Source organism: Muntiacus reevesi, chromosome 1, assembly GCF_963930625.1.
Source record: "Muntiacus reevesi chromosome 1, mMunRee1.1, whole genome shotgun sequence".
Lineage (NCBI taxonomy): Eukaryota > Metazoa > Chordata > Mammalia > Artiodactyla > Cervidae > Muntiacus > Muntiacus reevesi.
The window spans coordinates 194,647,428-194,706,324 of record NC_089249.1 but is presented as its reverse complement, the minus strand read 5'-3'; the positions used below and the strand labels follow the sequence as shown (position 1 = coordinate 194,706,324).

Sequence of the window (58,897 nt, the reverse complement as noted above, 5' to 3'; positions counted from 1 at the left end):
AGAAAAGAAAAATTAAGAGCCCTAAGAAAGGGGTTGAGTGAGGCGTGGCTGACACCAGCAGGGTGTGGGGGTGGGGTTCTGTCACAAACAGAGGGTTCAGGACTCTGTCCCTCAACATTGTTGGAGTAATGTAATTCTTTTCTGCTGTGTATATGGAAGAGGGGAGAAATGAAATTCCATCAGAGCTTGAGACAAATAACATCATCATGTGAAACACAATCATAACAACAACAGCAACAACAATAATAACACCCAGTGATGAACTCCCACTCTGCTAGACATCAACTATGGGTTTTATATCTAACTGTATTAATAAGGGATCTTGCTTTTTCAAGTGGTCAAAAACCCAATTCAAACAGGCATGGGCAAAGAAATGGAAATGAACGCCCCTGTAATTGAAAAGTTCCATGGGGCCAGCTTCAGGCACTGTTGGATTCAGGGACTCAAAAGATGTCACCAGGACTTTGTAACAGAGTCGCTTGCCCTGATCTGCTCTGAGAATGAGACTGCCCATTGACTCCCTAAATCCAATCATCTCCTCCTATGGTTACAGAAACACTGATTTTTCAACTGGCTACCCAGGGTCAAGACTGCATTTCCAGTCTCCCTTGCAGTGAAATGAGGTCATATGACTAAGTCTCAGCCAGTGAGCTGTAAAGAGGAAAGGATGTGGGTACATTCCAGGCTCTGCCCTTAAAGAGAAGGGGTGTGTCCTCTCCTGCCTTTTTTTGCCTTGGGTTGATTGGAATGAAGATATGGAGTGAATCAGCTTGGACTGGGTGGTTCACACCATCTGAACAACTGATCTGCAAACTGGAAGAATCATGGCCCTCTGAGACCAGGGAGCAAACATACTGTGGTGCTGCTACTTGAACTGTTACAGAAGAAAATAAATATCTATCTCAGGACTTCCTTGGTGGTCCAGCAGCTAAGACTTTGAGCTCCCAATGCTGGGGGCCTGGGTTCCATACCTGGTCAGGGAACTAGATCCCACGTGCTGAACACCACAACTAAAGATCCCGTGAGCTGTGATTAAGACCTAGCACAGCCAAATAAAAACGTATTCTTCTTAAATGCCCAGCTTATTTAAGCCATCAGTATTATTTGGGTCTCTGTTACAGTAGCCAAAAAAGAAAAAATTTACAAAATGAATATTGCCCCACTGCAAGGCAGGATCACCCTCATAGGGCAATGCCAGTCTTACATCCCACCAGTTCCACCTGCCATGCAAGGAGAATCCCTGGGACTTCCCTGGCAGTCCATTGGTTAAGAATCCCCCTTGCAATGCAGGGGACACGGGTTTGATCTCTGGTGAGGGAACTAAGATTCCCTGTGTCTCAGAGCAACTAAGCCTGAATGCCACAACTAGAGAATCTGTGTACTCACAGATCCCACATGCTGTGACTAAGACCTGATGCAGCCAAATTAATTCATTTAAAAAAGCAGTTGGATGTAAGTAACAGTATTCTTCTTAAATTGTTACTGTTGTTGTTCAGTCACTAAGTCATGTCAGACTGTTTGCAAACCCCATGGACTGCAGCACAATCTTCCCTGTCCTTAAATTGGCTTAAGCAAATAACTGCTATCCTTATTGAGTGTTTACTGTGTGCCAGGCACGTTCTCATAACTTTATGTAATCTATTTGTAATCCTCACATAAGCTTTATGAGGGGGCATTATTATCATGCTCATTTTATACATGGAAAACTGAGACTAGAGAGGGTTAAGTAACTTATCTAAGGGTGCAGGGCAAGTGACACATGGAATGCATCAGAACATACGCTCTCACCCAGGGAGCGAGCTTGCCTCTCAAAAGAAGTTTACAGTTTCTGCCTCTCTCTCTCTCTCTCTCTCTCTCATTCTCTCTCTCTCTCTCACACACACACACACACACACACACACACACTCAATCCAAATGCCAATTTCCTGGGGAAGAGATTCTCATTGACTTCTGTTTTTTTTTGCTTTGGTTCCACGGCAAGGCATGTGGGATTTTAGTTCCCCTCAGTTCAGTTCAATTCAGTTCAGTTCAGTTCAGTCGTTCAGTCGTGTCTGACTGTTTGCGACTCCATGAATCGCAGCACGCCAGGCCTCCCTGTCCATCACCAACTCCCGGAGTTCACTCAAACTACTAGACACCAAATCCACGCCCCCTGCAGAAGCACTGAGTCCTAACCACTGGACAGCAAGGGAATCTCGCCACTTCTGTTTTTAAAAGTGCAGGAGGTTAAAAAAAAAAAGGGGGGGGGTGCAGGAGTACTCAGGAATAGCTCTCTCCAGTGGCTAACTCAAGGTCAGCTGTCTCCCTACACCTCTCAGCTTGGTTTTTCACTCATTTTTTACTCCACAAATATTTCCTGACCTTCTACTGTATGCCAGGCTCAGTTGTGGGTGTTGGGGATATAGAAATGAACAAAACAGACTAATGAAGACGGTGAATTAAGAACAAAACATCAAATACATATTACATATTTAATACAAAAAGTACAGGGAATGCAAAATGCTGCTGCTGCTACTACTACCAAGCCATTTAAGGACTGACGTGGGCAGGGTGGGGGTGGGGGGGTCGGTGAGAGGGTTGCTATTTTAAACAGGGAGATCCAGGAGGACTTCACTGAGGAAATAACATTTAGTCAGAGTCCTGAGTAGAGTGAAAGTGAGCCGCATGTACATTTAGAGGAAGAACCTTGCAAGTGGGCGGAACAGACAGCGCAGAAGCCCACCTTAGCTTCACCATCAGCCAATTTTTTTCCTCCTAATGACAAAGATGTCTCTGACTACTCTATCTGCCTACCACGCCTTCCAATAGAAAGCGGCCCCTCCTTTCCTAGCTACTCCAGGAAAAGTCCCAGAATGGAAGCTCACTGGATCCCCTTGGGTCACATGCCACCCCTGTACCAATTACCGTGCTCCAGGGAATGGAGCTCTCTGATTGGCTAATCTGGGGCTGGCTGACGCAATAAGGTAGGTATCCCCCTGCTTCCCCAGGCGTGTATCTCTTTGGGTGGGAGGGTGTTTACCCCAGTTGAAGCTCAGCCCAAGAGAACAGCTTTTATGATTTGTTCTATACTTTCCAGATTATTGAAAGAACTGTACGTTCCTTGTAAAATAAAATCCCAAGAGTATACAAATGTAAGCAGAAAAGAAAATGCCCCAAAATCACAAATAAAATCTCGCATTCCAGAATATATGTAATTTTTACAAATGCAGGCTCTTTCGTACTTACTATCTGGCAGTACTTCCCAACATTGTGCAAACATTCAACGGCTACTATTTTGCTTATTATATTCCTACCCAGACTAGGAAGAGATGTTGATTAGTACGATAATATCGGTAGTTGTAGTTTACATTTTTTGAATGCTTGCTATGTGCCAAGTCGGATTTTATAGATTAAAAGGCTGAAGCTCAAATAAGGTAAGTAACCCGTCCAGGGTCGCACGACAAGAAGGTGTGTCTGAGGCAGAAAACAGAGCAGTTCCCTCCACCCGCAAGGGGGTGCGGAGCCCAGGGCCCCTGTTCTCTGTAGCCAGGCCCCACAGGGCGGCTGCCTCCCTCTTATCTCAGCTCGGGCTGCCTGCTGGTCCCGCCCCCTCGGGGGAGCTGCCACTTGGAGGCGCCAGGCCGGGAAGGCCTGGTCAGCTGTGTCCGGCGGAGGCAGCTGCTGACCCAGCTGTGGCGTGTGCCAGGGGCGGAAGAAGTGGGGAGGCAGGAGCCCTGGGCCCCCGGCGGCAGGGGCTACATTATGTATCATCTCCCGGCACCCCTCCGGCCTGGAATTGGCTTCCTCTGCCTCTTGCTCGCTGGGGCAGCCTGGGCTCCCCCACCCAATCCACCGGACCCCAAGTTTGAAAACAAAGGTAAGGGTGGAGTTGGATGTGGACCCCAGCACTGGATCTTGGAGGGCAATATTAGGGCCCGAACTTTCTGCCCGGATCCTTGGGACCACCCAGGTTTTCATTCTGAGTCTGTGACTTGGGGCCCAAGATGGTGTCTGAACCCCTAGATTGGGATCTCATATGGCATGCTGGGGTCTATATCCCCAGACTGGATTCTGGGGGAGAAGCTAGAAGGGGGCGTTAAGAGTCCTGCTTTATCTCTTCAACGAACTTGGGATGTGCTAAACGCTAAATGGGGCAGGGGTGGTGCTGTCGTCCTGTATTCTAGAGTCCCTGAGCTAAGGGGATCTAGCCGACCCTCCAGGCGGGGAGGGAGGGTAAAACCCGAGTCAGAGGGGCCGAGTCGCAGGCGACTGTAAACACGGTTGGCATGCGGGCGCCAGATCCCTGGGTCCGCGGGGTTGAGGGAGGGGAACGGGGGGCACGGTTGGCGCTATCGGGCCGCCGGGAGCCTGTCGGGGCTGATAGGGGACCCCGCCTCCTGCACACACACTCACCCGCACGCAAGTCCCTAGGCTGGGGCGGGGCCGGCAGCGGGAGGAGGAGGCCTTGAATGCTGCGCTCAGCAAAGCTGGTCGCGGGTGGGCGGCGTGTGTGTTGGAGGGAGACAATAAGACACGCAACCTACGCTTGGAAGTTTGGGGGGCACTACTTCGGCGGACCCCTCGAAGGGCCCCGCTGGAAGAACGGGGGCGGGGCTTTTTTTCTTATCGGTCCGCACAGGCGGCAGGAGGGAGGGAGGGATGCTGTGGTTCGAGAAAGGGGCTCGGGTCCCTTGACCCCCTCCCCTGACCCCCATCTTCAGCGGCCCTGCTGACAGCCCGCGAGCCTAATGAGTTTCTGTGCTTCACCGAGCGCTTGGAGGACTTGGTGTGTTTCTGGGAGGAAGCGGCTAGCGCCGGGGTCGGCCCGGACAACTACAGCTTCTCTTACCAGCTCGAGTGAGTCGAACGAGGAGGGGTCAGGTGGAGCGCCCCACAGGTGGAGGGGGCGGGCGGGCCGGGCAGACCTCTCAGGAGCTCGCACCTTGGGATGTTTCCTGGTGCCAGGGACCGGATGGCATCTCTGCTGGTGGGCACTAGTGGGAAACCCACGGGGTCAGGGCTGACATGCACCCTAGTGGTCGGGGCTGGAACACTCCCGTGACCACTGCTGGAGGGCAATCGCAAACTTCAGGGCAGGAACAATACCGCTTCAAAGCAGGACTTAAGGCGTCACGTACGTCGGGGCTGGGACGACCCCTGGTGGTGGTGTCCAGAAACGCGCCCTCGGTCCCCGCGAAACCTCCAAACTTGATCCCCCTACCCTCGCTGGTTCCTGGTTGAACAGGGGTGAGCCGTGGAAGCCATGCCGCCTGCATCAGGCGCCCACCGCCCGCGGCTTGGTGCGTTTCTGGTGCTCGCTGCCTACAGCCGACACGTCGAGCTTCGTGCCCCTAGAGCTGCACGTCACTGCGGCCTCCTCGGGCGCTTCACGCTACCGCCGTACCATTCACATCAACGAAGTGGGTAAGTGCGCTGGGAACCGGGGATTGGTCGGGAGGGAGTCCCAGTTACCGCCCACCTAAGCAAACCCCTCTCTGCAGTGCTCCTAGACCCTCCCGCCAGGCTTGTGGCTCGGCGAGCCGACGAGGGCGGCCACGTGGTACTGCGCTGGCTCCCGCCGCCTGGGGCACCCATGGCGAGCCTTATCCGCTATGAGGTGAACATCTCGGCAGAGAACGCCGCAGGGGGCGCACAGAGGGTGAGGCCCGCCCCTATGACCTAGCCCCAAAAGGCTCCAGAGTCGACAGGCCCTCTAAGTCTCACCCAGACTGTCACTAGGGCCCCGTCCCCTTGGCCTCGTCCCTTCCACTCCCAGCCCAAGACATCTCTAGGTCCCCTGACTTGTCCCCTTTCCCAGTGGTCCCCTTTTCCCAGCCCACCTGGACTCAACCTTTCTTAACCCTTGCCTGGAACCCTAGACCGCTCCTGTGCCCGCCCTGTCTGTTTGCAGGTCAAGCTGTTAAACAGCTGGAGTTCGCCCGTTTCTACCCAGGGCTCCATCCTGATTGGCCCCAAGCCTTCCTAGGCCCCGCCTCCTACTTTCATTGCCCGCCTCCCCATTCTTGGTTTCCGTTCTTCCTTTTTCTGATTGCCTGGCTCCCTCAGAGTCCACCCCCATATGCCCTCCTTTGCCCACCCCGGCCCTACTGGCCACACCCCTCACCCGGGCCCCGCCCACAGGTGGAGATCCTCGACGGCCGCACGGAGTGCTTGCTGAGCAACCTGCGGGGCGGAACGCGCTACACCTTCACGGTACGCGCGCGTATGGCCGAGCCCAGCTTCGGTGGCTTCTGGAGCGCCTGGTCCGAGCCTGCGTCACTGCTGACGGCTAGTGGTGAGGCCCAGGCAAGGGAGGTAGGAGGGGCTGGGCGGAGCATGGGGGCCAAGCTCACCGCTCTGACTTCTCCCCTCCTCCCCCAGACTTGGACCCCCTCATCCTGACTCTTTCCCTCGTCCTCGTGCTCATTCTACTGCTGCTGGCCGTACTAGCCCTGCTCTCCCACCGCCGGTGAGCGCCCCACTCGGCATCTGGCTCAGACTCCCTTCCACTAACTTTCCCCTTTCCCTGTGAAAACCTAGGCTCAGAGACGGGCAGGCACTTGCCCAGGGTTACACAATGAAGAGTCCATGGCAGGGTCGGGATGCAAGCCAAGTCACACCCAGACTCTTACTTAAAATTCTCTGCTCTTGGGCATACTTTTTGGGTTTTCCTCCTACCTCAGTGGCTGCTCCTTCTTGGATTCTCTTGTGAATGTGCGTGCGTACTATCCTAAGTCATTTCAGTCGTGTCCGACTCTTTGCGACTCCATGGACTGTAGCCCGCCAGGCTCCTCTGTCCCTGGGATTCTCCATGCAAGAATACTGGAGTGGGTGGCCATACCCTCCTCCTGGATCTTTCCGATTGAGGGATGCAACCTGCGTCTAACTGCATCTCCTGCCTTTTAGGCAGATTCTTTACCACTGAGCCACCGGGGAAGCCCTTCTTTGTGAATACTTTTTTCCCAGTTTCATCAACTTCTGTAAAGCCAACCAAATGGGCTGCATGCAACGATTTAGCCCCAGTCAAGCTCCTTAGATGTTTTATGACATGACCAGCCATCCTGAGTTTTTGTAATTTAGTTTTTGTAGCCCAAGTACATACTATGTGTTTTCACACCCCCAAGCCTTGGGACACACTGTCCCTTCTGCCTGGAATGTCCTTGCCATGCCTGCCAAGCAATCTCCTAGTTCTTTCAAAGCCTTGTTTATTTACTTGATTGGGAAATACTGAGTGCCAGCTATGTGCTAGGCACTGGAAAGCAAGCACAGAACAAACCAGATGTGTCTCTACTCTTGCGGATCTCATAGCTGAGTCACACAACACATAAGGGAGCCAACAGTTATTATAAATTGTGATGAGAGATAGCAGAAATATCGGGCTTCCCAGGTGGCACTAGTGGTAAGGAACTCCCCTGCCAGTGCAGGAGACGTAAGAGTCTCAGGTTCGATCCCTGGGTTGGGGAGATCCCCTGGAAGAGTGCATGGCAATCCACTCCAGTATTCTTGCCTGGAGAATCCCATGGCCAGAGGAGCCTGGTGGGTTACAGTCCATAAGGTCACAAAGAGTCAGACATGACTGAAACGACTTAGCATGCATGCACATGGAGACATGACAGAAGATAGGTGAGAGGAGGTGACATCAGAGCAGAAACCTGAATCCTGGGAAGGAGGCAGTCACATGAAAAGAAGGGAGAGAAAAACAGCAAGTGCAAAGGTCCTGAGATGGGAATGAGCTTGGAACGTTGAAGCAGCTGCAAGAAAAGCTGTATGCCTAGAGCAGAGTGTGTAAGAGGGGGGTGGGGAGATGAGGGAGGTAACAGGATTAGATCATGCAGGGTCTTCTGTAGGGAGGAGTTTGGACTTTATCCTGAATGCACTGGAGAACCATGGGAAAGAGTGAGGAGGAAAGTAGCATAATGGACCTTCAGACAAGCCTGGGTGGGTTTTAGAGGGACCATAAGGCAGTGTATATTGAACTCCTATGTATCCTTCAAAACCCTGTTCCCATTGTCCTTCTGTAGGGCCTTGCAGATGCTTTGGCAGAACCCCTGTTCCTCAGTCCCATGCACTCCTCTGCCTTCAACATGATCACAAGGGACTAGGAGTATCTTTGCCCCATGGATGGTGCTGAGGGGGTGTTGGTGAATGTTCAGTGACACAGGCCCAGGGATCTGTTTGTTTTGGTTTCACCAGGACTCTGAAGCAGAAGATCTGGCCTGGCATCCCAAGCCCTGAGAGCGAGTTTGAAGGCCTCTTCACCACCCACAAGGGTAACTTCCAGGTAGGCGGCCTGGTTGTTCCTTCCAGGCCTGGGGCTTCCCTGCTCCTGTGGCCGAACTCCAAGTCTCTGAGCAAGCTGGTGCTGTTTCCCCAGCTGTGGCTGTACCAGACTGACGGCTGTCTGTGGTGGAGCCCCAGCACCCCCTTCCCAGAGGACCCACCTGCCCCCCTGGAAGTCCTCTCTGAATGCTGCTGGGGGGTGACGCAGGCAGTGGAACCAGGGGCAGATGACGGGGGGCCCCTCCTGGAGCCAGTGGGCAGTGAGCATGCCCGAGACAGCTACCTGGTGCTGGACAAGTGGCTGCTGCCCCGGAGTCAGCCAAGTGAGGACCTCTTGCAGCCTGGCGGCAGTTTGGACACAGTGACCATAGATGAAGCTTCAGAAGCGTCCTCCTGCACATCCGCTTTGGCCCTGAAGCCTGGGCCGGAGGGGGCCTCTGCTGCCAGCTTTGAGTACACCATTCTTGACCCCAGCTCCCAGCTCTTGCGCCCAAGGGCACTGCCCCCTGAGCTGCTCCCCACCCCACCCCACCTAAAGTACCTATACCTCGTGGTGTCCGACTCTGGCATCTCAACTGACTACAGCTCAGGGGGTTCCCAGGAAGCCCAGGGGGGTTCATCCAATGGCCCCTACTCCAACCCTTATGAGAACAGCCTCATCCCAGCCCCCAAGCCTTCACCCCCGAGCTACGTGGCCTGCTCCTAGGACTCCAGCCCTCAGAGGCACAGGGACCCAGAATGACCCCACTGCTACTCCAGGCCCAAGGTTTATCCGGCAGGGTCAGTGAGGCCTGCTGACCTTGGCTTTCTGCTCAATTCATCCTGCTCAGAAAGTCACAGCCTTGCAGTATTTTTAAATGTACAGTTTTTTGTGTGTAGATAGATAAATATATATATATATATACTTTATATATAAATATATACAAGTTTCCTGTCGTGACTTCTATAAATACCTGTAAGCCCCATCTTTTCCCTGGGCCCAGGCCATAGGAGAAGCAGCAAAAAGTCTGTGGAGTTCAGTCTAAAATTCTGACCTGGCAATCTGAATAATAATAACAGAGTGAATCGGTCAGTATAAGTTATGCCAGCTGCCCTAACAACAACCCATTCCCTTCTCTAGGGGGTCTTCTCGACCGAGGGATTGAACCCGGGCCTCCTGCATTGCAGGCAGATTCTTTACCAGCTGAGTCACCAGGGAAGCACTTTCTCTCATACAATTCAAATAGATGGTTAGCTTATCCCTGGGATGAGTCACAAACCCAGGCTGTAGCTTAACCATCTCCTAGGGGTACTCTGGGGTCTTCAGAAGGACATCCTGCCAGCCAACAAGAGAGAGACAGCAGAAGATTTTGTGGGCCACTTTAGGGATGTGACCTGGAGGTGGGCGCCACCTCTTCTTTACAAATTCTACTAGCCAGAAATGGTCATGTGACCCCAGTAAGACCCGTGGACAGCTGGGAAAGGTAGTTCAGCTGTGCACCCAGGAGAGAAGAGCTGTTTAATGAGCAGCTAGCTAGTCTCTGCCACTAAGAATAATACTAACATTAATTCCTAAGGCTTTATTCTGAATCTGGTTCTAAGAAAGCACTCTGATTACACCAAAGGTCAATCAAGTGGCTCAATGGAAGTTTTGGCTTAACTGATTTTTAAAAGTTTGACATAACCTAGGAAAGCATACCTTCTATTCCAGCAATTCCACTTTTAGATATGTACCCTAAAAACCCTCACACACATGGACCAGGATATGTGTACGAGTGTTAATAGTAGTAAATAAGTCAATCTGATCATACCTAATTTAGGGTATAGTCATTCATTGAATTACAAGCAGTATGGAAAAAGGAATGAATGAAAATGTGGCCAAATCTTAGTACCAGTGTTGAGAGGGAGAAGGAAGTTTCAGATTACATTTATCATGAAATTCTTCTTTATAAAATTCAAAACAGAAAAACAATATGTTGGCGGGGCACAATATGTACAGGATAATGGTATGTTTACGAGAGAAAAAGCACTTTACAATCTTAAGGTCTTTGAATTTGCTGTCTTGGGTAAACTCCCGCAGCTGGTGATGGACAAGGAGGCCTGGTGTGCTGCAGTTCATGGGGTCGCAAAGAGTCGGACACGACTGAGCGACTGAACTGAACTGAACTGAACTGAGGTAGATGTTCCAGACAGGGAAACAGGCATAGAGAAGTTGTCAAAGCTCACGGTTGGCCTCCAGACCTTGAACCTTTGTGCGAGCTGGTGTCACCTGCCTGGGTGGGCCATGGGGTGATTGTCATCTCTCCATCTGGTTGAAAAGTCACCCCCCATTCTTCCCTGGGGCCCAGCCCACCTGGCTCCAGGGAGGCTCGGAGGCAGCACTGTCCTGGGCCTGATGCATCCGGCTGCAGCCAGCACTGGGCAGGGAAATACCTCTGAAGGAGTGCCAGCTGAAGAGCGTTTCCACTGTCTCCTCCTTCCTCCTGGGTCTGGAGGGCCACAATGAGCCCACAGCCCCGGCCAGGCCCAGCCCGGTGGCTGAAGTGGACAGCTGTGTCCAGAAGCAGGGCAGCCAGGTAAGCGGCTTCCTGGGACCCAGGGTCTTCTACTAGGTACTCCTCCAGGCCATCAAGCAGCAAGAGTGAGGGGGCTGGTCCACGGGCCTCGTGGGCAGAGCACAGAAGCCGGAGGAGCTCACGGGTTGAGGGTGGGTACTGGAAGCGGATCTTCTAGAAAGAGAAAAAGGAAAGGGCCAGATTCAGCACAGGAAGTCGGGCTTACAGTTAGAGCAGTCCTGCTTCCTTGCATACTCCCGCCGACGAGTCTCTCACCCACTAGACCTCTGGTTCCAGCGTGAAGCAGCTCAGAGGGATCGAATATTCTTCCGTTCACCAACCCCTCACCCTCCTTTTTTTCTTATCCTGCACTCGTCACTGCCCGGTATTATTAAGGACAAGGTATGCCTTTCTGCCAAATCTTTAGGGCAATCTTTCCACGGAAAACCTGCCCGTAGCGTCCAACTCCACCACGGACTAATGTTTAGCTCCGCCCTTGACTCCACCCCTTGGGACGCAAATTTGTGGATCCCGCTCCCTCACTGAATGGTTTCTCATTCAATCTTAACAAGACTTCGTACAGTCCCATCCCCAACTCGTCCATATTCCTTCCCACAGTGTCGCTTCGTCTCCGCCATTGGTCTGTCTCCGCCTGTCACTCAATGCCCCATTCGCCCCGCTACGGGCTGGTCCACCTCTGGTCCCACCCCTCCCTACTTGTAATCGCAGTGGTTCCAGCGCCGGTCCAGTCCTGCGGGGCAGGCTTTGAAGGGGCCTCCGGGTCAGGAAGAGGACCGGGCCTCGGCCTTCCCCTGCCGCCTCCAGGGCCGCCGCGAATAGCAGCGCTGTCTTTCCAGAGCCTGGACCGCCGAGCAGCAGCAAAGGCGGTTCGGCCTCAGCTGTGTTCTTTCCGGGGCCCGCCGCGCTGCCCAAGTTTAGCACTCGCCTCAGCGTCTCCGCCATTTGCCGCGTACTTCTGCTCAATCGGCGGCCGGTGCCTGCCCTTAATCCCGCCCAGGGCGGGCTCTCATTGGTTACAGTGCACTTAGCTTCTCCATTAGTCCAAAAATCTGTTCCTCAAAGTTAGATCGACGTTTCGTAGCTCCTCCCCTGGTGAAGGGGCAAATAACCTAGTTTGAGCAACAAATGGAGGCGTTTCAGGGCAATAAGGCCCTCTTGTAAGTGAGTCCGCTGGCGGAAGCACCACGAATACTATTATTGTGAACTAAGCAGCTAATCAGACAATATAAGGGTTGAGAGTTGGAGGGAACAGGCCCTAATCATGGACACATTACTTAAAGTCTCTGAGGCTCAGCTTTGCCCACCTGTAAAGTGGAGCACATGGTATCTTAGGAATATTGTGATGAATTTGTGTGTACGCGCGCGCGTGTTTCTGCTGATGTTTCCTAATGACAATGAAGGGGAGAGGTGGATAAGCTATGTGCTTGTCTCTCTCTGCGCTTGAATGCTTACACAAATGTGTGTGTTTGGGGTTGCAAGCTTGAGGATATTTATGTGCAAAATATCCATCAGACAGCAAAGGAGTGTCTTTGAGGGTCTGTGAGAAGAGTCTCTGCTGGCTTCCTCATTGGCCTGGGGGCTTCTTGAGTCCTGCTTAGGGTACAGTGAGAGGCAGGACCATAGAACAAAAAAAAGAGAGAGAGAGAGAGAGAGGAGGCAAAGATGCAGACTCTGGGAGACTGAGGGAAAGCCACAGCAGGACCTTCTTTGTCATATTCACTTCAGTATCTCCAGCGCCCAGACAGTGCTTAGGGCATTGCAGAGTCTCAAAATGCTTGTTAAAGGAATGAATAAAGAAAGGTAGGATAGATTGGAAACTAGGAGAGAAGGAAGAACAAGGTGAATGACCAAGTGAGCACTGGTTGGATATCTTCACACAGACTTCTCCCCAGAGCTGCCACTCACAGCCCTGTTGCCCTGGCAACTCTGTCTCCTGGTAACTTCAAAGTGGTGCCGTTGCCAGGAGACCCAGGGGCAGGGAGGAACTGAGATTTCCAGGGCGCTCTCTCTCCCTCTGGGGCCAGAAAAGAGCTTCACAACATCCCTCAATACACCCACTCACACAGACAGGCACCCCCACACTCACACACACACACACACACACACACACACACACACACACACAAGGCATCTCTGCATATATTTCACTTTCAGAATCCCCACCACCCACATGGTCACAATCATCCTGACACAAAGCACCCCATACATACTCTTTCTCGCATTCATACCCCCACACCCTTTCTCTTGCAAGCACACCAGAACACAGTCTGATCCAACCATTCCTTTGCCGCCACACACACACACACACACACGAGGCACACTGTTACCTCGTCCTGTCAAATGCACCACCTCATCGCCTGATTCACCTCGCTTTGCAACACTCTAAACACACAAGCACCTGTATCACACAGTTCCACATAGTTATAAACACCGGACCATGCTGAACACAGCCCCATTTCAAGTCCTTTGCACTTGCTGTTCCATTTCCTAGAGCATTCAGCTCCCAGATATCTATCCCTTGTTTTTTCCATTCTATTCAGGTCTCTACTCAAATATCACTCACTTTTCCTGACTACCTGTGTAAAATCACACCGCTCCTCACTCTTTCACTGCTTCTTCACCTTTATTTTCTTTTCAAATACTTATCACTTCCAACCGTATGTATTTATCTTATTGCCTCTCTCCCCACTAGAATGTCAGCTCAGTCGGGTAGAGTCCCTCTTTCTTTCACTGCTGGGTCTCCGGCTCCTAGCACGGCACCTGACATAGGATAGGTGCTCCTGAATGCATATACTGGCAGAAATGCAGACGTTAGGTGTATCTCTCATGCATACACCACTTCTTTCCCTTGCTTCTTGGGACCCCATCTTCAAGTCCTGACAGAAGGACTCTACCTTACAGGGGTCCCCTGGAGGAGGCAAAACCAAAGGGCAAGGTGGACAGCTCAGGGTCAGTCTGTGTTCCTCCCTAGTTTGTTGGTATCCTCAAGTGATGTTTATTCATTTAGCAAACACTTATTGAGCATGTATGTTGTTCCTGACCCTGTTCTAGGAGGCACACAGACTCAGCAGTGAACAGATAACAACATCTCTGTCTCAGTGGAACTGACATCTTAGTGAGAGAGGTGATAATGGCCACCAAGCATCATGAAGAGTTTAAATAGTCTATGAGCAGATGATAAGTCTGTATTTTAAAAAATTTTAAAAAGAGGTTTGCACAGGGAAAGAAAGGGAAGGGACAATTGTTTGGTTTTTGCAATTTTGAATAGGACGGTAGGGGCAGGCCTCCCTGAGAAGGTAACACTTGAAGAAAGGCTCCTAGGAGGTGAGGGAGCGGATCATGCAAATATGTGGGGGAAGAGCATTCCGGGGGGAGGCATCTGCAAGTGCAAAGGACTGGAGGCACTGGGAGAACTTTGGCTTTTACACAGAGTGCCACAGAGAGCCCAGAGAGCGTTTGGACACAGGAGGGTCATGGTCTGACTTACATTACAGAAAGGAGCTCTTTTGGTCAAGTTGAGGATTAGATGCAGTGGGTCATGTGGAGAAGCCTTTTGAATAAGCAGGAACATCTTTATCTGGATTTTCTACCTAAGATTATCCACCCTGTAATGGGGGTGGGCAAGGCCAGGGCTGCAGTCTCCACCCTCCCAAGCCGGTCCAGACACTGTGCCCGGCAGCCCCAACCTGACCTTTTCTTGGCCTGCCCTTAACATCAGGACCATGGACAGCGCCAACTGGTTTGTTCGTAGGATGCTGTCCGTTGTGCTGACACTTTGCCTCTCTGCTGGGCCCCATGGACGGGGCTCAGGGGAAGGCAAGCCCTGGAAATAGATACTCCATGCGGTGAAGTAGGGGGCTACATGATCCTATCCATCCTCTGCTTTCAGCACTCTCATGCGTCCATCTCATTTCTTGCAATGAAGAATCAACCACACCCCACTCCTCCAGGTACACTTCCTTTCCCTTCTATTTCCCCGTCGCTTGATCTGCTCCAGTTGCTCAGGTCTCCTCACTGTTCCCTGAACAAAGCCGGCACGTTGTCACTTCAGGGCCTTCATTCTTGCTGTTCCCTCTGCCTGGAACACTCCCCCACCCCACACTGCGGTTATTTGCAGGGCTCTCGTCCCTCCCTCCCTCCACACCACATCTCCAGTGCCAACTCCTCAGAAATAGCTTCCCTGGACACTCTCTTTAAATTGCAAACCGTGTCCTCATTCCAAAGTTGTCCCACTGTCTTCTCTAGCTTGAGTTTTCTGTTTATTACTTATCAATATCTTTTTTTTTTTATTTTTTTTTACTTATCAATATCTTACATATCAACGATACCAATTTCTGGCCCAAATTCTTGATCCTGCAGTTTGAAATTTAGATTTTTTCAGATTTTCAAAAGGTACTATGGTGTAAATATGAGGTACTGATTAACACCCCTAGTTGGACCTGGGGTAACATTCTAAATCAAACACTATACTTCATCTGCAATGAAACATAAGAATATTCACATTAAGTTAAACAAAAACTATAATGACCTTATGTCAGTTCAGGTCAGGTTTTGCCACAAATGAGTTATGAGGATAATTTTGGTTTCCAGACCTTCTTGAAATTGGGAATTGTAGTTTTGTGGCTAACTTATTTATATTGTTTATTGTTTCTCTGGTGTTAGAATGTGAGCTCCATGAAGGCAGGGTTTTGTGTCTGTTCTGCTTAGTACTGCAGCTCCTTTGCCTGACAAAACAGCACTTGGCATGCATGGGGGTGGGATGGGGTGTGCTCCACAATGTTTTTTGACTGAATAAATGGATGGATGGATGAATAAATGTGAAAGGAAAGTAGACTCCCTTCCCTGGTTTTTGAATGACTCCGTGCCCTGAATGGCCTGTCTGAAGTCTCTTGAAACCACAGCGTGTTTGTGTGTGGGGGGCTGTATGTGGCTCCCTGTCCTTCTACCTTCCCCAGTCTCTGCTGGGCCCTCAGGGATTGGTTCTCAGCACCACCAAAACAGGGGCTGAAATCCATGTAGTCAGGGATTCAGCATGGAGGTTCCTACTGCCCTCATCATCCCCTTGTATTAGGACCTCTATGGTCGCCTCACCCTATTCCCTGTACCCTCAGCACCCTGGTCATGGTCAGAAACAGGCCAGCCATCTAAGGAAGACAGCCACATGAGGCCCTTCACAGTATGTTTGTGTGCCTTACATGTGCCTTGCAGGGCTGTTTGCATTTGACAAATGAAGAATCGAGGGCACAGAGAGGTTAATTAACTTTCCTGAGGTCACAGAGAGGTTAATTAACTTTCCTGAGGTCAAACACCCAGGAAATGCTGAGCCTGGTTTAAAGACAAGTCATGGACCCTACAGTCTCATGCTGCCTCTCCACTATCTCCCTGTGACTATCACTCACACCCAGCCTCACTGACACCTCCTACACCCAACATTAAAGTCCTTCACCCCTGCCACCTGGAGGAGGAAGGCAGGTGGCCAAACTTCTGTTACAAACAGGTCTTTATTAAAGATGAGGAGGGGGTGTGAAAGGGGGGCAGTGTCTCCCCTGCCCACTGCCTTTGGCTGCCGGGGATGGGGAGCCCTCTTTGCTCCACCCATGCCTCTCTGATGGCACATCTGTATGAGGCTGAGGCATGGGGGGGCAGTGGGAAGAACAGGGGTGGTTCTAAGGAAGGAAAAAAAAAACTCCCTTCCCACAGCCCTAATAAATAACAGAAGGGTTTGGAGTGACCTGGGCACAGGCAAGGGGGAATGCAGCACCCTGAACCCCAAAACCTCTGAAATGGGGTAAGCCCTGCACAAGTTGGGAGTTAGGAGAGACTGGGTGAGAGATTGCACATGGGGGAGGGGCTGAGAGAGGAAGGGGTACCCCCAAGGACCCTGCTATGGGGGAGCCTGCCCCCGACCCTCCAGCTGGACTCTGATTCTGAGGAGAGAGCTCTCTCTCCTTCGCACATGCTTAGACATGGGCGGTCCCCCATTGACTGGAATCATACCCACCCACCTTGAGAGTCTGAGAACCAAGGACTCCTATTTGTTGTTCAGAGGCTGAACACTGACTAGAGTTGCCCTCTTGCCTGAGGTGTCTAAAAATAGGGGATTCTCCTATTGGCTGGAGTAAACTCCTTTTGGCTAGGATTCTGAGAACTGGGAAGCTCCCATTGGCTGGGCAATGGCCAATGGGATCAGGCTTTGGCCCTTAAAAGGGCAATCCTAGGAGGCAAGGACCCACCTCCCAATTATGCCCACTTGGATGTCCCAGAGGGCAAGAGACAGGGGGTCCCCTCCATGTCCTTCCAGCCATCCTCTGATGTCTGGGCCTGGCTGGCCTGGGGACAAGGGCTTTGGCACTCACACAGCACACGCACACACACGTGTGGCAGGGAAGAAATGGGGACTGGGCAGATTCTGGGTGGGTGTCAGGCCTCACAGCAGGTGGTCGCGGCTGGCAAACAGGTAAGGGCTGAAGTTGTCCCGGTGGAAGGGGGAGGGATAGAGTCCGCTAAGGGTGTATAGGTCCCGCAGCAGGGGTGTGGGCAGCAGCAGCTTCCGGCCACGGCCACCACCCCCGCCCGGCCCCCCAGGTCCAGGGGAAGAGGGCGAGGGGCCCTGGCTGGGGGTTGTTGCTGGCAGGGGCAGAGGCAGAGGCAGGGGCGTCGGCTCAGACCTCAATCGAGGGCGGGGCACACGGGGCGATGAACACATGGCTGGAGCCCTGGAGGACACGCAGTTGGGGATCAGGTGGCCACGGCGGGCGCAGTTCTGCGGCTCTAGGGATCAGGAATCAGAAGTCAAGGGATTAGAAAGCTTGGGAGGGGCCACAAGAGCACAGTGACACCTCTGTGGCAGTGACAGCCATCTGGAAGTCCCCCCATTTATCCTCCCACCCAGTTGATACTCACTGGATGGGGTGAGCCGTGCCGGTGTCGAATGCGGCCTGCAGCCCTCGGGTTCCTGAGACAAAGAGGCAGAGGGGAAGGGCTAGTGGCCCCCTGGGCACTGCTGGCCACAGCCACAAGGGGCTCAAAGTGCATAGAGCCCAATGGAACAGATAACGAGTTTTCAGGATTAATCATGTCTCCTTGGGAGGGAGAGGGGGACACACCCTTCCATTCTGTGGGACAGCCTCCCCCCGGACCCAGGTCCACAGAGATGAGTGATCCCTCTACCTCTCCACGGCCCTGAGACCCCCCCCACCGCCTGCCCGACTTCCTCCCTCCCTGGTCTCCCTCCACCCACCACCCTCTCCAGCCGGGAGCAGTCCCCGGCCCCCCTTACCTGGGCCACACTTAACTTTTCGAGGGGGCTGTCCATGGTGGGGGCTTGGCTCAGGTCCTCCCAAGGGGAGAGCCTTCGGCCAGAGGGTGGCCGGCTCTGGAAGTTGTGCACGACACAGGTGACCTATCGACAGAGAAAAGGGGTGTGCTGAGGCCTGAGGCCAATAAGGGAGATTACTATTCCCATTTGTCAGATAAGGAAACCGAGGCTTAGGTTTTCAAGAACAGCTAACACTTTTATGGTGCCTGTAATGTGCCAAACACTGCTGTTTCCACTTTACTAAGAGATAGGTACCATTATTACTTATTCCACATGGGGAGGCAAGTGACACTGAGTTGTGTAACAACAGGATCTAATCCTGTCCTTATTTAAACTTTTGGTATTTTGGACAATATGGGTTTTTGCATTAATCCTGATTTGGAAAAATATTTCATTAGAATATTATTTATCTTGGGACTTCCTTGGTGGCCCAGTAGTTAAGACTCTGTGTTTCCACTGCAGGGAACACAGGCTCAATCCCTGGTCGGGGAACTAACATCCTGCATGCCATATGCCTCCAAAAAAATTATTTTTAATAAATAAAATAAAATTTATCATGATTATTTTTATATTATTATTTATAATATTTTTATTGATCTTGAGTGTTTTGGCATCCCCCTTAGTTGGTGTACTCAAGCAAGTGCCTCACTTGCCTTACCCGGGTCGCAAACCTGTTATCCCATTTCACAGATGAGAATGTCCCAGCTAGGTAAGGCTAAGGGACACAAGGTCACACAGAGTCCACACCCTTCATCATCACGCAGTCCTGCCTCGGGTCAGGGATGGAAGGCAAAGGGGCTCACCAGAAAGGTGGCGATCGCTGCCCCTGTCAGGAAGCCAGCCAGCACGTCTGACCAGTGGTTGCGGTACTCGGCCACGCGGACCACGCCTACCAGGAAAGCAGGGCATAGCAGGGCCAGGCAGAGTGAGGGTTTGACCAGGCGGGAGCCCTTCACGCGGAACACGAGTGTCACGTACATCTGCGGGAGCCAGGCAGGTCAGAGGTCACACGGCAGCAGCAGTTCCCAAACTCATGTGGACAATACATTCAGGGAAGGGGGTGAGGTCTGAACCCTGAGGAGCCGCACTGGGGCTGGAGGCACTGGCCATGGGCTCCAAGGAACACAGCCAGGGGGACTGGAGTTCAGGGGATGGAGTCATGGACCCCCAGTGGGCCTTTGCAGGGAAGGGGGTGTAGCCTGAACACCAAAGAGCAGTAGATAGGGTCTGGGGCCCCAGGTCTCCGGGAGACCAATCACAGATGGTGAAAGATACTTGCTGGCTGAGGGTGTAGCCACAAAATCAGAGGCTGGAGTCAGGCCCAAGTGACAAGTGCTGTCAGGAGCTCCAGGAGGTGGAGGCCCCAAACACCTGGGGACCACTAACAGGGTTAGAAGCATAGTCCCCAACGCCAGAAAAAGGAGTCAGAGCAACAGTGGGTGCGACCAGGGAAAAGCAGGGGACAAGAATCAGGAAGTTTCAGCAAAACTGACTCAGGAGTATGGCCAGACCAATAAAAGGTGATGTCAAAGTGGGGGACAAGGGCTCCAGGGGACAGAGTTGAAAGCCCACCTAGTCACCCAGCCAATAACCAGGACCTGTGACATTTCTGGGACTTGACTAGGCTTCCCTGGACAGAGTCTATAGAGCTGAGCCTCCTTCGGATGCGGAGTTAGTGGGTCTGGAGGCGTGGCCAAACACCAAGGGATGGCTCTTGACTCAAGATGGGGGCGTGACCAGACTCCAAGGGGTGGAGTCAGAGCCTCCGCCCTAGGGGCGGAGTCACAGAGATGCAGGGCGTGGCCTCACTCCGGGAGGGATTGGAGGTCCCAGCCCACAGGGTCTCCTGACCACTGGCCGCCCCCAACTGCCTTGCCTCCATTTCGGGGCTCACCGCTGTGTAGGTGACGGCATAGGCGCAAAGGGCAGCATCCTTGCAGGGGAAGGCGCGGCGGGCAGCAGCCACCAGGCTGGGACTGCCGGCGCAGGCACCCTGGTCAGTGACGAAACGGTCAGGCCCTGGCCGGTCCGGTGAGGGTGGCGGGCAGCCCAGGGCCGTGTAGTTGGGGCGGCACACAGACAGGAAGTGAGGCGTGGGATTGCCAGTCACCACCTGCCCCGCGTTAGCGAAGATGGTCGTGGTGAAGAGGCCAAAAGAGTAGACCCCTGGGGTAGGATGAGAGAGGGGGTTCATGCCAGGGCCCAGCAGCTGTTCTCCTGTGAGCCCCCTTAAGGTCCATCTGGGTCCCTGTCTCCTTGTTCCTGTGACTGACATGAAAACACACCTCGGACTCCCCCTAGCACCATATTCCATAACAGCTGGGCCATAGTCCCTTACGATGTCATTCTGAGCCTCCTCTACCTGCCCTTGTTCTTGCTATTACTGAGCTGCTCATTTTTCTCCTGGAGGATCTTCAGCCCTCTGCCCCAGGGACCACCATTTCGGGTGAGCTCTGCCCTTCTACCCCAAGGCCACCAACTGCGGCTGAGACCATATTTAGAGCACTGCCAGGGATCTCAGCCCACTGCCCCAAGGACCTCCTGTGCTTTTCTGCCTGAGATTCTCCTTGTGGCAATTTGGGGCGCTCCTCTTAGAGTTGCCATCGTGGTTGGCTTAGGGCAAACCCATATCTCTAGAACCTCCCTAGGCCTGCCCTCAGCCCAAATTCCTCTTGCCCCATGAAGTCACCATCATGGACATTCTAGGGCCCTTTTCCCCCTGGAATTCTTATTATGGCTGAGCCTGGCCCATCTCCCTTTTGCACAGCTGACCCCTGACCAAGTCACTCACCCAGGAAGCGGACCAGCCTCCGCAGCGGGGGGCTGAAGCGGCAGCAGGCCCCGGACACGATGGTGCTCTCCCCAATGATGGGGACGGCTGAGGGTGGTGCAGGGAAAAAGGCACGCGCCAGCTCCCCAAGCAGGATCTGTGGGCAAGACCAAGGTGTGGTCTTCTTGGCCTTCAAACCCAGTCCTCCGCCCACCACCCCCTGGCCCTCTTGCCTCCTGGAAGTCCCTTCCCATAGTCTGAGCCGGGTTACCACCAGTCTCACCGTGAGGGTGGGCCCAGCGGTGACCAGGGCGTAGATGAGGGCTGGGGGTGCTCTGCTGGTAGCCTCAGGCCCTGGGTAGGGCTTGGCATAGGTACTATCATAGCAGAAGAAGCCCTGGGTGTGCACAGGGAACGTGTCTGTGAACTCCAGGCGGTAGGCAAGCAGGACCACGATGCCCAGCAGTACCGACTGCCGTCCAGTCAGGGTAGGGAGAGAGATTGACAGAGAAGAGAGAGGAAAGAAAGGGTCAGGTCTGAGTCAGAGCCATGGAGACAGAGACACAGAGATGGAGAAAGAGACAAGGAGGAGAGATACAGACAGAGATGAAGAGGAGAGGGTAGAGAGAACAGACTGGGAAGAGGGAGAGAGAACAGGGCCAGGGCTCAGAAAGTGAGTGTGGTGGAGGGACAGAGCAACAGAGAAAGAAAACTACTGGTAGAAATATTGGGTTGGCCAAAAAAAGTAATTTGGGTTTCTCCATAATGAATTTTTTGCACCAACCCAACACAAGCAGCCACAACAGGTGTTAACTCTTACTGTGGGCTGGGTGTCATACTAAACCTTTTTCTAGAATTAATCCATTTTATTTTCATAACAGCCCTAAGAGAGAGGGAGGGATGCCAATTGTGCCCATTTGCAGATGAGGAAACTGAGGCTTGGGAAGGCATGTGAGGTGCCCAGAGTTCCACAGTAAGGATGGGCAGAGGTGGGTTGGAACCTCAGGGAGTGCCACTTCAGAAGGTGCCTCCTCCCTCTTGAGGGTCTGGGCCAGGGAGGAACTGTGCTCCTCACCTCCACGAAGACAAAGCAGGGGATGATGGAAAAACTCCTCTTCAGCTGAGGTCTCCCTCCCGCCATGATGATGGCTAGGCCTGTGGAGATGCAGAGGGAATGGGACCGCCAGGGGCGGGGCCTAGAGGGAGCCTCAGGTTATCTGTTCTTCGAGTCTTCTGGCCACACCCTGGCCCCCATCCCTGGCCCTTGCAACTACACTTGGCCCCACCCCCTAAGCCTTCGTGCCACAGCCTGTTCCCCCATCCCTGGCTCTTCCAGCTACAGTCAAGGAACCCCGGCCCCGCCCCCATGAGCCTTCTGGCCACACCTCCACATACCCAGGTCTTTCCCCCATCCCAGCTTATTAGAGGCACCTGCCTCCACCGATACAAGCTGCTCAGCTCAGCCTCTGCTAGGGGCTCCACCGATTCTAGAGTGGTCCCCCACAGCCTGCACAGGAGATTCTGACCCCATACCTTGTAGGGGGGCCTATCTCCCTTAGCATGTGGGAACCCTCCCCTTGGTCTTCAGCAGAGGGTTATCCTGCTTAAAGGGAACCCCTCTTCTACAAAGAAGGTTCCTCACCCCAATAGTTTTTAGGAGACCCCATACTCTTCCCCTACGTGCTTTACAGGAAGCCCCATGCTCCCTATTACCCACCTCCACCAGGCCCCTCCCCCCATACCACTTCCCCCAGAGCCCACAGGGGCCTCCCTCTCCTGTCCCCATGGGCTGTGCCTGACTGGTTTGGGCTGATGGCCAGGCCCTCCCTCTCTCCCAGCTGCCTCTCCCTCTCTCCTTCCTTCCCCCTCCTCCCAGCCCGTCTGCCTCCCTGTATTATGAGAGAGGGCTATCTCCCCCTCCACCCGCACACCCTCCCCCCACCCCAGTCTAACCTCAGTCAGTCCCCAGCATTGAGAGGCCAACACAGTCATACCTGCTTGACCCATTCTCCCAGCCAGACCTCACCTGTGATCCGGCCCTATGGCTTCCCGCAGGCTGCTGCCACGCCCACAGATTCACAGCCGCTCCTGGCAGCCAGCAGGGCAGGGATGGTCACCCCCATTGCCCAGATGAGGAAACTGAGGCCCAGACAGGCAGGGGTAGGCACTCTGGGTCCAGTGCCCCATCCACGTGGCTTGCTCTGCAACGTTACACGTGGGGTGAGGGTCACACCAGAGATCCCAGAGGCCCGAGGCCAATGGCCCCCTCACTCTCACAGAGACACAGACACACATCGGCACCCCACCCAGAGTACACAACTCAGCCAAAGCTTCCATCCCAACCACCCCCCCCAACACACACACACACACACACACACACACACACACACACACACATATCCAGTCTAACAGCATTCGTTCATCCCACCAAGAAGGATGAAGGGCCTGCTAGGTTACAGGCAATGCACTGGGTGTCAGCCTTGTGATGAACAAGATGGGCTCGCTCATTCAGACAGGTGCCCAACACCCACTACACACAACGGCACACTCACACAGCACGGTGTGCACAAGGCCTGTCACAGACACCCACGCAGATCAAACAAATCCCCTGCCCCCAACACACAGTCACTGGGACACAACAGGAGGTCCTTCACACACCTCATGGCCCCACATACAGCCCCACTCCACCCCCATTAGGGACAGAGACTCAAGGCTGCCAATACACTTAAGAGTCACATCAAAAAAAGTCACCACACACGGGGTGGGGGTGGGGGGTCACAGAACTGGTCACAGCGTCACGCCCCCAATTACAAGGCACAAAATGACACATATTAAGTCTTGGGTCCACCTTGACAGTCACAGAAGAGCCCTGCCATCCACAGCCACATCCACACGGCCACACAAGGGCACATACGTGGACTTTGGCATAGACTTGCACACAGACACGTAAGAAAGGCACACGATCAGCCACATAATAATGGACCCCCACACACCATCAGAAAAAAAACACACAACAGCCACACAATGACAATCACATGCATACAACCGTACAGACACCGAAACAGCCACACAACCACTGTGAGAACAGTCACACAGCCACACAAAGGCGGCCACAGCAACACGACCACCACACAGTCACCATCAGAGTGATACCCACGGCGACAATCACACAAAGACAGCCGCGGGAGACACAGTCACACAGCCACCACACGGACACCCCTGATACCACACACACACGGACACAGAACGACAACCACCCAGTCACCGTCCGCCTCACCAGGGTCCTGTCCCCATCCACCCCTCCCCTAGCTGGGTCCCCAAGCCTCAGCTGGCAGCCTCCCCTCCCCCTCCCCGCGCTGGACCCGCAGGGGACCCGACCCACACGAACCGAACCCTGGCCAGACAGACACAACGAGGGCCGGAAGCCGGCGAGAAGAGGTACAGGCGGCGCCCCGAGGCCCTCCCCCTCACCGGGTCGACACTACCGCCGCCTGAGCGCTGGCTCCACCTAGACGGCCCCGGCGCGGCGGGACGGACAGACAAACCGACCGCCAGCCAGCGGGCGAACGCGGAGATGAAGACGCGGTCGGCCGGCCCGGCCGCGCCGCGCAGTCTCCGCGCCGGAGGGAGGGGCGGGGCCTCCGGGACATTATTTGCATAACCCGTGAGGCGGGGCCTCGCGATGTCTCATTAGCGTGATCGGGGCGGGGCCCCTGGGGCCCCCACTTGCTTTTGGGGGCGATCCATGAGGGAACGAAGACGAGGTTAAGAGATGGGTGCTGGTGGATGCTGAGAGGAAGAGGGTGGGAAGACGAGACCCTCCCTCTCTGAGCCTCAGTTTCCCCATTTGGTGGTAGGGACAGCAGGCAGGATCGCCAGGGTACCCCAGAAAGGAAGACTGGTGGCTAGTGGGGAAGAGACTGGTCACTCAATATCTGGACAGACTGACTTCTGACCTGTCATATACTAAATCCAGCCTCACACCGTCCCCTGACTCTAGACCCACATATCCTGTTCAGCCCCTTGGTCTCCACATCTTGCCCAAGACTGGGTAGTAAATTGAAGGGGTCACTCGCAGGCCCAGGAAGAAGCAGGAGCAACAGTTCACAGGCAGAGGAGGGTCTCAGCTAGTTTATTTTCTTTCTGGAGGAGTCTTCAAGGGAGAGCAGTCCCAGCTGCTCAGGCTGTGGAGAGAGAGGGTGGGTCAGAACCTGGCTTGGTCCAAGGGACCCCAGGCGTGGAGGTCAGGGAGCAGATATCCAGGTTGGGAGTTGGGGGTGGTGCCCAGATTCGGATTCCAGGGCAGGCCAGAGGGGAAGGGAAAGGTGGGTTGGGGAGGGGAGGATCCGCACCAGGTGGGAAGGAGCTGCGGCTCTTGCTGAGCAGTAGCTGGGGAGGGCCCTGATCCGTGTCTGAGTCCGAGTCCCAGCAGGGGAGAGGAGGGCTCAGGCATCTGTGTCCCTTATAGCCTGCAGGAGGGACATGTGCGATTCTATCATGAAACCTGAATATGACCCTTGAGTGGTCTGTGAATATGAGCCCAGTACCCTTGATATAATGTGATCCTCGATCATGTCCCTTGAATGTGACCCAACATGATCCCAAACTATGATCTCAATTGATGACACATGAATTTTACCCCATTCGTGTGTGTGTGTGTGTGTGTGTGTGTGTGTGTGTGTGCTAACTTGCTTCAGTCATGCCTGACTCTGTGCAACCCTATGGACTGTAGCCTGCCAGGCTCCTCTGCCCTTGGAATTCTCCAGGCAAGAATACTGGAGTGGGTTGCCATGCCCTCCTGCATCGGACCTTCCCGACCCAAGGACCCAACCCATGTCTCTTATGTCTCCTGCACTGGCAGGCAGGTTCTTTACCACTAGTGCCAGTTGGGGAGTCCCAAATTTTATCCCACTGACCCTTAAAAAAGATCAATGGAAAAAAAAAAAAGATCAGTGACCCTGAGTGACCCTTGGATGAAACCTCCAGGGACTCTCTAATGTCACTCCAGAACATTATTTAATGTGACCACAGAATAAGACCCAACAGACGACTTCCCTGGTGGTCCAGTGGTTAAGAATCTGCCTGCCAATGCAGGGGACACAGATTCCATCCTTGGCTTGGGAAGATCCCACATGCCATGGGGCAGTTAAGCCCATGCACCACATCTGCTGATCCTGTGCTCTGGAGTGCCCAAGCTACATCTACTGAGCCCATGAGACCTAGAGCCCATGCTCTGCAACATGAGAAACCACCTCAATAAGCAGCCCATGCACAGCAACGAGAGTAACCCCTGCTGCCACAATTTGAGAAAGCCTGTGTGCAGCCATGAAGACCCAACATAGCCAAACATAAATAAATAAATAACGGGGGGAACCCCAACAGATGTGACCCCCAAATATGGCTTCTGAATGTGACTTCCATGTGTGAAGCTGGAGAATGATCTCCACTCCCAACCCTGGAGTGCTGCTCAGCCCCCCTCACCCCTGAGGTTTGCGGCCCTGGGGCGGCCCCCTGAGGATATGGCGAGGCCATCAAAGGAGTTCTGCAGCACATGCACAGCGGACCTGTGGGAAGATGGCGATCTGGACGGGAACTCTGGACTGCTCCAGGGCTGGGGCAGGGGGACTGTGGTGGGGGAGGGGTGGAGAAGAGTCCCAGGAGGAGGGGAGACCTGGACTCAGGTGGGTTCCAGGTTCTGGTGGTCACTGCTCGATCTGATTGGGAGGAGAGGGCAGGGCAGATGAAGGTCAGGGGTCAGAGGTTACAGTGGGAGCTCATCACCATATGTCACCCAGCTCCTTCTGGAGGTTATCCCTCCAGGAACTACTGCATCCTGGTGGCAACTCCTCAGTCTCTAGCCAGTTGGCTGTCTCGTACCCTTGCTGCTTCATCTTGGTTAGGACCTGAGGTCAGGAAGGGATGGGGAAACAATAATAATAATAATAATGGTGAAAGGTGTGATATAGCATTTATTACATACCAGGATGCTTTTAAAGAGCTTATCACTCAGCTAATGCAGCTACTCCGTCAGGCAGGGCTATATTGTTACATCCATTATACAGATGAAGAAACTGAGGCTCAAGGAGGGAAAGTGACTTGATCACAGTCACATAGCAGTAAGTAGCAAAACTGAGATTTGAACCCAAGCCTTCTGGCTGCAGTATGATGGTAGAGACCAGCAGAGATCCCCATACCCCAACACACACAAGGTTCCCCTCCCACCCCATGCTGCTCTGCTCACCTTGCGGCACTTCACCTGTGTCTTCTGCATCTTCTGGATGTTCACCAGGTTCTCCGTGATCTCCTGTTCCTGTGCCTCTGTAGGGGGAGGGGACTTAAACGGGCCAAAGCTGTAGAAGGACCTCCACCCTGCCCTCCCGGCCATGGGCTTTGGGCACTCACGGAGCTTCTGATAAATGAAGGTCACCTCCTCTCGTACCAGCTCCAGCTCCTCCCATAGGAACTTCTTGCTGAGGAGACAGGGCAGCCTCTGGCCTCCCGTATCCTGGCCTCCTGCTTTCCCATTTGCCCAGCTGCCTCCCCCAAGCCACTTCCACCTTCCATGTTTCCATCTGTTCAACTACCATCCCCCAGAGGCTTGTCCCCTCCCCCCACCTGCCTACCCACCTTTCCCCTTCTACTACTATTCCCCCACCTCCTACCCCTCCCCTACCGCCACCCCTCCTCCCCTTCTGACCTTCAGCCTCCTATTCCCTCAGGCCCCCATTTCCTGGCTTCCAGTTCCCCATCTGGCGCCCTTGACCTCCCATACCCCGACTCTGCCCCTTCTCCACCACCTCTCCCCTCCAGTTTCCCATCTCACCCATGTCAGCTTTCTGATCCCCTGAGCTCCCTTCCCATCCCCGTCTCCCCTTCCTCTGGCCTCCCAGTTTCCCGCACAGCCTCACTGCCTCCTGCCTCCTCCATCACCTCCTCTTGACCCCCAAATTTCCATGGCCCTCCAGACTCCCTTGCTCATTTCCCCTCCCATTTCCCCCATCCCACCTGTGGCCCCCTTCTCCCTGGCCTCCCTTCTTTCCTGAAGCAACCTCCAGGCAACCCTCCTGGCAACACCCACCTGTCCCGGATCTCCTGGGCCAGCAGCTGCAGGCAGCGGGTGGTGCGGGCCCACTGCACCTCCTCGTTGTCATGCAGGGTCTTCTGCAGCCCCTGAAGGCCTTGAGCCAGGGCCTCATACAGCTCCTGCCGTCCCTCCACCACATCCCACTTGTGCCCCTCCTTGTCTCCCTGGTGGCTCGTGGGGCCCAGCACCTCTACAGAGATGGTGGGAACTTGCCTGAGCCCCACCCACAGCCCTGAGCCTAGCTTTGAACACAGCTTGCCCTAACCCTCACCAGACCCTGGCCTGAAACCCAAACTCATCCGATTTCTCCCACCCTGGCCTGACCTGGCTGACCTTGACAGGGCCAGCCTCCAGCCTTACCTCGACCCTTGGCCAGTTCTCACCTTCCAGCTGTTGGATCTTGATTTGCTGCAGGCAGCTCTCCTTCTCCAACAGGGTCACTGAGTGGTTTAGGAACTCGAAAGCCTGGGCCAAGAGGTCAGGCCTAGGGGTAGGAGCAGGGGTGAAGTGGGAGGGGATGGAGACAATTTCTGGGGGTGGGGCCGAGGTGGCTCACCTTGGTCTGGGCCTGTAACTGACACTTGAGTGACTCCAGTTCACATCTCAGAAGCTTCTGGCAGTCAGGAATCATTGTGGTAGACTTAACTGTGAGCAGAGGTGAGGGTCAGCCAAGGCTGAGAAGGGTGCAGGTGGGGGCAAGGTCAGGGCAGAGGTCAACAGAGGTTCAGGGCGGGGGGGTGAGGCAGGGGACAAGGTAAGGAGCTGGGGTAGGTTGAGGCAGAGGGAGAGGAGTAGGGGTCAAGGTCAGAGACAAGGATGAAGGGCAAGGTCAGGGGCAAGGGTCAGCTGATGACGGGACAGGGATGAATGGGCAGCAATGGCGCAGGTCCAGTGAGGAAGGGGCAGAAGGTGGAGGTAGGAACTGGTGGGTCTTCTACCCACAGTCTTGTTGGGTGGAAGATTCTCACCTTTGGTTTTGGAACAGCTGGTCTCCAAGGGCTTCTAGAGAAGGGGGACATGAGGGCAGTAGAAATTCACCCCTGGGCTGCATCCTTGCTCACCCTAACCCAGGGTGTGGGGGTTAGACATGATTTGGGTCTGCTGAGTTCTGGGTGTCCTAGACCCCCAAGGGCAGGCAAAGCTGCCTCCAGGCATATGCATGCACCCCCAACCCCACCTCACCTCTGCCCCAGCCTGAACACGCTCAGAAGTGCATCTTTGTGGCAGGCATGGGGGCTGCCCCTGAGAACACACAGCTTCAGAGCCCTCACTCCGGCTTGGACTCAGGTAATGGCCCTCTTCTTTAGGGGCAAACGGCATCAACATGGTCTGCAAGGAGCACCAGCAACCCCTGATGCACAACCACACACGGTCATCGAAACACAACCATAGACACACAACCTCAGACACAGAGATGCATGCTAAGTCATAAGACCCAGCACATACTCACACCCATCTCAGACATACAACCACAGTCACAGATACACAGGCAATCACACCCAGAGACAATCACAGACAGAACCTCATTAAGACACATAATGGGCTTCCCCAGTGCTCAGACGATCAGGAATCTGCCTGCAGTGCAGGAGACCTGGGTTCAATCCCTGGGTTGGGAAGATCCCCTGGAGAATGCAATGCTAACCCACTCCAGTATTCTTGCCTGGAGAATCCCATGGACACAGGAGCCTGGTGGGCTACAGTCCATGGGGTAACAAAGAGTCAGACAGGACTGAGCAACTAACACTTTCACTTTCACAAGACACACAATGGGGCATCCACTCCATTCATTCAAGTCCTTTTTAGTGCAGGCCTGGCTGAGCACTGGGCGCTGTTCTGGGTGCTGAAGACATAGGGCGTGAGGGTTCTCAAGAACTCTCTGCCCCACAGCCCCCACCCGAAGCCCTGCAGCAGTAGACTGAGGTGTGGCAGGAAGGGGTTTCCCAGGTGGGGTAGACCTTAGTGTTGCTGTTATGGCTCTTCGGAAGATCCTGGTCATTACACGGCTCCTGTGGGTCTGAGCAAGGGGTGGAGGGAGACCCATGTGACTGACACCCTGTGTCTCTCCCTGGCCTCCAGGCTTCAGCTGTCACTGTGTTTTCAGGTGCAGTCGGCTGTGAGGTCTCTGGCTCTGGGTTCTTGGACCAGTGAAATGTATATTCCGAGGTCTTTTCTGAGGAAGTGCCTGGGAAGAGGGATGGGTGGTGAAGGTTTCCTGAGAGCCAGCCCACAGCATGCCAGCCCCCCAGCCCCAGGCTAGTCCCTCAACGAACCACAGCACTTGTCACACTTCTTGTGAGCAGGCGAACACGAACCACAGCACTTGTCACACTTCTTGTGAGCAGGCGAACACGAACCACAGCACTTGTCACACTTCTTGTGAGCAGGAGAACATGAACCACAGCACTTGTCACACTTCTTGTGAGCAGGAGAACACACGTTGGAGGATGAGGGAAGTGAGCGGTAGCAAGGCACGGAGTACTCAGGGTCCAGGGGTAGGCCAGCCAGAAGAGGGTTGCTTTGAGTAGGGGGGACAGAGGGCTGCACTGAGACCAGCTCCTGGGTCCTGACAGCCCCAGGTCCTCCCTGACACCCCAGAGTGGCCGCAACCCCCTCAACACAGGCTTCTTAGTTATGGTAGGAGCCAAAGCTGGGTGAAAGATGATCCTAGCCCCAGGGGTTGGACTGGACAGTGAGAAGAACCCAGAAGTTCCCACAGAAGGAACTGAGGTCTGAGATAAGACTAAAAGGAAAAAAAAAGATCTTAACACTGGCCCTAAAGGAAGAACATCCCTGGCAGGAAACAGCATGTGCCAAAGCTTAGAGGTCTGTCTGTGCTCCTGATGCAGGGAGTCGAGGTTCAGTCTCTGGTCAGGGGGCCTAGATTTGATCCCTGGTCAGAAAACTAGATCCCACAAGCCCACAACTAAAGATCCCAAATGATGCAACTAAGATCCAGTGCAATTAAGTAAAAAAAAAAAAAAAAAAAAAAAAATATATATATATATATTAAAAATATATATATTTTAAAAAGCTTGGAGATCTGGAACCAGGTGCTCTGTGCTGATAAAGTCAGGGTGGCTGGAGGCAGAGGTCCAGGAGGAAGCAGCAGGAGGTTGACAGGACAGCTCAAACAAGTCAGGGCAAGCCAAGCAGGGGAGTTGGGAACTGGCTCCCCAGTAAATGAGAGCCATAGAATGTGAGAAAGAGGGGCACAGCATATCCACTTAACAAATGTTAGCTGAACTGAGGCCCAGACCTGCACTAGGTAAGGCTGGGAACAGGAAAGGGCTCATTTCTGAGTCTCACATACATACCCCCTGCCCTTCCAGTGTAGTGAGGGCTGGCACAGCTGGAGAAACCTGGGACAGGTCTGCCTGGAAAAACCTCCAGGTGAAGGGCATCTTGCCATGGATCACACTCAGCCAGAAAGGCCACAGTATAGGGCTTTCTCTTCTTCTGTCCTTTCTGGGCCCTCTGGTATCCTTCCCCTAGCCCAGTCCTCCTGGAAGACTCCTATATACCCTTAAAACCTTACTCAGTATCACCTCTGTAAAATCTTCCTTAATCCCTTTTTAAGCTCATATTTTCTGAACATTTTGCTGAGTGCTGGGCACCACCATAAGTCCTCACTGGGTTTTCACACCCACCCTAATAACTTGCAAGAGTTATTATTCTTCCTGAACTGTTCTAAGCTACCCCTTCAAAAGTTACTGCCTCAGGGAGGTCCTCACTGCCAGAAACAGTACAGCATGATTTTTTTTTTTTTTTTTCATGATGATGATTAAGCAAGGAGACCCTCCAGTTGGATGGCCGGTGTTCAAATCCTAGTTTTGTCCCCTTCCCAGTTGTGTGATGTTGGGATGATTATGAAACCTCTCCAAGCCTCAGTGTCCCCAACTATAAAAATGGGATATCATTCTACCTACTTTACTGGGTTGTTGTGATTAAGTAAATTAATCCATACCAGTGCCTGATACACAATAACGGGAACTCAGTGTTTGTCTTTGAAAATTACACTGAGGACTTAGTACTTTGGAATCATAGGAGTCCTGGGAGAGAAAAAGGCAGGATGCATTTCTGAGTGACAGTTGCAGGCAGAACACCAGGTCGATCCCCACCCCAACCCGTCTGCAACATCACCTGTTTCTCCCTCAGTCACTCCCGATAGAATTCTCGGAGGAAGGGGGCGGGGTCATTTGCCTGGGCCCCGCCCCCGGGGCCTTGAATCCTGCGCCCGCCAGGCTTCCGACCCCCTTCCACCCCCACCTACCACATACCACCTGCTCATGCTCTCCCATCAGGGACCGCGAAGCCAGTCCCCAGCTGTGACGCTGAAATTTGATCCCGTGGGGACACCATCCCATTAAAACGCGAGGAGCCCAAAGGTAGAGTCACAGAGAGGGGTGTGGCTGACAGTTTAGCTCCGCACCCGCCGATGCAACCGAAGGTCTCATTGGCGCCTTTCCGCTTCCGCAGATCCTAGGATCCGCGGTGTAATTGGATGAGAGTCCGAAGACTGGGCGGGATCTCAGGCTTGGTTTCCGCTTATCTATTGGTCAATATTTAAGAGGGCGGTACAGGAGATACAGATCTCCGATCCGATTGGCTTCTGGCTTAGCTGGGAGGCGGGACGAATTCTTGGTCCCACGAGGGCAGGTAGCTGAGGAGGTCCGCGGGCCACCCCCGGAGCGCGGGAGTGAGGTACCGAGCCCAGCAAGCCTGACACCCTAGATCCAGCCCGGGACTCCTGGGTGCTGCGGGTCGAGGTCCGGGTCCACTGGTGGGGTCGGTGTCCTCCGGATGAGATTTGGGGTTTCCCAGGATTAGAACGCGTCTCTGGGAGGTGCTTCGGGAATGTTCTTAGCGATATCTGGCAACCTGTCATGAAAGGAGTGGTCTTTGATGTTAGAAGTGGGTCCCTGGGGTGATATTTGGGAGTCACTGGGGTGATCTCTAAATATCTAGGGCTGCAAGCTTGAGCTGCTGAAGCTGAAATTTGGGGGTCTCAGAGGTGGCATGGATGTTGGGGTCCAGAGACCCTAAGATCTTGGGGGCTGACATTTGGAGAGGTAGGGTCGGGCATGTCACAACTGTTTTGGGTCTTCCCCACCCCATTCCTGGGCTGCTGTCCAGGTATCTCTGCTGGATAGACCATGACCCTGGCCTTGTGCAGGCTCACAGGGTCTGAAGGCCACAGGGCAAAGATAAATCTCTGACTTACCTGGTGCCTCCTTCTCAGGACTGAAAATGGAGGAAGGCGGGAATCCAGGAAGCTTGACTAAAGTGGTCCATCTCCTGGTCTTGTCAGGGGCCTGGGGCATGCAAATGTGGGTGACCTTCATCTCAGGTAGGGATCGTCGGCCTGGACACCATGGATGCCCGCGGTGGGGACAGGGATGAGAGAGGGTCCTTGGACGTGTCCTAAAACTGGCCCCTGCACCCCACAGGCTTTGTGCTTTTCCGAGGCCTTCCCCGACATACCTTCGGTCTGGTGCAGAGCAAACTCTTCCCTTTCTACTTTCACATCTCCATGGGCTGTGCCTTCGTCAACCTCTGCATCTTGGCTTCACAGTGTGCCTGGGCTCAGCTCACATTCTGGGAGGCCAGCCAGGTATGCGGGCTTGGGCTCCACTACCCTCTGGACATTCATTCCCAGGACCACACTGAGCACCTATGATACCTTTGTGACAATTAAAACAAAACCCCCCAAACCACCCCGCCTTCCTGGTGTACACAAAGTTGGTCTTTGGATACCCTTGAGCAGTGCACAGCCTGCGCAACCATCCCCAGCAGCCCTGTCTATTCCCCCAGGGTCTGTCTGCTGCCTGATGCTCCCTCTCCTCCCCGACTGGGCCTGCAGCCAAGCTGTGGTGACTCAGCTGGGCTGAGGCACTGACCCCAGCTCATTGTTTAAAAACTAACCTGACTGGGGATTTACCGTCCCCCACCCCCATCCCCGGAGAAGGAAATGGCATCCCACTCCAATATTCTTGCCTGGGAAATCCCATGGACAGAGGAGCCTGGTGGGCTACAGTCCATGGGGTTGCAAAAGAGTCGGACACAACTTAGCGACTAAGCAACGGCAACAACAACCCCCATCCACACATTTTACCCAGCCACAAGGCAAGGAGCCACCTCTGTGTCTCATGTTTCTCTATCCTGCCCTCCCCTGACCCCATTATGTCCCTCAGATGTGGGCCAGTAAGGCCTGAAAGGGGTTTCGATAACCTCACAGACACTTGAGGGAATATGGGCAACTGGAACTTCGGGGGGCTTTAATTCTTTCCCTGTGGGCCCAAAGTCAGCTTCTAGGGACTAGGCTGGGGCCACAAAGGAGATAGGCCCTGTCTTAGGCTCTTTGGGGGAAATGAGGGAACAGTTACCATGGTGCTCTGTCCCAACTCAGGGAAGAGAGGCTCTGCCCATCCTTAGTTCTGGGGAACAGTTGGGTAGGAGACAGGCTGTGTTCTGGAAAGTTCCCATCAGTGTATCAGAAGAGAAGCAGCTCAGGAATTTGAGGGAGAGAGGAGACAGTGGTGGAGCCTTTCCTTAGGAACTGCGGGTCTCAGGATATGAGAGCTGGAGCTCTGTTTGGGTTTGGGGATGGAATTGGAAGGTCTGGCTTTGGCCCGATCCTGTCTCCCATTCCCCTCTGGCCTTTGAGGATGCACAAGGATATGCCCTGGGGCCCCTCCTGCCTCCCAGGCGTGGCTCACCTTGTCCTCCCGCTGCCCCACCAGCTCTTCTTGCTGCTCCTGAGCCTCACACTGGCCACCATCAATGCCCGCTGGCTGGAGTCCCGCACCACGGCCGCCATGTGGGCCCTGCAGACTGTGGAGAAGGAGCGGGGACTGGGCGGGGAGGTGCCGGGCAGTCACCAGGGCTCGGACCCCTACCACCAGCTGCGGGGTCAGGACCCCAAGTACAGCGCCCTCCGCCAGCAGTTCTTCCGCTACCACGGCCTGTCCTCCCTTTGCAATCTGGGCTGCCTCCTGAGCAATGGGCTTCATCTGGCAGGCCTCGCCCTGGCCCTCCACAACCTCTAGCTCCCACTGACTCTGCTGGGGCCCCAGAAGTCAATAAAGGCTTCTTTGGAAATGACTGCCGTCATCTTTCTTCAACTGGGAAGCAAGGAAGGGGTGGGGCAGGCGAGGGCTGTTGTTGCTATTGTTTATTCACTCAGTCGTGTCCTACTCCTTTGCGACCCCATGGACAGTAGCCTACCAGGCTCCTCTGTCCATGGAATTTCCCAAGCAAAGAATGCTGGAGTGGGTTGTCATTTCCTTCTCCAGGGGATCTTCTCAACCCAGGGATTGAACCTGCATCTCCTGCCTTGGTAGGTTGACTCTTTACCACTGAGCCACCAGGGAAGCCCTTGTAGTCAAGGATAGAGCTGAGGAATTCTGTTTTCCCATTCACGTGGCATACTAATTCAGAGTGTAGGATGTTGCAGCCCCTAAGCTCGTCCTACAATGGTGCCACTTTTGAGCACCTACTGTGTGCCAGGCATGGTGCTAACCATTACACACATCATGTATTATGGTAACAACAGCTGGTACTGATCCCTAGAGGACAATTGTATTTTTTCACCTCACTGACATTGGGAATGGTCGTGTGACTTGCCTTGGCCAATGAAATGTGAGCAATGTCACTTTTGAGAAGAACTATACAAGCCAGTGCCTAATTCACCACATCTTCCCCTGTTTGCAATGATCAGTGTGAGGGAGAAGCAAACCTTGGATATAAGGGACTTGTGAACACAGTAGGGGAAGGAAAGAGTGGGACAAAGGGAGAAGGTAGCACTGACCTATATACACTACCATATATAAAATAGATAGCTGGTGAAGAGTTGCTATATAACACAGGGAGCTCATCCTGGCACTCTGTGATGCCTAGAGGGGTGGACTGGGGGAGGGGAGGGAGGCTCAAGAGGGAGTTGATGTATGTAACCATGGCTGATTTGGGGTGTTGTATGGCAGAAACCAGAGCCTGGTGGGCTGCTGTCTATGGGGTCGCACAGAGTCAGACACAATAAGCGACTTGGCGGCAGCAGCACGGCAGAAACCAACACAACATCATAAAGCAATTTTTCTCCAATTTAAAAAAACAAAAGGAAGCAAACCTTGGATGTTGGGTGCCATGGTGACTGTGAGGCTGCTTGTTACTGAGCATATACCAGCACTTCCTGACTGACACACATCTCAGTTCATCCACACTAGCCCTTGGAGTTGGCTAACATTGTTCCCAGAGGCAGTGGGGTTTCACTGAAGTTCAGCAAGTGGCTTCAGGTGCAGTTGTTTGAATTAGGACCCCAGCAAAGCCTGAACTTTAAAACTTTTTGGTTTAAAAATTTTTTTGGCCACATGACATGTGGGACCTTAGTTCCCTGAGCAGGGGATCAAACCCATGCCCCCTGAAGTGGAAGCATGGAGTCTTAACTACCAGGCCGCCAGGGAAATCCTAAGCCTGAAATACTAGAAATGCAGATGCTCTGCTGTCGGCCTGAAGAGAAAAACCACAGTTGGGCCTGGATGTCAAATTTTGTGGCCTCAGGTCAGGGCCTGCCCATCTCTGATTTCCAATTTTTTTATCTGTAAAAGGAGGGGGTTAACTCCTCAGGGTATTTGGAAAAGGTGTCTAGCCCAGTTTAGGGTCAGGCGCTGCACTTTATAAACAACAAACTCATATCAGAACCCTTACCCAACCCTGTGAAGTGGGGACCCTCGTTAACTACCGAACACATGATGGATGGGGAAAATGAGACCCGGGGAGGTTAACTTGTCCAAAGCGACAAGGACTGGAATTGGTGGAGCTGAGATTCGAACATGGCTCCAGAGTCCGTGCTCTTAGCTGCGGCGCACAAGTAGGAACTCCACGTCTGATTGGTTGAAATGAAATGTTTATTGGCAGGGAACAGACAGCTAGCTGCGCGCTTGGAGATACTTCCAGCCCCTCCCCCGCCCCACTCCGCCCCCGCCCGGCCCCACAAGCCCCGCCCCGGTTCCTCCCCGCCCTTCCCCAGGAGCGGCCCCTCCTCTCGCTTAGGGGCGGGGCCGGCGCGGGATCCGGGTGGCTGCTGGCAGCGGCGGCGGTGGCGTCTGCGACTGCAGGGTCTGGGTCGCAACCAGGGCCAGGTCGCAGAGAGTTCGGAGGCAGAACCCTCGCGACCAGCGTACCCTCCAACGCGAAGTGACTCCCTCGGAGGGAGAGCACTCCAGCCCGCGCCTCCGCGTCCCAGCAGGTCTCGGGGGGAATTGGGGCTTAGCGGGGGAGGGCCGGGGGCCTGGGGAACAAAGGCAGGCGGCGGGGGACGCCTCTTCCCTCGCCCCCACCCAGCTGGGCTCATCGGGATCGTTAATGGGGCGCGGGCGGGGCAGACAGCCCAGCTGGGGACAAGAGATGTGACCATATGGTGATGGGAGGAAGCTCGGAGCACCCCAGCACTGGCTGGGGCGCCCCACATAAGGTGACGAGGGGGTCAGGACAGAGCCCTCTGGGGTCCCTTACCTCGTGCCTGGCCTGAGGGAGAGTCACCAGATGGTCAGATAAGAGGTGGGACCGGCTGACAGGTGGGCTGAGGGTGGGGCGGAGTTGGGGCCCCATCCTGGCCGCCCTGCCTAGCATGGGGAAAGCCTTCCTGCCTCTTCCCTTCCCCTCCTCAAACTTGTTCTCCCGGAACACGGGGTGGGGCAGAGGGCTGGGCAGGAAAGGCGGGCCGGCTGGGTCCTCCTTTTTAACCTGGATAAGAGCCCCAGGGGGTAGTTGAGAAATGACTTTGCCAGGGGTGCCTTTCCTGGTTACCCCCCATTCACCCAGGCCTTCTGGGGCCTCCCTGTGAGGCTCAGGGAGCAGCCCTCACAGCTAGGAAAATAGGCCTCTGCAGGGACTGAGGGGGTGCGTGGCCCCAGATGTAGCAGCCTTATCTGTGGGGACAGGTTGACAGGAACGGCCCATCCAGGTGGTCAGGGTGGTGACTGGGCTGGGTGGTTTCCTTGGGTTGGAAGACCATCTTTCTGGCCTCCGTGGCCTGACGCTGGGCTGGGGTGAGTCAGCCTTCCTGGGAGGCAGATGGGCCCAGCCCCTTTGACAAACAGAAGGTGGCAGGACCCATTTGGGGGTAGAGCTGGGCATTAAACCCTGGGGTGTATCCACTGAAAGCCCCCTCCCCATGGGCGTCAGGGAAGGACTTAAAGTTGGCCTGAGTAGGGGTGGGCAGGTGGCTAACACCTGCCGAAGTCAACTCCCAGGCCCTGGGTGGTGGGGGGGGGGGCAGGGAATCTATCCAGCTGACAGCCCCAGCTCCCCCCAGCTCACACTTGGACCACGCCAGCTGCTCACCCTGAGGCAAAGTCCACATTTGCACCTTCCGAAGGTTCTGGTTCCTCAGCAGACACTTGCATTTGGCAAACATCCCCATTTTCTCGGCGAGGATGCTGAGGCCCCACAAGGGCAAGTGACGCATCCAGGATCACTTGACTTCCAAGTGGCAGAGCCAGGATTTGAGCCCAGGTCCGGTACATGAGCTTCCCAGGTGGCTCTGTGGTAAGGAAACTGCCTGCTGATGCAGGAGACCTGGGGTTGGGAAGATTTCTTGGAGGAAGAAATGGCAACCCATTCTGGTATTCTTGCCTGGAAGATCCTATGGACAGAGGAGCCTGGCAGGCTACTGTCCATGGAGTTGCAGAGTTGGACACAACTTAGCGACTAAAACAACAACCAGTGTGGACACTGGGGCCATTCCTGGTGTTTTTTTCCCTTCAGGGCTCCAGCTCTCCCCATCCCAGGAGGCTCCCTGCCAAGATGGCATCGGCTGGAGACCCCCCGACAGGCCAGCGAGATGCTGCGGACCAGAACTTCGACTACATGTTCAAACTGCTGCTCATCGGCAACAGCAGCGTGGGCAAGACGTCCTTCCTGTTCCGATACGCTGACGACTCCTTCACGCCCGCCTTTGTCAGCACCGTGGGCATCGACTTCAAGGTCAAGACAGTCTACCGCCACGACAAGAGGATCAAGCTGCAGATCTGGGTGGGCCAGCTGTCTGGCGGCTGTCTATGGGTCTGCCGGCCCAGACAGGGGCTGGGGTTCCTCCGGGCAAGCTCAGGCAAGGGTATAGGGCTGTAGGGAGGGGTCCTGAGTCAGAAAAAGTGATCCAGAGTCGGGGAGAGGGCTTGGGGTAGGTGTGAAGAATAGCAGGGGTCTTATCCATGAAGTGCATTCATCAGAATGAGGGGGATTTACCCTGCCCTCTAGAGTCTGAGGGGGAGGCAGTACCAAGCCAAGCCGAATTAGAAGATCTGGTGACGAATGGGTAAGAGGTTTGGGTACCCTGTTGGGACCGGCCCAAAGGGTCCCACTGAGCTTCTTCAGAGTCATGCTTATGCTCCCAAAGCACCTGCTGGTAATGATTGTCATGGTAATGAGCATCAGGCGGTCTGCATCAAGGTGGTACCCTCTGGTCGAGGTGGGTGGCTGTGGTCATGAAGTTGGTTCTTGGAGATGAGGTCAGAGGGGGCTTATGAGTCTTTGCGAGGCCACCGACCCCTCAGACTGGGAACCCCTCAAGGACAGGGTACATACTCCCTCCATCACACTAGAGCAGGCCCATATTTCTCCCCATTAAATCGGGGGCTGTGAGGGCAGGTCCATGTCCTGGTCATCAGACTGGGGCTGTGAGGCTGGGGTGCCCACCTGGAGAGGTAGGGTGGGGAATGGGGTGGCTTCTAGATGCCCGACCCCACTGTGTGCCTAGGACACGGCGGGCCAGGAGCGCTACCGCACCATCACCACCGCCTACTACCGCGGAGCCATGGGCTTCCTGCTCATGTACGACGTTGCCAACCAGGAGTCCTTTGCTGCTGTGCAGGACTGGTGAGTGCTTGCTGACCACTGACCCCCTGACCTTCACTCCCTCTCCCTGACCCTAATCTCTGGCCTAACACAGCCCTCCAACTCCACAGGGCCACGCAGATCAAGACCTACTCCTGGGACAATGCTCAGGTCATCCTCGTGGGGAACAAGTGTGACCTGGAGGATGAGCGTGTGGTGCCCACCGAGGAAGGCCGGAGGCTCGCCGATGACCTTGGTCAGTGCCCGACCTGGGCTACAGGCCCTGGGCCGCCCAGAACCAAACCTCCATCCGTGTGCTTGAGTCCCAGGTCTAACCACAGTCACCAATACTTTGCCCTTTGAAGATCTGCCCAGAAAAATACCTGCATGTATACCAGCTGCTGCATTTAATTCCAGAGGATTTACCCACAGATAACCTTTACTGCCTCACTGCCCTGGGAACCCAAACTCAGCAAAACCATTTCTGGGAATTTAGCCTACAAACACCTGCACCCATGTGGGAAGTGACGGGTGTATCAAATTACAGCACAGTTAGTAGGAGGGAAAGCTTGGCAGCTTCCCAAGTCTCTCAGGGTGGGGGAAGCAGCTACACATAAAATATAGTCACATGGGGGAGTACTATGCAGCTGTGGAAAAGGATCTGGCCATACTTTATGTTCTGCAGTCTGTGGATATATGGGTAAGTGGGAAAAGCAAACTGCAGAATAGTAGGTATGGCTGCTTCTTTTAGTCCAGGGATCAGCAAACATTTTCTTTTTATGGCTACACAGTGAAGCTTGTGGGATCTTAGTTCCCCAACCAGGGATTGAACCCATGCTCCCTGTAGTGGAAGAGAGGGGCCCTAACCACTTGACTGCCAGGGAAGTCCCATGCCAACATTTTCTTAAAAGGCCAAATAGGAAATATTTTCAGTCCTGGGGTCTAACTGTTCAGCTGTGCCGGAAAGCATCCTTGGATGATACATCAATGAATGAGTGTGACTGTCTGCCAATAAAACTTTAATTACACAAATAGGCAACAGCACCTGAAACTAACAGGATAACATGATATGATAAATCAGCTATGTACATGCATGCCCAGTCGGTCAGTCATGTCCAACTCTGCGACCCCACATGCTGTAGCCTTCCAGGCTCCTCTGTCCATGGAATTTTCCAGGCAAGAATACTGGAGTGGGTTGCCATTTCCTTCTACAGAGGATCTTCCTGACCCAGGGATCGAACCCGTGTCTCCTGCCTTAGCAGGCAGATTCTTTACCACTGAGCCACCAAGAAGGCCCAATATACTTAAATTTAGTACTTAAATAAATACTTAAATTAAAAAGAAAATAGGCAACAAGCCAGAATAGGCAACAAACTGGCCTGCAGCTTGCCAACCCCTCCATTAGTGTTTAAAAAGGGTGAGAATAAGGATGTATATTGATGTTTGCTTAAAGGAACTCTGGAAGGATGCAGAAGGATCTAGTAACCGTGGTGACCTGGGATGCTACCAGGGTTGGAGGGGAACTTTTCAGCCTATCTTTGTGAATCAGGTGAATGCATTATTGATTCAAAGTTTAAGCTAAAAGAAAATCTTGTCCTGGAGTATTCTAGGCCCTCCCCGGCACTTTCTGTGCAGAGGGAATGTAACCACTGTGCAGGGAGGGCGAGTTACAGACCGAGACTCTGGAGCTAGAATCCCCTCCTGCAGCCCACTAACTGTGTGACCTCGGGCACCTCACCTACCCTCTCTGCTTCCATTGCTCCATCTAGGAAACGGGTAAAAACCTCATCTACCTCATAGGGCTGTTAGATTAAATAAGCAAATCCTGGCCCTGATTGAACATTAACTCAGGTTATTTCTTGATGGCTTTGTGATCTCACACCGGTGACTTTAGCTCTCTGGGCCAGCACTTCCTCATGTGTGAAAGGCAGATAATATAATAACAGCCCCACCTGGTTAGGTTGTCAGGAGGGTTCAATGAGTTATGATGCGTGAAGCAGTTCTAACAGAATCCTGCATACATGTAGGCTGCATCTAAGTGTTAGCTAGCATGATTGTGAACTGCTGCTGATGTTTGTACCTAAAACCTAAGATTCACTGTCTGACCCTTTGCAGAGAAACTTTGCAGACCCCGGGACCATAACTGTTCCATCTTTCTTTTCCTCTTTTTTCTTGCCATCATTTGTTGGAGAAACCGGGGCTTTGTTCTGTGGAACGTCTCCCGTTTGGGATTTGACTCTGCTCCTTCATGCTGCCATTTTACCTGCTCCTCTGTCCCCCGTGTTTTAGGAACCTGAGCCTGGGTCTCATTTACAGATGTGCTGGCAGTCAGCAGTTGGGGCCCTGCCATAGGTTGTAATACTTGAGGATGCTGCCCACACGTTTTTTGTTGTTGTTGGCTGCAACACACGGGATGGGGGATCTTAGTTCCCTGACCGGGGGTTAAACCCTCGCCCCCTGCGTGGTCACACAGAGTCTTAACCACTGGAACACCAGGGAGGTCCCCTGCCCATACCTTCTTGTGGAACACATCTAGTTACTGAGGGGGGGGGGGGCAGATTCCCGCTCTGCCGTTAAAATATCAGACAACAAATTGGGAGATGGATTTGGACCCCAATTTTGTAAGAAAAAAATCCACACATAAGTGCACACATACTGCTACCCACTACAAACCGAACCCCAACAATTATGTATTTTTTTTAAAAGTGGAAAGCTAAATGTCAAAACATCTATTGTAGTTGTTTCTGGGTGATAAGATTACATACAACATTTTTAGCTGTCTTGATATTTTTCAGTAGTTTCTCCAGGGAATATTTATAATCAGAAGAAAAAAAATGTTTAAAAAAAACAAACGGGGACTTCACTGGTGGTCCAGTAGTGAAGGCTCTGCACTTCAACTGCAGGAGGCGTGGGTTCAACTCCCTGGTTGGGGAATTAAGATCCTGTTGTGTGGGGCAGCCGAAAATTAAGTCTTAAGAAGAAAAACTCAGATTATTTGAGGCAGAGATGGACATAATTAATGAAATGCCAAATTTGCCTAGGAAGACAGTGGGGGTGACATTGATGATCAACAGGCTCAGAATAGAGATCTATGTTCGTGCCCTGCCTCTGTCACCCACCCATTCATCCATTTATTCATCCATCCACTCATCCATCCATCTATACATCTATCTATATTCATTCATCCATTCATTCATCTATATATCCATCTCTCCATCCATCCATCTCCCTGTCCATCCATCTATACACTCATCTATACATCCATCCATTCATCCTCCCATCTACCCATTTATTCATCCATTCATCCACCTGTACATCCATCCATCTAAATACACATTATTCATCCATATATCCCTCTACCCACTCATCCACCCATCCATCTGATCAATCATTCAGTCAGTAGTTTCTGAGCACTTGCTCTGTGCCAGGCCCTGGGCTGTCGTTGTGGACAAGGCAGATAGATATCCTGCCCTCTTGGTGCGGGTGTTCTAATAGTGGAGACATAGATGGATAATTATACATTTACTAATTACAGTGATATTTTTATGGTGCTGCATGATAATGACAAGGGCTAGAATAGAGGCCTGTTTACCCTGTGCTGTGTGTAATACAGTGGACATTTGTCTGAATTTCTGGCCTACCTTGGGAATGGCAGATGGGGACACACTGGGGACCATAGCTCCCAGCAGGTGGAGCCTGAACCAGGGTGCAGGAAGGACAGTCATGTGCACCCTTATTTGCAGGTTGCTGGGCCACTTCTTGTAGGCCAGGAACTCTGGGCAGGTCCCCAAAGCATTTGTACCACCTCTCACCTTTTGCTAAGTGGATAAACATTTTTTTTATGCTTTGTTGGGTCTTGTTGCAGTGCTGGGTTTTCTCTAGTTGCAGAGCATGGGCACAGTAGTTCCAGCACTCAGGCTTAGTTGCCCCAAGGCATGTGGGATCTTAGTTCCCCAATCAGGGATCAAACCTACATCTCCTGCATTGGAAATAAGATTCTTAACCACTGGACCACCAGGGAAGTTCCTAAACATTTCTTTTTTTTTTTAAGAGAAAAAGTTATGATGATCCCTGGGATGCTAAAAGTCTATTCAAATCTGCTTCACCCTCCCCCTCCCCAAAAGGAATCAGCCAGCCTGCCCTCCCTCCTGAGGCCCAGGAGAAATGTTTATTATTATTTCAGCCAGGCACCCTGAGTGTGTTAATCTGTGTGAATTTACATGAGTGACTTTCCTGCTATGTACCTCAAGTTTTCCCATCTGTAAAATGGGCTGTAATAGCATAGGGCATTCCCTAGCAGTCAGGTGGTTAGGGCTCCACCCTTCCACTGTAGGGGGCATGGATCCAATCCCTGATCGGGAAACTAGGATCCCACAAGCTGCATGGCCCAGCTCCCCCCACAAAAAGTATCTACCTCAGACTGAGTGACTGGGCATGCACAGAGCATCCTTAAATGAGTTAATTTACGTAAAGTTCTTAGAAAAGTGCCTGTCGCATAGTAAGCATTGCGTAAGCACTGCCTGTTATTGTTATTACTGTTTTTAGTGCACGCTGTAGGCCAGGAACTGCATATATCGTATGCTCTCTAAAACTCTGCGAAACCTGTCATTGTCTGACTGACAGAGGTTACAAACTGGGTACCCCTGGGCTGAAGCCAGTCCTCTTTTGTTTGTCCTGGAGCCTGTGTTCCAGAACATGTGAAATATTTGACTGTGCTTAAAAGGTCCACATAAATATCGGGCTTCGTGGGCACCCTGGCCATGCCTTCCTGTGCAGCAGAAATTGGATAGAGGATGAGTGCCACTTAACTGGGGGAAGACTCTTGCCACCACTGCCTTGTAACAAAGAGATATGCAAGGTAGTCCAGGCAAGCGCTGCTGTCACACATTTTTATCAGCATCAGCAGCATCGTTGTTCCCATTTTACAGAAGAGCAAACTGAGGCTTAGAAAGACTAAGACTCTCAGTCAGGGTCCCCCAGCTGCATGAAGGTCAGAACTAGGCTTGGAACCCAGGTTCGTGTGATGCCATAGCCCAGGTTCTGACCCCCCAGGGTTTCACAGATCTTCCTATCTTTTTTTTTTATAAGCCATTTATTATTTTTAACCCCCCTCCCCCCAACATATAGGATATTAGTTTCCAAACCAAGGATCAAACCTGTGCCTCCTGCAGTGGAAGCACGGAGTCTTAACCACTGGACCGCCAGGGAATTCCCAGATCTTCCCATCTTATATTCCTCCAGGTTTTGAGTTCTTTGAGGCCAGCGCCAAGGAGAACATCAACGTGAAGCAGGTCTTCGAGCGCCTGGTGGACGTCATCTGCGAGAAGATGAATGAGTCCCTGGAACCCAGCTCTAGCCCTGGCAGCAACGGGAAAGGCCCGGCCTTGGGGGACACCCCAGCCCCACAGCCCAGCAGCTGTCCCTGCTAGAGATGACACCCCCACCCCACCCCCTCCTGCCTCGGCAGAGACTGTAACTGAGGCATGAGCCACAAGGGCTGTCTCCAAGCTCAGGGCGCCCCCGCTTCCCATCGGCCGCCCCCACTCCCGCATGGCGTGTTCTCTGGCCATGGCCACCAGCCTGCCCAAGCTGCCCCTGTTTCAGGCTCCAGACCCTGCACTGCGGGCAAGGTCTGGGGTAGGGGCGTGCACGAACTTGCTGCTTCCTGGTGTTGTCATGGTGATGGTGGGCACGCACACGGCACGTCCCACTCTGCCTGGTGAAGAGGCAACCACCATGCCTTCTGGGTTAGAACCACTTATCCGCATCTGTTTCTGAGCTGCGCATTGTTCGCGTGCTGGCCAGAGATGGTTCTTCTCACTCGTGCAGTTGGGGTGGGGGTGGGGAGTTGGTGGGAGGGATCTCAGAATTCATCCCTGGAGATGTGGAAGGCAGCTCCTTTCTCAGGATCGCCCAGTCTGCCTGTGACCCAGGGTGGTGGTTTTGCATCGCCCAGACCCCTCCCGTCTGACCTGCAGATCTTCTGCCTGTGAAAGCAGTATTATAGCGGCTTTTCCCAGAGTGCTCCCTACCCCCACCAGCGGCTTCGGGAACCCCAGAAGTGCCTTCTGAGCTTCCCCAGAATTTGCTCGACCCTGCCACTGTTACAGTTGACCCACTGCATTCCCGATCCAGAATAGAATTCTGGAAACTATGGGCTGCTCCGGGCCAGGCAGAATCATGCATTCCTGCTGAGGACTTTTTACCAGGAGTTAATTCAGAGTTAGAAGCTTAGACTCTCCTGCCCCAACCTGCCTTCCATGGGCCCTGTTTGGCTGGTAATGTTTTAAGCAAGGTCTTTCCACATCCCATATCCTGCTAGAAAAGGAAATTGAGCAATATTCCTGTAGTGTAGCCCGCACTGCCTGGCGGCTCTCCATGTGAGGACGTCAACTCCTCCCACTTGAAAAACCTTGAAGACTCAGCGCTGGCTTCCCGAGCCATGTTATCTCTGGGGTCTAATGATGTTCTCTGCTAATGGAGGAGCCACAGGAAAGAACGCTTTGGCGTTTGGCTGGAGGGGCAGCAGGGAAGGCCGAGATGGGCAACGGCTGTTGCCACTTGCATTTCCCAGATGCCGCTTGGGAGTGGCAGGCTGAAGGCAGATGGGCGGAGAACCAGTCCCCCTGGTTGATTGAGGCACTAGTGGGGAACCCACCAGGTTGGGTGTCCCCAGCTACCAGGGGCTCCTGCTGGGAGGTGATCATTTTGACACCTTCCTGGCCCCATCAGCTCAGTGGCGCTTCCCGCCCACCTGAATCCAACCTTGGTGACACAGTTCCTCTTTCTACCCTGGAACACTGATACCCCAGAACTTGACAGACACTGTGAGGACAGCCAAAGTGTCTGATTTGTCCAGTCTCCCAGCCCCTGCTGCCAAAATGATTTTCTGTAGCCTTGAGGATCTCTGCTACTTCCTACCAGGAATGGGGAAGGTCTGGGTCAAGTTTAGCATAATTATTACCTTTGCAGAAGCTGGAGATTGAATTTGTTTCTAGAGGGCCCTGTTCACCCCAAACCAGGGACTGCCCTTAGAGCGTCAAAAGTGGGGATGTTTTTGTACGCCAACAAACTAGACTGCGATGAAAAGGACAAGTTCTTGGAAATACACCACATGAGACTTATCAGAAGGTTTGGGGCAGGGGAGTCTAAAATGTTTGTTGCTTTAACATAAAAGAGAAATTAAAGCAGCTAGAAAAAGGTTTCTTAAGACACACCATGGCCTGTCAAGATTCCCTTTGCCTGTCCATTTTCCTTAAACTGCCAGAAAAAATATGTTCAGTCAGAGTGTCACTATCTAGGGGACCAGCTGACTTGTGTGATGGCCTGTGTGATAAAAGACAGCTTTGGCTGCATGTTGCACCTGACCTGGCCTAAGATTTCTGTTTACACAGATTTTTCAGCAGTTCAACTCCAAGTTGCCATTGAGACAGCTGCCACTCTTGAGGGTTCTCTCAAGCCTGGGAATGATGTAGGAGAATTTTTCTTGTTTGGTCTAAAAATGGTGTTAAGTTTTTATCTTATGATGTTTTGGGGGGAGGTTTAACTCCTGACTGTCTGGAAAACAAGCTGATGTCCTCAAAGATCACTGGGAGGGAATGGAGGTTTGTTGAGTTTACAAACAAAAATTAAGCCAAAAGCTGTGGGAAGACAGCTTCCTAGTTCCAGGGAGGCTGGGATCTGGGGAGGTGACTTGAGGCTGTATCCTGTATCCCCGCCGTGCCTTCATATTTTTTGCTTTCAACTTGTCTTTCCAATGTCAGCAGGAAATTGCTGTGATCGCTTTTTGGGGTTTGAGGCTATGTTTGTTTTGCTTTTCTCTCTTTGGCTTCTCCGGGGATCATTTTCTTGAGTGTTTCTCTCCCAACTCCATTGAAAACAAAACAAGGGGTGAAATTTGATCTCAGTGTTGAAGTGCTAATTCCAATAAGTGACTTCTCCTCCATGATCCCAAAACACACCAGGAGAGAGCTCTAGACCTGATTGTTTATATTTCTGGGTGTGGTTCTCCTTGTGTAAGTCATTCTTGGATGTTCACTCTTAAAGATGTGCACTTTTCTCGAGAAAATAAAAAATTAAAGTTGTTATGCCCAGATGCTGTGGTTCTTTTCTTTCCATTAGTAAAATGGAGTTTCCAGGAAGAGGGCAGTTGAATCACAGCCAAGTGGAAAGTTGGTCAAGGGCCATGTGTGATGCTGCAGAACCTGAATCAGGACAGGGAGGCTCATGTCTGGGGCGCCTCTAGTTGGGTTGATTTCTGGTGACCTCCATGGTGGCTCAGATGGTAAAGAATTTTCCTGCAGTGCAGGAGACCTGGGTTTGATCCCTGGGTCGGGAAGATCCCCTGGAGAAGGAAATGGCAACCCACTCCAGTATTCTTGCCTGGAGAATTCCATGGACAGAAGAGCCTGGCCGGCTACAGTCCATGGGGTCGTGAAGAGTTGGACACAACCGCTAACACTTTCTTGTCACTTTCCAGTGGTCTCAGCCTGCAGCGGCTTGAATCGGGGCTTCATTTCCTGGCCGGAGATTGAGGCTGGGCCTCAACAGTGAGAACAACAAATCCTAGCTACTAGACCAGTGGTCAGTGACAAGGCCCTGGCTCTTTTGCTTTGCAGAGAAGAATTTGCACAAAGACAGAAGGTAGTGAAACAAGTGAAGTGTTTATTAGGTGGAAAAAGAGCACAGGTGGACAGATGTGAAACTCTTAGGTGTCGTTTCCAGGGCTCTGAAGAACTTGACACCACAGTTCTTTATGTCTCAGCACAGAAGGGAATTCAGCGAGGGGCGAAGTGATAGATGTATGCTTCCCAGGGTGGTGCTGGTGGTAAAGAACCTGCCTGCCAATGTGGGAGACATAAGGGACACAGGTTCGATCCCTGACCTGGATTTGATCCCTGGTTCGGGAAGATCCTCTGGAGAAGGGCATGGCAACCCACCCCAGTATTCTTGCTTGGAAAATCCCATGGACGGAGGAGGCTACAGTCTATGGCAGGCTACAGTCCCTAGGGTCGCAGAGTTGGACATGACTGAATCGACTTAGCATGCATGCAAAGTGATGATAAAAAGTGATTTCTTAGAAAGGGATGCATGTAAGGTTCGCAAATGGGCAGCGCAATGCTTGCCTGCCCCTGGTACTCACTGAGTTACATTTTTATAGTCAGAGGAAGAGAGTGGAAGGGGAGAAAATCTTATTTGTCTTTCTTGAGAGACATCGTGTTTTCCATCATCAGTTCTTCCCCCAGTAGAGCAGGGCCGTTTACTTGTCCCTCCCTATATGGTCAGGCCAGGACCGTCACAGCACTTTTGAAAAATATTTTCAGGTCTCAGTACAATGAAGTTCTTTCATTTTGAAAAGTCACCTTCCCATAAATGATAGTTTTTTGTGTCCACAGAGCCTGTTTGTGGAGTCATTAACTTGATGACACCACTGGGCAGATCGTAGGCCTTATTTTCTACTGTTGTTTTATTCTTTGGGGGGGCATGGTGCAAAGAACACATCTTAGGGGCCAGATAGCATATTTTGGGGGTTCCTAACTCAATGAGCTCACTGGGCAGGATGTGGGTCTCATGCCACCATTGTTTTATTGCTTTAGGTTATGCCCCATCCTTGTGTTGCATGGTTTTGTTGTTAAACAAGTTAGCTTGCTTTTATCATTAAGCAAGCCAATATAACTTTGATGCTAAGCGACCTGTTTTGCTATATAAGTCAGGCAGGCCCACCTTGTTTCAGAATTTTCCCATTACTTTCTTGAGTGATCATTAATCTCATTAATGGGGTTTCCAAGCTAATTTTTTTTTTTCCCAAGCTAACTATTTGATCATCCTCTTTTGTCCCTATCAGACACATAGGCGGGCGAGATCAGCGTCACGCACTCGTGGTAGTCTGAATCACTTTTACGGTACATTTCTTCCTGATTTACTTTCATCAGTCATCTTGCTTTGCCTGGTTCTGAGCCCGTATTTGGTTTATCTTAAGCTCCTCCCAGGGCTTCCCTGATAGCTCAGTTGGTAAAGAATCCGCCTGCAATGCAGAGACCCTGGTTCGATTCCTAGTTTGGGAAGATCCCCTGAAGAAGGGAAGGGCTACCCACTCCAGTATTCTGGCCTGGAGAATTCCATGGACTGTATAGTCCACGTGGTTGCAAAGAGTCGGACATGATTGAACAACGTTCACTTTCACTTCACTTTCAGGCTCCTTCCAAGTATGCATGCACATCTCTTGGCCAAGATGGATTTCAGCAAAGAGGCCTGTGGGTAGGTTGACATCATGTACTACAGGGTGACACCCCATCTCTTTTGACCTCCAAGGAGCCTTTTTGCGCATGTGTAGTCAGGTTCTCCTTAACTTCAAGAATGAGGAATAAATGGTCTTTACTCTTATCTGGCTAGGGCCCAGCCTCCTCCTTCACCTTGCTTTTACGGAGTTTCTGCTACTGTGAAGTGAAATGTTTCTTGTCATATCAGTGGGGCAAGAAATATCACAGCTATCTGTGATTTCAGCCCTCCAAATGTGAATTTCTGAATTCAGAAAGTACTCCCTACAGGAGGAACTTAGTCACAGTCATCAGTGATTACAGCCCTCTGGTGTGAGCTGGGGGGCCCTAAAGGAATTCAAGGGAGAGAAGAACACCTCTGTAAAAATGCAGTATGCTGGCCCTAGGTAGCTGAGATGCATATGAAAGAAATGACTTCAATAATCCCAAACTGTTGCATCTTCCCATACATGAAAGTAAAGGTCACATAGAAGAGTGCTACACTCCTTAACTTGCTAACTGGTTTTCCTTAACAATAATCTTTGATGTTCAGATTGCCTGCCCCCTTTGTTGCAAACTTCTTTACAGCCTGACTCCCTCTCCCACCTCCTTGGAACCATTTCTCATGGCTACTGAGATGCTGTCTCCTGGGCTCGGAGTCCTAAACATTTCCACCAAATAAAATATTCTCTACTTTTAGCTTGTGATTAATTTTTTAGTCGACACTATTATGGACTTTCTGTACACAGGGGAGAACTTCTTCACCCCGGGGCCCATCTATCTCCTGCCTCAGGACCTCATGGTCACCACCTTGGTATAGAGGGTAAGGAGGACGATGCCTCGTGGCTCAACAGTAAAGCCTGTAATGCAAGGTTCAATTCCTGGGTCAGGAAGATCCCCTGGAAGGTGGCATGGCAACCCACTCCAGTACTCTTGCCTGGAGAATCCCATGGACTGAGGAGCCTGGTGGGCTACAAATCCGAAGGGTTACAGAGTCGGACACGACTGAAGTGACTGACCACGCATGCAACTGATTCTAGTAAGAAGTTCTGTCCTCCCCATATTGGCAAGAGGGCATCAGTGAATACCTGAGTTAGAGCATGTCCTTCCTTTGGTTGGAAGCCTCCATTGCTACCACCGACTTAGAGTAAACCCCTACGTCCTCCTCAGGTTCCAGAAGGCCCTGCATGCTCTGACCTGTCACCTCACTGTCTTCCCTATCACCCGCCCTGTTACTCTTCCAATTCGCCACCCTCCCCGCCCCCAGCTTGCTCTGCCCCTTCCTGTTGCTGTTTGAGAACTTTAGGCACAGTCTTGCCCCAGGGCCTTTGCACTGGCTGTTCCCTCTGCCTGAATTCACACGGCTTCCTCACTCACCCTCTCTTTCAGATCTTTACATAGATCTCACCTTCTTGTTGACACACCTCCCTCCCACGCCCCTGGTGAGTACTGCAACCCCTCCCCAAGCATTTATTTATTTATTTTTTGCCTGGCCATGCCAGGCAGCATGTGGGATCTTAATTCCCACACCAGGAATTGAACCTGAACTCCCTGTACTGGAAGCACAAATCTTACCTTGACCACTGGACTGCCAGGAAAGTCCCTCCCCCACCCCCAGCATTTCTTTCTTTTTTAAAATATTTATTTGGCTGTGTTGGGTCTTAGTTGCAGCATGCAGGACCTTTAGTTGCAATATGAAAACTCTTAGTTGCAGCAAGTGGGATCTAGTTCCCTGACCAGGGGTTGAATCTGAGTCCCTTGCATTGGGAGAACAGAGTCTTAGCCACTGGATCACAAGGAAGTCCCTCCCCCAGAATTCCTGATGTCCCTTTCCCCGTGTCCTCCCTACAGGCCCTAGAATCTAAAATACTATATAATTTACTTGCTTAACTTATGTCTCCTTCACTATAATATCTGCACCTCAGAGGCAGGAATTTTTAAACTTTTTACTTCCACACCCAACTCTTTCCTGTCTGACACAATAAAAAGGAAATATTAGGTCTTTGTCCCTGGTTCTTGGCACAGAGCTCCTAAAACCCTTGGAATTTCTGGAGTGATAAGCATCTTTTGTGTACTAATGAGAAGACAGCCTAGGCTGGGGCCCCTAAGGAGCTTCAGGACAGGGCTGATCACCAGAAAGATCAAACCATGATTAGAGATTTGGAACCATCACTTATGGCAAGTAGAGGGGGAAAAGTGACAGATTTTCTTTGCTTGGGTTCCAAAATCACCTCAGACCGTGACTGTAGCCATGAAATTAAGACACTTGCTCCTTGGAAGGAAAGCTATGACAAAATTGGATAGCATATTAAAAAGGAGAAACATCACTTTGCTGACAGAGGTCCTTATAGTCAAAGGTATGGTTTTTCCAGTAGTCATATACAGATGTGAGAGTTGGACCATAAAGGCTGAGCACCAGAGAACTGATACTTTTAAATTGTGGTGCTAGAGACGACTCTTAGAGTCCCTTGGACTACAAGGAGATCAAACCAACCAATCCTGAAGGAAATTGATCCTGAATATTCATTGGAAGGACTGAAATTGAAGTCACCTGATGCGAAGAGCCGACTTAGGGGAAAAGACCCTGATGCTGGGGAAAACTCAGGGCAGGAGGAGGAGGCAGCAGAGGAGGAGGTGGTTAGATAGCATCATGAACTCAGTGGACATGAGCTGGAGCAAACTCTGGAAGATAAAGAGGGACAGGGAAGCCTGGCATGCTGCAGTCCATGAAAAGGGTTGGACACGACTTAGTGAGTGAACAACGACAGCAACCATCATCTTCAGTTCCTGGGAGGGAGCCCCAGAGAGGAAAGGGGCTGGAGGCTGAGTAAATCACCAGCTGTCACTCACTTCTGAGTTATAGGCTTGGTAATATTAATACTAACTGAAGAGTTTCATGGGAGTTTCCTGGTCATTGGTGGTTGAGAATCCACCTTCCAATTCTGGGGACATGGGTTTGATCCCTGGTTGGGGAACTAAGATCTCACATGCCATCTGGCTTGCACGAGGCAATAAAAAGTCCTGCTTGCTGAAGCTAAGACTGATGCAGTGAAATTATATATATATATATATATATTTTTTTTTTTAAAGGATTTCCTGAGTTCTGTGGGGAGGGAAGATTGTAGCCACTTCAAAGTGAAGTATGGATATCTTGGGTACCTAATATTGGTGACAGGCATCTGAGGTGGGGGCGGTCTTGTGAAACTGAGCCCTTAAACTGTGGGATCTGCACTGACTCTAGGTAATGTCAGAATTGAATTGAACTGTAGGGCACCTCATAGAATTGTTTGGTATAGAAAACCTCCACACGTTTGGTATTAGAAACAGTAAAAACTGGAAAAAAAAAGTTTTTTTCTTTCTATTTATTGATATAGAGCTCTATATAAATTTAAGGTGTTTAACATAATGACTTGACTTACATACATCATGAAATAATTGCCAAGTAAGTTTAGTGAATATCCATCAAAAAAGTCAAAGTGTTAGTCGCTCAGTCATGTCTGACTCTTTCAGACTCCATGGACTGTAGCCTCTGTCTATAGTGGATCGCCTCTGTCTACAATGGAGTGGATTGCCATTCCCTTCTCCAGGGGTTCTTCCCAATCCAGGGATCAAACCCAGGTCTCCCACATTGCAGGCAGATTCTTTACTGTCTGAGCCGTCAGGGAAGTTATCTCATATAAATACAAAGGTAAAGAAATAGGAAAAAAAAAAACTTTTTCCTCGTGATGCAAACTCAGGATTTACTCTTAATGATTTTCATATATAACATACAGCAAAGTCAATTATATTTTTAAATAATTTTTAAGTTGATTTACTTTTGGCTAAGCTGGGTCTTTGCTGCTGCCCTGGTTTTTCTCTAGTTGCAGCGAGTGTGGGCTACTCTCTGGTTGCATGCACAGGTTTCTCACACTGATACCTCTCCTTGGTGTGGAGCACAGGCTCCCTGGCACGTGGGCTTCAGTCGTTGTGGTTCAGAGTCAGTGCAGACCCCACAGTTTAAGGGCTCAGTCTCACAAGACCGCCCGCACCTCAGATGCCTGTCACCAGGATTAGGTCCCCAGAGTACGCATACTTCACTTTGACTTGGCTACAATCTTCCTTCCCCACAGAACATAGGAAATCCTTTTTAAAATATATAGTGGTTGTGGTTCAGCAGTTGTGGGCTTCAGTCCAATAGATTGGTTCCTGGGCTATAGAGCACAGGCTCGATAGTGGTGATTCATGGGAGCTTAGTTGCTTCGTGGCATGTGGGATCTTCCCGGATCAGGGATCGAACCCGTGTCTCCTGCATTGTCAGGCGAATTCTTGACCACTGAGCCACCAGGGAAGCCCAAATTAGATGTATTGTGTTGTACATTGCAACCCTAGTTCTTTTTATCTTATAATTGGGAGTTTGTAGTTTTTTGACTGCATCTATCCAATTTCCCTTCCCCCCATCCCCTGCTTTTGGTAAGCACAAATCTGATCTCTTTTTCTATGATTTTGTTTGTTTTTAGTGTGCGACACAACTTATAGGATCTTAGTTTCCAAAGTTAAGTGAGTGAAAGTCGCTCAGTCGTGTCCAACTCTTTGCAACCCCATGGACTACACAGCCCATGGAATTCTCCAAGCCAGAATACTGGAGTGGGTAGCCTTTCCTTTCTCCAGGGGATCTTCCCAACCCAGGGATCAAACCCAGGTCTCAAGCATTGCAGGCGGATTCTTTACCAGCTGAGCCACAAGGAAACTTGGTTCCGAAACCAGGGATTAAACTCGGGCAGTGAAAGCACTAGGTTCTAACCACTGGGCTGCTGGAGAATTCCATTTGCTTTTGAAGTGTAATTGACCCACAACACTATGTTACTTCCTGTTACACAACACAGTGGTTTGATATTTCCATACATTTCAAAATGATTACCAGATATGTCTAGCTACCATCTGTCACCATATAGAGAGATTACACAGTTATTGCCTATATTCCCCACACTGTACATTTCAAACCCCTGACTCATTTATTTTGCAACTGGAAGTTTATACCTCTCAACCTCCCTTACCTACTCTTCTCGCTCTCCCACATCCTTCCCTCTGGCAACCATCTGTTTGTTCTCTGTATCTTTAACTCTTTCACGGTTCTACTTTAAGAACAGTTCATTTCTGACACACAGCAGACACTCCACAGATATTTTTTGAGCGTGTCCATGGCAGAGTCCTAGTGTCAGCCAGGACTTGTGTCCTGTCTCAGGATTCTTTATGCTGTCTCTTGCCCCCAGGAGGTAGTTTCCTGTGAACCAGGTGTTCTCCCCACCCCAACCATGGTCACTGGGTATCCAAAGTCCCCAAACCAAGTCTCATTAGCCAGCTTGGGTCCCACGCCCATGCCTGAACCAATGGCTGCAGTCAGACCAATGGAAGCTGCTGATTGGCCCCTGGGATCATGTGGCGCCTCTGGTTTACAGACAGAAATCCAGGAAGTGGGTAGGTTGGGGTTGGCGGTGGGAGTGGGGGGGTGGGGGCCAACTAGGAACAGTCCTGCCAGATGTGGGAGATGATCGCCACATAGCAATTTTGACAAGTGCCCACTTTACCCTCCTTAAGATCCCTCCAAAAGAAAGATGGAAGAATTGGATAAACCATTTTGCAATCCTTAGTGAAAGAACTGACTCAGGTCACTATGACCTTTGGATGAAACTCTTGGTTTATTCTCAGCTGTGATCATGACCACCCCTTGCAGTCAGCTGGGTAAATGAAACAGTGTCCATGCCCAGGCCACAGCCAGACAGATTAAATCAGGAGATAGTGAGATGTGGTGCAGGCTCTGATATTTCGTTAAAGCTCCCTGGCAGTTCTTTTTTTTCTTCTTCTTCTTTCCTTACTTTTTTGGTGACACCAGGAAGCATGCAGGATCTTAGTTCCCTGACAAGGGATTGAACCTACGCCCCCTGCAATGGAAGCATGGATTCTTAACCACTGGCCAGCCAGGGAAGTCCCCTCCCTGGGGGTTCTAAAGTAAAGCCAGGGCTGAGAACAAGTGATGAACAGGAAATATGGGGCAAGAGGAACAAGATAAGGGGACCACAGAAAAGCAAGCCCCAAATCCAGAAGGTGTGGCATTCCCCAACGTTCTACACTTTTCCTGCCTCAAGGGAGTGGGGAGAGAAGGGAGAACCCAGAGCAGTGGTCCTAAAAGTACATCGCCCATACCAGTAGCGTGGCCTGGGAACTTGTTAGAAAAGCAGAATCCTGGGGCTCCTGCCAGATCTCCTGAGTCAGAAGCTCTAAGGTGGGGTTCAGACACTTGTGCTTTAATAGAATATCTAGGATTTCCCTGGTGGCTCACTGGATAAAAAGTCGCCTGCCATTGCAGGGGACATGGGTTCAATTTCTGGTCCAGGAAGATCCCATATGCCTCGGAGCAACTAAGCTCATGCACCACAACTACTGAAACCCACTTGCCTAAAGCCTGTGCTCCATAACAAGATAAGCCATCACAATGAGAAGCCCACACACCCCTGCTCGCTGCAACTAGAGAAAGCCCTTGCAAAGCAATGAAGACCCAGCTCAGCCAAAATACACGCACGCGCACACACACAAGATCCAGAGCATTCTAATGCATTTTCTAATTCTATAACTAATGGATTAGGATAAAAGGAATTTAGGATACATGAAAAACATGTTGTGTGGACCTGGGTTGAACCTAATTCAAAGAAACCGAGCGTAAAAAGACATTTCTGAGCCAATCAAAAAATTGAGTGATGACCTGGGTTTTGAGTGATGTCAAGGAATGACTGCTAGTTGTCTCGAGTGTTGTCTTAGTTTGTTTGGGTTCTATCAAAAAATAGCCTGAGTTTATAAGCAACAGACATTTCTTTCTCACAGTTCTGAAGGCTGGGAAGTTCACGATCAGGGCATCAGCAGACTGAGGGTCTGGTGCGGGCCAGTTTCTTGATTCATAGGTGGCTGTTTTTTTCTGGAGGGAGCTCTCTAGAGTCTCTTTTACAAGGGCACTAATCCTATTCCCTGGTGGCTCAGTGGTAAAGAACCCACCTACCAAAGCAGGATATGCAGGTTCCATCCTTCGGTCAGGAATATGCCCTGGAGAAGGTAATGGCAACCCACTCCAGTATTCTTGCCTGGGAAACCCAATGGACAAAGGAGGCTGGTGGGCTACAATCCATGGGGTCACAAAAGATTTGGACACGACTTAGCAAGTAAACAATAATAATCCCATTCCTGAGGTCTCCATCCTCATCCCCTAACGACCTTCCAAAGACCACATCTTCTAATACCATCACATTGGGTATTAGGAGGTTTCTTCCTATGAATTTTGAGGGTATACTGGAATTAAGAGATGTGTACTGGAATATGAAAAGGGGAAATGACATTGGGATTTGTTTTAAAATACTTTATCAGGGACTTCCCTGGTGGGCCAGTGGTTAAGAATTCTGCCAATGAAGGGGACACGGGTTCAATCCCTGATCTGGGAAGATTCCACATGTTGAGGGGCAACTAAGCCTGTGGGCCACAAGTACTGAGCCCACACACTACCATGATTGAAGCCCATGTGCTCTAGATCCCACGCTCCGCAACAAGGGCAGCACCCCAGTGAGAAGCCCACGGACCACAACCAGCAAGCAGCCTCTCCTCACCTCAACTAGAGAAGGCCCACTTGCAGCAACAAAGAGCCAGAATGGCCATAAATAAATTAATTAAAAAATATAAATACATGTAAAAATAAATAAATAAGCTACAAACTTAAAAAGTAGAATAGAATACTTTGTCGGGGACTTCCCTGGTGGTCCAGTGGCTAAGACGCTGTGCTCTCAATGCAGGAGAGCTGGGTTTGATCCCTGGTCAGGGAACTAGACCTCACATGCGTCGACTAAAGATCCTGAATGCTGCAACAAAGATTGGAGATCTCATGTGCCACAACCAAGATCCCGCACAGCCAAATAAACAAATAAATATTTTTTAAAAATCAAGGGGAAAAAAAGGTTAATGAAACAAACACTGTTGAACTCTTGGTGATGGTTGAAACTGGATGAGGGTCTAGAGGATTCTTTTTCATGAGAAGTTTAGATTTTTCTCACAAAGTAATTTTTTTTTTTACCTTCTTTTTTGGCCACATCATGTGATTTGCATGAACCCATGCCCCCTGAAGTGGACGTGCAAGGGTCCTAACCACTAGACGGCCAGGGTTCCTCACAAAGCAATTCACAAAACAGGGCAGTGTCAATGGCAGGAAGGCATGTCATCCCATCCAGGTACTTAGAATTACAACTGCTGTCAGCTGGGATGAAACATAAAATGAAGGAGAAAGGAGTCAAGATGACGAGGATTTCCCGAATCTTTTATTATCGATCTCCTTTCCAGACGCAGGGGGTGCCACAGAGAAACAGATTGAGACCACATCTCCTTCCAGCAGCCAGTGGGGCTCAGCGGTCCTGTTCTCCCCAGGTCTGTCAGCCCAGCTTGATGAACAGCAGCAAGGTGGCAAGAGTTCCTGGCAGCTGAAATGGGGGAAGAAAGAAACACTGAACCGACGTGAGGCGTCTCTGGAACCCACATCAAATTTAACACACGGAGATACATCGTGAATTAGAAAGGTCAGGGCAGGGTGTGACAGACAGCAGGGGGACTCTCAGGGCCAAGGTGGAGGTAATTCGGACTGTTAACACAATAAATTTCATCAGAAGGTAGAAGGAGAAGGCATTTTGAGATGCACGTCAGTCACTCTCCCTTTGTTTCCCCCAGATCTCATCTCCACCCTCTTTTGTTCACCCCCTGGATCCTGAAAATGACATTTCCCAGAATCCCCGGCTCCCGAGGGTTGCACGACTCACACGCGTG

At 51.9% G+C, this 58,897-nt stretch overlaps 7 protein-coding genes across 13 annotated transcripts in view; 3 read left to right on the top strand and 4 right to left on the bottom strand.

Moving 5' to 3' along the window:
- Positions 1-3,636: 3,636 nt before the first annotated feature.
- Positions 3,637-9,079, top strand: EPOR (erythropoietin receptor). Its single transcript, XM_065932858.1, has 8 exons — positions 3,637-3,856; positions 4,701-4,836; positions 5,225-5,403; positions 5,481-5,638; positions 6,121-6,274; positions 6,361-6,448; positions 8,173-8,260; positions 8,354-9,079. The coding sequence occupies exons 1-8, from the start codon at positions 3,742-3,744 to the stop codon at positions 8,963-8,965; spliced, it is 1,530 nt and encodes a 509-aa protein (XP_065788930.1). The 5' UTR covers positions 3,637-3,741; the 3' UTR covers positions 8,966-9,079.
- A 1,070-nt stretch (positions 9,080-10,149) lies between these two features.
- On the bottom strand, positions 10,150-11,763 carry SWSAP1 (SWIM-type zinc finger 7 associated protein 1). Its single transcript, XM_065932845.1, has 2 exons — positions 11,511-11,763; positions 10,150-10,967 (listed from the first exon to the last, which is right to left on the bottom strand). The coding sequence occupies exons 1-2, from the start codon at positions 11,754-11,756 to the stop codon at positions 10,461-10,463; spliced, it is 753 nt and encodes a 250-aa protein (XP_065788917.1). The 5' UTR covers positions 11,757-11,763; the 3' UTR covers positions 10,150-10,460.
- Positions 11,764-16,296: 4,533 nt separating this feature from the next.
- On the bottom strand, positions 16,297-24,511 carry PLPPR2 (phospholipid phosphatase related 2). 4 transcript variants are annotated; one of them, XM_065932810.1, is made up of 10 exons: positions 24,374-24,511; positions 22,929-23,103; positions 21,978-22,057; positions 21,186-21,374; positions 20,924-21,059; positions 20,027-20,298; positions 18,936-19,112; positions 18,094-18,216; positions 17,718-17,769; positions 16,297-17,585 (listed from the first exon to the last, which is right to left on the bottom strand). In XM_065932810.1, exons 3-10 carry the CDS (start codon positions 22,041-22,043, stop codon positions 17,242-17,244), a joined length of 1,359 nt encoding a protein of 452 aa, XP_065788882.1. In that variant the 5' UTR covers positions 22,044-22,057; positions 22,929-23,103; positions 24,374-24,511; the 3' UTR covers positions 16,297-17,241. The 4 variants fall into 4 exon arrangements, with proteins under 4 accessions (XP_065788882.1, XP_065788891.1, XP_065788897.1 ...); XM_065932819.1 differs by having other exon boundaries at positions 24,291-24,391; XM_065932836.1 differs by having other exon boundaries at positions 17,422-17,585; positions 18,110-18,216.
- A 384-nt stretch (positions 24,512-24,895) lies between these two features.
- Positions 24,896-33,205, bottom strand: CCDC159 (coiled-coil domain containing 159). The gene is made up of 14 exons (XM_065917821.1): positions 32,264-33,205; positions 30,257-30,501; positions 29,942-30,168; positions 29,169-29,315; positions 28,955-28,988; positions 28,543-28,631; positions 28,370-28,451; positions 27,981-28,176; positions 27,305-27,372; positions 27,144-27,220; positions 26,684-26,805; positions 26,384-26,466; positions 25,255-25,371; positions 24,896-25,086 (listed from the first exon to the last, which is right to left on the bottom strand). Exons 1-14 carry the CDS (start codon positions 32,272-32,274, stop codon positions 25,082-25,084), a joined length of 1,503 nt encoding a protein of 500 aa, XP_065773893.1. The 5' UTR covers positions 32,275-33,205; the 3' UTR covers positions 24,896-25,081.
- On the top strand, positions 32,593-35,068 carry TMEM205 (transmembrane protein 205). 3 transcript variants are annotated; one of them, XM_065917822.1, is made up of 4 exons: positions 32,593-32,687; positions 33,226-33,333; positions 33,434-33,597; positions 34,727-35,068. In XM_065917822.1, the coding sequence occupies exons 2-4, from the start codon at positions 33,234-33,236 to the stop codon at positions 35,030-35,032; spliced, it is 570 nt and encodes a 189-aa protein (XP_065773894.1). In that variant the 5' UTR covers positions 32,593-32,687; positions 33,226-33,233; the 3' UTR covers positions 35,033-35,068. The 3 variants fall into 3 exon arrangements, with proteins under 3 accessions (XP_065773894.1, XP_065773895.1, XP_065773896.1); XM_065917823.1 differs by having other exon boundaries at positions 32,619-32,752; XM_065917824.1 differs by having other exon boundaries at positions 32,638-32,771.
- A 1,977-nt stretch (positions 35,069-37,045) lies between these two features.
- RAB3D (RAB3D, member RAS oncogene family) lies at positions 37,046-47,908 on the top strand. The gene is made up of 5 exons (XM_065917820.1): positions 37,046-37,227; positions 38,748-39,014; positions 39,739-39,857; positions 39,947-40,071; positions 45,057-47,908. The coding sequence occupies exons 2-5, from the start codon at positions 38,787-38,789 to the stop codon at positions 45,242-45,244; spliced, it is 660 nt and encodes a 219-aa protein (XP_065773892.1). The 5' UTR covers positions 37,046-37,227; positions 38,748-38,786; the 3' UTR covers positions 45,245-47,908.
- Positions 47,909-58,509: 10,601 nt separating this feature from the next.
- TSPAN16 (tetraspanin 16) overlaps positions 58,510-58,897 on the bottom strand; it is a 16,404-nt gene continuing 16,016 nt past the window's right edge. For both annotated transcript variants that reach the window (XM_065932787.1, XM_065932798.1), the window contains one exon: positions 58,510-58,557. In XM_065932787.1, coding sequence (XP_065788859.1) covers positions 58,510-58,557 — 48 coding nt within the window. The remainder of the gene's footprint in view (positions 58,558-58,897) is intronic.

What these genes read in the sequence shown, in the direction of transcription:
- EPOR (XM_065932858.1), top strand. Translation starts at nt 3,742, where the DNA reads ATGTATCATCTCCCGGCACCCCTCCGGCCTGGAATTGGCTTCCTCTGC. An exon ending in AGCTTCTCTTACCAGCTCGA is followed by an intron (nt 4,837 to 5,224) that starts GTGAGTCGAACG and finishes CTGGTTGAACAG; the next exon opens with GGGTGAGCCGTGGAAGCCAT. An exon ending in CCCACAAGGGTAACTTCCAG is followed by an intron (nt 8,261 to 8,353) that starts GTAGGCGGCCTG and finishes CTGTTTCCCCAG; the next exon opens with CTGTGGCTGTACCAGACTGA.
- SWSAP1 (XM_065932845.1), bottom strand. Translation starts at nt 11,756, where the DNA reads ATGGCGGAGACGCTGAGGCGAGTGCTAAACTTGGGCAGCGCGGCGGGC. An exon ending in TGGAACCACTGCGATTACAA is followed by an intron (nt 10,968 to 11,510) that starts GTAGGGAGGGGT and finishes TTCTCTTTCTAG; the next exon opens with AAGATCCGCTTCCAGTACCC.
- PLPPR2 (XM_065932810.1), bottom strand. Translation starts at nt 22,043, where the DNA reads ATGGCGGGAGGGAGACCTCAGCTGAAGAGGAGTTTTTCCATCATCCCC. An exon ending in CAGCGATCGCCACCTTTCTG is followed by an intron (nt 18,217 to 18,935) that starts GTGAGCCCCTTT and finishes CTCTGTCGATAG; the next exon opens with GTCACCTGTGTCGTGCACAA. An exon ending in AAAAGTTAAGTGTGGCCCAG is followed by an intron (nt 17,770 to 18,093) that starts GTAAGGGGGGCC and finishes TCTTTGTCTCAG; the next exon opens with GAACCCGAGGGCTGCAGGCC.
- CCDC159 (XM_065917821.1), bottom strand. An exon ending in AGTTACAGGCCCAGACCAAG is followed by an intron (nt 28,452 to 28,542) that starts GTGAGCCACCTC and finishes CTCTTGGCCCAG; the next exon opens with GCTTTCGAGTTCCTAAACCA. An exon ending in GCCCAGGAGATCCGGGACAG is followed by an intron (nt 27,373 to 27,980) that starts GTGGGTGTTGCC and finishes CTGTCTCCTCAG; the next exon opens with CAAGAAGTTCCTATGGGAGG.
- TMEM205 (XM_065917822.1), top strand. Translation starts at nt 33,234, where the DNA reads ATGGAGGAAGGCGGGAATCCAGGAAGCTTGACTAAAGTGGTCCATCTC. An exon ending in GTGGGTGACCTTCATCTCAG is followed by an intron (nt 33,334 to 33,433) that starts GTAGGGATCGTC and finishes TGCACCCCACAG; the next exon opens with GCTTTGTGCTTTTCCGAGGC. An exon ending in CATTCTGGGAGGCCAGCCAG is followed by an intron (nt 33,598 to 34,726) that starts GTATGCGGGCTT and finishes CTGCCCCACCAG; the next exon opens with CTCTTCTTGCTGCTCCTGAG.
- RAB3D (XM_065917820.1), top strand. Translation starts at nt 38,787, where the DNA reads ATGGCATCGGCTGGAGACCCCCCGACAGGCCAGCGAGATGCTGCGGAC. An exon ending in TTTGCTGCTGTGCAGGACTG is followed by an intron (nt 39,858 to 39,946) that starts GTGAGTGCTTGC and finishes CCAACTCCACAG; the next exon opens with GGCCACGCAGATCAAGACCT. An exon ending in GAGGCTCGCCGATGACCTTG is followed by an intron (nt 40,072 to 45,056) that starts GTCAGTGCCCGA and finishes ATATTCCTCCAG; the next exon opens with GTTTTGAGTTCTTTGAGGCC.